The following is a 60,948-nucleotide window of genomic DNA, read 5'->3' on the forward strand; positions in this document are numbered from 1 at the left end:
GCTGGGGGCTCTTGGGGCACGTGAGAATCAGAGGATTGTTTGGGTTGGATGGGACCTTTAAAGGTCCGACCCCCTGCAGTGAGCAGGGACATCTGCAGCTACGTCGGGTTGCTCAGAGCTCCGTCCAACCCGACCTTGAATGGTCCCAGGGATGGGGCATCCACAGCCTCTCTGGGCAGCCTGTGCCACTCTTTCACCACCTTCATTGTAAAATCTGTCTGCCTTCTATCTAGTCTGAGGCTGCCCGGTTTGAGTTGAAAACCGTTACCCCTTGTCCTATGGCAACAGGCCCTGACAAAAAGTCTGTCCCCATCTTTCTTGTAGCCCCCCTTTCATTACTGAAAGGCCGCTCCAAGGTCTCCCTGGTGCTTTCTCTCCTCCAGCTGGCCACAGCCCGTGGCACAGAGGGCATTTTGGCGAGCTATCCCCATCCACTCACTGCCTTCCCCATAGGGAGACCTAAAGAGTTGCAGACAACCAACGTGAACCTCACCTGAGCAGGCACAAACATGGTGCGCCTCCTGCCAGAACACCAAGATTCGGAGGCTCGCGGGGTGAAGGAAGTTCAGGTGGAAATCAAAAGGACTCCAACATAATTTAAGTTTCAGGAGTCGTTGCACAAGCAGAGAAGCTCTAGATGCAGGGGACCACGTGCCTTGGGAGAAGGTTCTTTGAAACTGTTTTGCGATGGGTGTAGAGAGTAGCCCGAGTGGAGAGCAAGATGACAAATGCCAAGCAAGTGCCTTTAACGCTGGATTTCAGCACAGATGCAAAAGAGCGGGGCAGATGTGGGAAAAATAGGGGGTTTTGAAATGTGGCTGGAGCCAGGTAGGTTTTGACTAAACCTCAGCGGACCTGTGCTCAGATCCTCTTTGGGCTCCTCCAAGATCCTCTGTCCCTTCCCTTGGGAGAACTGCTCTCTTCCCACTGGGGACTGCTCTTACCCCCACTGTGGCCCTCTGGGCCACTTCAGATCCCCTCCGGGCACGCTCAGGTGCCCTCCAGGCTGATTCCCTATTTTTGAGGACCTCTCCCTTTCCTCCTCCGAGCACTCGGGTTTCCTTGGTTCCCCCTCACGCAAACTGTGACTCCTCCCATCCCGTGTCCTTCTGAGTAGGCACAGATCTCTGCCATTGACGCTCGCCTGCGGTCAGATCCCTTCTCTTCCCCCACAGCTCACACTCTGATCCTTTCGGCTTCCCTCTCTGCATGCACGGATCCCCTCTACAGCCCTGCTCTGCAGGACCTGATCCCTTCCGCTCCCACCCAAGCAGCCCCAGAGACCCTCCGTCACTCTTAGCGAGCATTCAGGATCTCCCCTCTTTCCTCCTCTGGATGTCCAGGTCCCCTCCTTGCTGCTGCACCTATTCCATATCCCTCGTCCCCTCCATCTCCCTTCTGGCCCCTGGACCCGTCATCCTTGCCCTCGGAGCCCCTCCTTTTGCCCCCCATCTTCCTTCTCCACACGTTCTCATCCCCTCCCTCAGTGCTCGGGCACCTCTCGCTCCCCTCCGCAGGCTTGCACAAAGCAAAGTGGAAGGGGTAAGAGCAGGAGCAAAGGGGAACGACCGGGTCTGAGTAGAGATCGAGGGGAGCGGAGAAAAGTGGGCACGTGGTGGAAGGCAACTTCTCCGAGTTTCATTTCCAAGGCTTGTAGTTTGGGACTGGGCAAGGAACTGGGGTTCAGGGGGAGATCGGGTGGCTTCACCCCCGCCCCCTCTTCCATTTTCCTGAGTTTCTCTATGAATTCCAGCCTCCAGGTGGATCTGGGGTGACACACGCACACACTGACACTTGGGCAAGTTGAAAAAAAGCTGTTGAATCCTGGAGTTGAACTATATGACAGAAATCACCAGGTCAGCCAATCTGGCAATTGCCACGAGAGCCCAAAAGCCAATATTTCACAAACATCTTTCCCCATTTAGAAGTCCTCGGAGCTGATGCTCTGTCTTTCCTTCTGCAGCTGGGAGGCTGTGGTCTCTCCGGGTGAAGCTACGTTCAAGTACCCAATCTCAGAAGCTTGCGAGGGGGATAAGCTCAAGGATGAGTCTTGGCTTGCGGCTTCTCCTTCAGGCTTTGTGTCTTGCGTGGCCTGCAGGGTGCTGAGAGAGCCTGGTGGTTCTTGTGATGGGGAGCTGAAAACAAAACAAATTTCCTCTCCTGAGTCATTCTGCAAACTCCATCTGAGCCTCCGCCACCCGCACGGCCCCAACGCTCCTCCCAGCCTCCCTGCGAGGCAGCGCAGGGCGACAGTCGGTGCCTTTCGCTTGGACCAAGTCTGGGATACTCCTCCTCCAGCCAAGGAGCTGGCGGCCCTCATCTACCCCCGAGCCTCCTCAGACTGTCCGTCACCCTCAATGGCACCCGCAGGCCGTCACCGAGTCCACTGGGCTGGGTCTCCAGCAGGCAGGGAGCGGAGCTGCAGAGCCCCTCTGCCTTCCCCTTGCCGATCTGGCAAGGATCGTGGGGATCCCGGCTACACCAGCAGAGAAACAGCTCGAGCTCTCTCCTGCCCCATAGCCTGGGACGTGAGTCACGCAGTCCTGGGCAGCAGTGGTCCTCTACGTCTCATCACCTCTTGTGTGAAGACACGCTTCCAAAAACCCTGGGCACCAAGCTGATCTCTAAATCCCACCGTGGGCCCCGACAGAGTTTGAAAATGTCACTCCTCCGTCCCATTAGTTTCAGTCTTTAAAAGGTCCCTATAATTTGACTGAAAAATAAAAGGTCCCTTGGAGGTGAAGCACAGGGTGCACAGGGCGGAGCAGCCAAAACACTCCACTTCTCCCTCACCACACGCAGAGAGGCATCCCCTGCCCCACGGTACCTGGTACGGGGAGATGGCAACCCCTTACTCTGCAGCTGGCATTCAGAGAAGTTAACCCTCTTCGAGTCCTGGAAGGAGGAACAGAGACTTTCAAAGGAGGAGGTCCATGCCACACCCCGAATTCCAACATATGCTCTTGGTCTTCAAAGTGCCCCCGGCTCCACTGAGACTTCTCCCCATGAACTCCAGCCCCACAGATGTACTAATCCTAGACTTGTCCTTTGGGCCAACGACCTTGGCTCCTGTAACCTGTCTGCTGAGACCAAGCCCTCTCAGAGTCTCACCTCCGTGTTGGGAGCGTGGATTCTCCTTGGCACAGGCTGCGAGGTGGGCACGTGGCCGGAGAGCTGGCGTTCGCTCTCGTGCAGCCGCACGTTCTCCTCATCCAGCCGCACGTTCTCCTCATCCGGGATCTTCGCTCTAAGCACGTCACACACACAAGGCATAAGTTACTTTCCTTCCAGCCACGCTGCGTTTTCAAAGGGGCATTTTCTCTTGCGACCTCAGACCCTTTGGCCTGCGCAGCTTCGGCTCTATGCCGAGACCTTTGATGGGGAAAGGGGCTAATTGCATCCCACAGCAATGAAAAGCCTCAGCACTAGTGACTGGGGCGCGGTTCAGGCTTCCCTGTGCCCATTTCTTAAGAGGAATGGGCATAAGACCAGAGAAGCGCTGGGAAGAGGCAGGCTCCCAGAGGTGTGGACATCGTTAAGCACCTACCTGCTCTGCAGGGTGGCGGCACTCGTAGACGGGTTGCTCCAAGGGGGCTCCTCTTGGTCAGTCACCTCCTGGAGGAGCCGTCTTCTTTCCTGGAGTAGTTTCTCATTCTCAGCAGCCATCTCTGCAACCAGCGCCTTCCCCTGAGCAGTGTTGCAGAAGGAAATCACCACCAGCAGTTACGCTTCGCTCTCCCCTGCCCTCTGTGCGTCTGAGAGCGCTTTACCAAAGGGGTCACCGCCAAGCACGTTCACTCCTAGAAGTGATACGCTCTCTGATGTAACACACCCCAAAAAGAGGCTTTCGAGTCCCTTGCCAGCAGCAATAGCTCTGAGGCCAAAGCAGACGGAGCTTAGGCAGGTTCTGAATGGGATTTGGGGACAGGGGTTCCCCGAGGGCACCCCTGAGCCAGCAATTCCCTTGTGGCCTTTTGTTCCTACAAGGACGGGCTGGAGCCCCTGGCACTGCAGCCGTTTCCCAGGGCAGCGTCAGTCCTGCGCACAGCGCAGGAGCAGCACGTCCGGCAGAGCCCCCCCTGCTCCCTCCGTCTGGTCGTTTAACGGGGCCGGCCCGTTGCCTGCAAACCAGCTCTGCCCAAACCTCGTTTCCTTTTCTCCTAAACAGCATGCTGTTTGGAAGAAGGGGCGCTCCCGCAGCCACGCTCTAGCCTGCTCCCCCGCCTTCCCCCGCAGGAGAAGCCCTTCGTGTGTTCTCTCACCTTTTCCACTTGGAGCTTTGTCTCGCTGAGCTCATTTTCCAGCTGCTTAATTCTGCTCTCCCTTTGTTTCCCCTCATGGATAAAGGTCTCCTTGGCTCTGCAGAACTCATCTTCGTGGCAGAGCTGCATTTCGATATATTTCCTGAGGAGGCAGAGAGACAAGCATCAGTCTGTGAAATGCTTTGGTGTTCTGGGCCAAGAGCGAGGCAGGAGGTGTCCTGCATTTATTCGGGCTCTTCACAGCCCGGCCTGGGAGCCTCAGCCATCTACCCCGCTGCTGACTCCCAGCTTTACAAACCCTTGTGCTCGCCCCGCTCAGCTCTTTACACCAAACAGGGTTATCAAGGCACCAACTTTGGAAGCCACAGGGAAAGGGCAGGTTGTTTGTTTGGGCGGGGCTGTGGGTGGTTAAGGGGGCGTGCTTGGGTATGGGGGAGGAAGGCCAAAAAAGAGGAATCCTAAACAGCAAGGGTCAGGCAAAGAGGCTGCAGAAAGAGCTCCTTCAGCGGGCGCTTCTTAGAGCTGCAGCACTGGCAGCTACAGAACAGTCACGTCCACTGTCACTGCCAGGCACATCGAGGGCAATTCCGGGGGGGGGATTTTTGTGCCTACACGTCCCCTGCTGCTGCAGTCCTTACCTGACACACAGATCCTTCTGGTTCAGCAGACGGACTCCTTCCTCGTAGAGGGCTTTGTTTTCCTCCTTCAGCAGTGAAAGCTGCTCTGACAGCTTCTGGTTCTCCTGCTGACACTGGAGGTGCTGGAAAACATCGACTGGTTATTTGTCTGTCCTCAGCTGTAGGGGCCCCTCTGCCTCACTTAGGTCTGGTCTCCAAAGCTGCTCTGTCATCAACGCCGGTGGTTCCCGCTACAGACAGTATGCACCCCTTCTGCCCCCCAAGGCCACCGCCTCCTGCCCTTAAAGAAGGGGGAGCGTGGATTTCTGTGCTGCTGGGGGAGGCTGAAGGCTTCAAGAGGGCGCAGGCAGCTAATGCATCCTGCCGGGCAGCGCGCTCTGCCAGAATTTTCCTGCAAAAAGCTCCAAGCTCTGCAAGAAAAGGGGAAGGGAGAGGGGAAGAAGCCGTCAAGTCCTCCTTCCGCGCCCTCAGAGCTGCGTCCCCAGGAAACCCAGGCGAGATGAGGTGGTGCTTTTCCTCCAGCTCCTCTTGAAATCACGGGGATCTGCAAGGGCTCAGCACCTGACTGCATTTGACCCCATTTCAGCAGTTCCTGGGTACAGATTTCACACCGGGATGGTCCCATTTCCCTCTAGAGCTCAGTGGTCTGCTCTGGAGTCAGCTACCACGGAATCACGGAACTTCAGGGGTGGGAAGGGACCTCGAAAGATCATCCAGTCCAACCCCCCTGCCAGAGCAGGACCACCCAGAGCAGGTCACACAGGAACACTTCCAGGCGGGTTTCGAATGTCTCCAGGGAAGCAGACTCCACCACCTCTCTGGGCAGCCTGTTCCAGGGCTCTGTCACCCTCACGGTGAACAAGTTTTTCCTTATGTTCACGTGGAACCTCCTGTGCTCCAGCTCGCACCCGTTGCCCCTTGTCCTGTCATTGGCCAGCACCGACAAGAGCCCGGCTCCATCCTCCTGACACTCGCCCTTTACGTATTGATAACCATCGATGAGGTCACCCCTCAGTCTCCTCTTCTCCAAGCCAAGGAGACCCAGCTCCCTCAGCCTTTCCTCCTAAGGCAGATGTTCCACCCCCTTCATCACCTTTGTGGCTCTGCGCTGGGCTCTTCCCAGCAGTTCCCCGTCCTGCTTGAACTGAGGGGCCCAGAACTGGGCACACTATTCCAGATGGGGTCTCACCAGGGCAGAGGAGAGGGGGAGGAGAACCTCTCTCGACCTACTGACCACAGCCCTTCTAATCCACCCCAGGATGCCATTGGCCTTCTTGGCCACCAGGGCATGTTGCTGGCTCGTGCTCATCCTGCTGCCCACCAGGACCCCCAGGTCCCTTTCCCCTACGCTACTCTCCGACAGCTCAGTCCCCAACCCGTACTGGGACGCGGGGTCGTTCTTTCCCAGATGCAAGACGCGACGCTTGCCCTTGTTGTACTTCATCACATTTCTCCCCGCCCAGCTCTCCAGCCCGTCCAGGTCTCGCTGAATGGCAGCACAGCCCGCTGGGGTGTCAGCCACCCCTCCCAGTGTTGTGTCAGCAGCAAACTTGCTGACAGTTCACTCTGTTCCCTCATCCAGGTCATTGATGAATATATTGAATAGTGCTGGTCCCAGTACCGACCCCTGAGGGACTCCACTAGATACAGGCCTCCAACTAGACTCTGTCCCACTGACCACAACTCTCTGACTTCTTCAACCAGTTCACGATCCACCTCACTACCCGATCATCCAGACCACACTTCCTCAGTTTAGCTGCCAGGATGCTGCGGCAGACGGTGTCCAACGCTTTGCTGAAATCAAGACAAACCACATCCACTGTACTACCATCCTCTATCCACCTGGTTATGCCTTCATAAAAGGCTGTCAAGGTTGGTCAAACATGACTTCCGCTGGGTGAAGCCACGCTGACTGCTCCTAATGACCTTCTTACCCTTGACAGGCCTAGAGGCAGCGCGAGGATAAGTTACTCCATCACTTTTCCAGGGATGGAGGGGAGGCTGACGGGTCTGTACTTACCCGGGTCCTCCTTCTTGCCCTTTTTGAAGACCAGAGTGACATTTGCTTTCCTCCAGTCCTCAGGCACCTCTCCTGTTCCCCACGACTTACCAAAGAGAGTGGTCTAGCAATGACTTCCGCCAGCTCCCTCAGCACCCGCGGGGGCACCCCATCAGGGCCCGTGGATTTACATATGTCCAGCTTGCTGAGCTGATCCCTAAGCCAGTCCGCATCAACCAAGGCAAACTCCTCCTTTATCCTGACTTCCTCTGGGGCCTCAGGGCTCTGGGACTCCTGAGGACAGTCCCCAGCAGTACAGACAGAGGCAAAGAAGGCATTCAGTAGCTCCGCCTTCTTTGTAGCCTCTGTCACCCGCCTCATTCAACAGTGGGCCTGCATTGCCTCTGGTGTTGGTTTTGTCTGCAGCATATTTGAAGAAGTCCTTTCTGTTGTCCTTGACCTCCCTCGCAAGGCTGAACACCAAGGAGGCCTTTGCTTTCCTAGTTGCCTCCCTACATCCTCTGACAACCTCCCACGTGGTCATCCCCTCCTTCCAAGTCCTATAGACTCTCCTCTGCCACTTGAGTTTGCCCATTACTTCTCTGTTTAAGCATGCGGGTCTCTCCTGGCTCCCTTTCTTGATTTCCTACCCACTGGGATGCTCCAATCTTGAGCTTGGAAACAGTGCTCCTTGACTATAAACCAACCCTCTTGGGCCCCTTTGCCTTTTCGTACCCTGTCCCATGGGATTTCCCCGAGCAATTGCTTGAAAAGGCCAAAGCTGGCCCTGCTGAAGTCCAAGGCCGTGATCTTGCTTGGTATTCTGGTCCTAGCACAGCATCACCCCGGGTGAGGAGGACCCGTCTGTGCGGCAGCTCACCTCGCTCCAGTCAGTTATGGACTCTTGTACGATCTGTAGAGTCTTCGCTTGCAGCTCCGTCTGCATCTTGGTCAGTGACGCCTCCTTGTCCTGCAAATGCTGGAGCTGCTGCTGCAGCTCCTCCACCTGCTGCTCCAGGAGCTTCCTAAAAGCACGTTGGGGTGACAGTGAGACACTGACGTGGAGGCCTGCCTCCATGAATCTAAGGCTGGCTGGGATCTAAACCCAACACCACGCTGCTCTGCACCTGCCCTGGGCAACAGTGAGGGCAGAAAGAAATCAGGACGTCCTGGCTGTCCCCACGTGCCAGCGGCACGTGAAAGGTGCGTGCTGTGTCTGGGATCAGCAATGCCAGCGGCACAAGAAAGGGCCCTGCCGGCATCTGGAGGGTAAACCAAATCACTGGGCTGGCAGGAGGGGCCACGCACCTTCTGAGGCAGCTGAAGCCTCCAAAGACCTTTTAAATCTGAGACAGAGGGGATGGGGGGAGCTCTGCCAGGGACACTGGCAGGCCCAAAGGACACAAAGGAGGTAAAACCCGTGCTGCCCTGACTCCTTGAGCCCGCCTAGGGCCAGCCGTGGAGCTGCAGCAGGGAGCTGCAGGCTGGCCCAGCAGCATTTGCTGGCACACGCCTCCCCTCCGCACCCAGCACAGCCCTTCCCCAGCTCTGGGTACCTGTTCAGCCGCTCCTCGTGAAGTTCTTGCTGCGCACAAGATTCATTTGCTCGGGTCCGCTTCAGTTCCTCCTCCAGGAGTTTCTTGTCTGAAACACGGGCCTCTGCCACCAGGAGCTGGTGTTGTGAATCCTTTAGCTTTTGATGGAGCTTTGAAATCTTGGACTAAAATTGGACACGGATTAAGCCTTCTGAATGTATAGGCCAGGATCTGATTCAGATCCCTTTGATCCCTCACTATCTGAGTCCCAGGAACGAAAGGTTTCCGTGCTTCTACTCAAAGCACTTCTGCACGTCTTTGTGTCAAAGCCCACGAGAAGCACAACCTCTCCAATGGCTACCAGACACTTTATTGGGAATTAGCAATAATAATCCTTTTCTGCACCTCATTTGATCCTGCACACTTCAGAACCCAACCCAATGGTTAGTGCAAGAACACGGCAGAAGTGATGCCACGGAAAACACAAGCTTTTGCAATTTACCAGATAGCAAACTGCAGCACATCTCCTCGTCAAGAACGTGGTCTGGGCTTCCTGCGCCCGCCAGCCCTACTACCAGTATTTTCAGAGACACCGAGGTTTAGAGACAGGAGCGGAGCCATCAGATTTGGCTTCTGTTGTCTTGGTTATGCTCCCACAAATAACAGACCTTTTTCCTAAAATGTTTTAGGAATATTAAGGGCATTTAAGTAGGAAGCTGGGTAAAGCCAGTCAGTGCATACACGTACATATAGACATGATAGCGCATCTCAAGGCTTGCCAAAAACTTTGCAAGTCCAACACAACGGGTCAGTGCTCACCTCACCCCTTCTTCTACTCTGACGGCCTCGCTTCCTAAGGCATCACTCACCGTTTGTGCTTGGGCGGTCTCCTGCACCTCTCCCAGATGCTGACGGAGGAAAAGGTTTTCAGTTCTCAGCTCGTCCAGTTCCTCCTGCAGCTCTTCTGCCTTCTCGATGGCATCTTTCCTCTCCTGATCTGTCTCAAGGAGTACAGCATGCCGCTCCTGTGCTTGCCTCCGGACCTGATGTAATTTTCTTTGTGTTACGTTTAAAGCTGATGTCTTTTCTGAGAAGCCTTTTCTCAGTTCCTCCGCTTCTCTTTTGGCTCTGCTCAGCTGCCGACACAAGCTCTTGTTCGTTTCTTGCACCCGAGACATGTCCTCACGCACACTGAGCAATTGGACAGTTATTCTCTGAAACACTTCTGCATCAACGATATCTGATGGCTGATGACTTCCAGGGCTCAGGTGGGAAGGGGATGAATCGGACCCTGTCTGTTCAGAGAGAAAGAGCACAGATTGGCAGAACTTAGGAAACCAGCTCAGAAGAGGGGATAGGGGCAGCATTTGCGAGAACCAGGACTCTCACCAGCTTGACGTCAGACTAGAAAAGCGTTTTCAATAACTCTGCATCAGACATGACTCGAGGAAGGGTCTGATTTCGCGCTGGCGTGTAGTGCCATCCTACGAGGAGGACAGCAATTTAAAATGTTTGGGTTTACGTACCGCCCCTCCAGAGCTTTTGCTCTCCTCGACGGCTTCTTGGTCTCGTGGCGCCTTACGGAGGGCAGACTCCGAGCGTACAGCAGGCTCACCTACGTTAAAAGCACATGGTTTGGGAAGCAGAGTGAGCTCCTACAACTCCCTGATGCCCAGGGTGCTTTCCACACCCTCGTGCTTCCAGAGACAACCGGAGCACAAGCACACGCCCCAAGCCCCTGAGAGCCTGGCGAGCGCCCTACCAAAACGCAGGGTCAAGACGCATCTCTTGTCCTGCTTGGGAATGGGTTTCCTCCAGCTCACACGCCTGTCCCGTGTGCCAGGGAGATGGCTCCAATGGTCAGAAAGGAGCCCGCAAGGGACCAGCGCCTCGAGACTTCTGCTCGCCAGGGACAATGCCCGGCAGTGCCTTTTCTCCTGGCTCATACGCAAGACCACGCCGCCCTTTTCCAAGTGCCCTCTCTCGATGGCAGCCCAGCAGAAGGGCGGGCGATAGCCCCTTTCCCCATCACCGCCCTCACCCCGAGAGTCCTACCTGCTCTCCCCAGAGCGGGTGCAGGCTGCGTAACTCCAGCATCTCCTGCCCGATGACCAGCGTCGTCCTTGCCCCAGCAGCCGGTGTCGCGCTCCTTCACCAGCGGCAACGGGGCGCAGTCGATGGTGGCGGCCGCAGGGTGCAGCTGGTCCTGGCCGCGCGGCCGGAGCTCATCAACACCACGGCTCCCGGAGGGCTCGGGCCCCTCTCGTGCCGTCCTGCGCCGCAGGAACCGCCAGATCCTCTTCATGGCCCGGTGGGAACGGGCACTGCACGGCCTCGCCTCCCCTCTCCCCGGGCAGCAGGGGGAGGCAGGACTCGGCGGGCGCTGCCAGGGGCTGGCTGCGAGGGGCGAAGGCAAGCCCCGAGGATCGGCAGGGCACGGGCAGCTGCCTACGGGCTGAGCTCCACCAGCGAAACCAGCACCACTGGCACTGGGAACACCACTTCCACCAGCACCACCAGCACCACTGGCACAGCACCAGCAGCACCAGCAGGTACGGTGTGTGCAGGGACTGTGCCAGCGCCCCGGGTCTAGTGGACCTGTGTGCTGACGTCATAAACGGCTGAGTGACATCATAAGGCTCTGGGGGCTGGGCGGGGCAGAGGGGCCCGCACGCCCAGAGCCTCTCTGCACACACACAGCCCACGGGGCCAAGGGGAGCAGCCTGGTGTGCCCAGCCCCCCTGTGCATGGATTTGGGCACACGCCGCACATCTGGGTGTGATGCTGCTCTGAGACCCTTGCTCGGCCTTTTGGGCTTTCCCTGCACGTGTCAGCCTGTGTTTTGATGCTCCTGCCACCCGTGGCTGTGCCCTTCGTGGTGCCCCAGCCCCCTAGGTGTGAATGTCACGATCTCCATGGCAATTTCCCTGCCATTCAGGACAATAAAGCCCCTAAGGATGCCTTTCTGAGCAGCCCAAGGCCCCGCGGTGTGCATTTTGGGCTCCCCCAACTCCTTGGTGTGCCCTTGGCCGCATCTTCAGGCCCCGCGGTGTGCTTTCTCCTGCAGCCCGTCTCCCTTGCTGTGCCTTTCACGACAGCCCAGGGCAATCGCTGTGCCTTTTGGGGCGCCCCTGGACCCCTGGGGGTGCCTCTCAGTGCATGCCTTCCTCCTCGGCATCCTTTTAGGCGACATCCCTGCGCGCCTTGGCCTTTTGCCGTTTTGGGGTGGACGCCGGGTGAACCTTTTGCTGTGTCCTTGCTGAAACCATCTGTCTTCCTTTTGGGGGCATCCTGAACCCCTTTGGTTGCTTCTTGGGGCTTCACAAAACCCTCCCCGTGTGGCTTTCAGCATGCCCTGGACAACTCCGTGTACCTTTAGGGGCGTCCTGGTCACCAGGACGTGCCGTTTGGGACAGCCCGTACCGCTCGGGGTTCCTTCTGGTGCAGCCACAACCCCCTGGATGTGTCTGGCTGTGCACTCCAAGGCCTTCTGGGGGCTCTGGGGGCACGTGAGAATCAGAGGATTGTGTTAGGGGGGTGCAGGGTTTGGGCATCCCAATAAGGGGCAGGCCACTGGGGACGCGTGGGCCCATGCCGCAGTGCGCCGACTCACAATCCGGTCCCTTCTCTCCTGTAACCAGTGGCCAAGTGTCGTCCCATCCTGGCGCCTCATCTAGTCGCGGAGCATCGCCCCATCTGTGCCGGAGTGTCCGTCCCTCACCTGGTGAGTGCAGCACCCATGGGGTTTGTCCATGTTGCTCGGGGCTGTCCCGTGAGCTCATGGCTCTGCCCAGAGGGCACCTTGTGGCCTCCCGCCTTTCGCCCAGGTGGGGAATTATGTCTTGCCAGGAGGTCTTTGTCCTGTGGGCTCCGGTGTGGGGTCATCCATGTTGGCATCAGCCTGGGTGCCCGGGAGATGGCGCGCCCTTTTTGGGGCCCCCTCGTGTCCCTGAGGGCCACGCTTTTGGCGTAGGCACCCCCCTTGTGCCCGCTGCTGGGTGCCCCTAGGGCGGAGGGAGGCGAGGCTCTGGCTGTCCCCGGCCAGGCTGCAGGCTGTTGGGCAGGCAGCTGGGGTCTTGTCAGCGTGTGGTCGCGGGCAGGTGGAGGCACGTGCCGATATCCGAGAAGGCCGGGCCTTGCAGTGGTGACGTGGTGGCGATTGTCCTGGCTGAGAAGGAGCGTGAGCGTCAGCACCGCTGCAGCCACAGGGGTTATCATCAGCAGCACGGCCGGGGGTGTGCGGTGAGTTTGTAGTCGTAGGCTCTCTCCCCAGCTCAGCAGGTAACTGGCGATGCCGCGGTAGGGCCCCAGAGTGCTGCACGGTAGCGGGAGCGCCAGCGGAACCTGGCCAGTGCAGCCGGCACAGGTCCCGGCCTCGCTTGTTGGGGCCGGGCCACAGTGACGTCACTCCTCAGCGGGGATGGCGATCGCCTGGTGGGGTTAGCGTGCGATGCGGATGAAGAGGTGGGGTTTGCCATTTTCGCGGTGACGAGGGCTGGCCAGTTTTGGCCACCAGCAGCGGTGGCACGGCAGGTTCCGTTGGTTTTGCGTAGGTCAGAGTTGTTGTTGCCTCTCTGGCAGCGTGTTCTCGGAGAGGGAGGGCAGAGACACACACAGAGGAAGAAATGGCTCAGCAGCATGGCGCTTCGCGGGCAGGAGGAGAAGTTGAGCACATGGCTGGGAGGTGGGGGGAAGAGCATCGAGGCAGTTGAGGGTCGTTCTCTTGCCGGTCAGGGTCAAGAGGGAGCCAAGGAGGGTGTCGGAGGGACAGCAGGTGTCAGAGGTGAAGAAGATGGCTACCTTGTATAGCTGTCGGTAATGGCGAGGCTCTTATGGAGGCGTCAGTGGTGATGGAGCGTAGGCCTGGCGAGACAGTCACCCAGAGCCGGCGGGGGACCCGGAGGAAGCGACGCCGGTGCCGGCCGGAGACGTGCCGCAGCCTGGGACGCTGAGAGGAAGGACGTCGAGCCCGATGGGAGCAGGCGCCAAGGAGTGAGCGCGTTCGCCCCCCAGGAGCAGGGACAGGGGCGGAGATGAGGCCAGCGAGGGAGGAGACGGTGCCAGGAACGGGGTGGAGGCCCTGGCATGGCGGAAAGTGGAGCAGGCGAGGGAGACACGCAGTCACCTGAAAGAGCTAATCCCCGACAAGTTTACGGTGATTTACTTAAAACTTAAAAGTAAACCTGTTTTTATAGATTACTTACTACTATTTAGTGTTTAGAATAAAAAGTAAACACTGAATACTAGTAAACTACTTGTATATGCTGATTTGACAGTAAAGTAACTTTACTTTTAAAGAATTTATAAAGGTAAAATGGAATTAAAAAGGTGTAAAGTAGCCAAGTTTTAATGCAAAGCTTTTGAAAAACAAACCTTTGTTTTATGCCTTAACCCCTAGTTTTACAACGTTATAAAAACTAGTATTAGTAAGCATGATATATTGATTGAGAAACTATGAGTATAACCTATATAGTTATAAAGAGTATAACCTAAATAAATGTCTTAACAAATAGGTTTTTATACTCAAAAACTTTAATAGTTGTTTAGGTTTAACTAGAGTACATTTTTGTTGTTTATTACTTGAAAGTAAGTAACGTTATACTACTTAATGTTATAGGTACTAAAATGTACTCTAGTTAAAAGTTTAACCTTATGAGTAAACTTGAAACTTTAAGTTTTGATTCACTCACCTTATAACTCAAACAAGTAAAATTTTACACTTTACATGGTAAAATTTATCACTTAATATAGTATTATCTTATGTATGTATATATAGTCTACATTAACTCGTTTTATAAACCTATAGCTATAAATGTAGTTGACATCCTGACCCTCCAGCCCTTTCCCATTTTACCATTGCCTATCAAAACCCACAACTTCCAAACTGTCACAGGAACTGGTGACAAACCGGCCACCATTGTTGGAAAGGTCCGGCTACAACTACAGTTCATCTGCCCCACCGACTTTCGCTTACAACCTCCCTGCCCGACTGAGCTTCTCCCCTGCAGGGAACCAAGACTGAAGGGCATGTAGATGAGCTGGGGGGGATGCAGCTGTGCTGGCCTAACAGTTGGACCTCATGATGAGCTGCACCTTGTAATACAGACCTTGAAAGTCCTGCTCTCCCATTCATGAGAAGAATAGTAACGTTAGTTGGAGAAGGATTCCCCATCCCTGGAGGTACGACGACTCCACTGACAGGGTTGTTGCACCCTGGAACAGGCTGCCCAGGGACATGGCAAAGATGTTTTTCCTACTGCACAATCTAAACCTCCCCTCATGCGACTCGAGGCTGTTTTCTCCTGAGCAACAAGCAATACCACGAGAAAAGGGTCTAACACTCACCTTGGTACAACCTCCTTCCAGGCAGATCTGGAGAGCCATAAGGTCTCCCCTCAGCCTCCTCTTCTCCAGGCTGAACACCCCCAGTTCCCTCAGCCGCTCCTCACCAGACTTGTTCTCCAGACCCTTCACCAGCTCCGTTGCCCTGCTCTGGACCCGCTCCAGCACCTCCATGTCTGTCTTGTCCTGAGGGGCCCAAAACTGCACCCGGCCTTCGAGGGGCGGCCTCACCAGAGCCGAGTCCAGGGGCACGGTCACCTCCCTGCTCCTGCTGGCCCCACCATGGCTGACACAGGCCAGGATGCCGTTGGCCTTCTCGGCCACCTGGGCACACCGCCGGCTCGTGTCCAGCCGGCTGCCGACCGGCACCCCCAGGCCCTTTCCCGCCGGGCAGTTTCCAGCCGCTCGTGCCCAGCCTGTGGCGCTGCGCGGGGTTGGTGTGACCCAGGGGCAGGACCCGGCACTTGTTGACCCTTCTTCCGCGAGGCCAACTTTGCCCAAGGTACATCGGCCAGGCTGGCTGTGAGGTGGCTAAGCCAAACCCACCTTGTTGCACGCACATTGTCTGCCGTTTGTGCGCCACACACTACTAGGTTTTCCACATCGACCTCTCTGGTGCCTTCATGGAGGGCCCTCTACTGGCATTCCCCTAGAGAGGCAGCCGGCAGCCGGTAGAAACACTGACAGACTTACCCCCCCCCCCCCAAAAAAAACCTCTCACGCCTGACACCTTACAGCTTTAGCCAGCGTTCTTGGATGTAGACAGACATTTCAGTGCCTTCAGAGACTGACAGTGCAGATGGAAGTGCTAAAAGGTTTGGCCACGAGCAGGGAAAACTACTTACCACACAGGTCTGCCACTTTTTTCACTTACTTAGTCAAGTGGCATCCCGAAAAAATGCCAAGAGAGGCCATCACCCGTTTCCCTCATTATACAGCACACACCACCATCCAGCCCCAGGTCCAAAACCACAACACTGTTCCTTGTCTCTCCGATCACAGGGGCCACCTTTCTCCTTGGCAAGGTGAGGCAAGAAACTCCTTCGTTGGGGCCAGACTGTCTCTCCTTAGAGGCATCTGCCACCAACACAGGCTTGCCCTTCTGTGCTCCCCTGCATCACCCTCACAGAAGCCCTGACACCTCTACCCCAGCCGTTTGGGGGCGGGGGGGGAGCACTACCTTCTGGCACAAAACTTCTCCTCCTTCTTATGGTACCAGGTCCACCTTCCGCCTCCTCGCTGGCCTCTCAGACCCCGCGTGGGTCCAGGGGTCGCTGCCACAGGTGGCACCGAGAGACAGGCGACAGCTACGCCTCTCCTAATAAAGCCGGGTTTCAGATGCTACGTGTCACCGTTGCAACAATTCCCCGACGGAACAGAACACTCACTGCACACCTCGAGCTACTGAACGTCACAGGCTCCTTTACACGTGTCCCTGCACACCACTCAGCTGACGCTGCCACTCCAATGCCCACCCTCGCTACATCGCCAGTCCTGCCCCCCCACTCCAGCACCACCTCCGCTCGGTACCCACCTGCCAGCTCTGGGCCTCCGGCCGTCTCCTTGCTGAGGGGACAAGACAAGACACCAAGACCATGCTGCCGGCCGTGCTGGGCTGCTTTATTCAACACCGCTGCCAGCCCCGCTCCAGCTCCCACCTGACACCCCCACACCCATCGCCACTCTATATCTCCACGCCACCCCCTGGCACCAGTACCCCCCAGTGCCTGTGTACCTGGAGCCCCGCAGCGAACCCCAGGGCACAGCATCGCTCAGACCCAGTACAGGCATCCCTGCATTTCCGACGCGTTACAGATGTTTCCACCACGTTACAGGCATACGCACGCAGTTACAGCAGCAACACCGGGACGCTTGGCGCCCCCCACCCTGCTCCCCCAGCCCCGCTGTGGTCCTGCTCCATCCTGACTGTCACCAGCCATGCAGGACACGGCCCTCAGGGTACTGCCCCCCCCCCCCCGCCACACCAAGGCTTGTGGCACACCGTGGCCATGCCCACGGCTCCCAGCCCCACCTAACCACTGCCGAGGAGGGGACACGCTGAACAGGGACACGCACACACACGATACGACAGCGCATTGCCGAGATGTGGGCTGACGCCTCCCGCACGGTTCGAGTCCCGCTCCCCGACGCCCATCCCACAGGGTACGCCCCGGCACGTGCCGCAAGCGAAGGGCGGCGCCTCACATCGCTCCGTCTCAGCGAGGCAGCCTGCAGCTTCCCGCCCCGGCCAGAACAGGCCCCATCGCGCCCCGCCACGACGGTCCTGCGCGAGCACCCCGACCGCCCAGCCCCGACCCCGCTTCGCCCGCAGGCAGCGCATGCAGGGCACCTCTCTCCCCACATCCTCGAGACAGGCGTTTATTACCCCAGCAGGCCACCCCGTGCACAGTCCCTTTGCCACAAAACGCAGCGGACCGTTTCCAGACCCTTCCACACCTTCCCACCCAGTGCGCTGGGGCTCCACCCCGCACTCCTCTGGCGCAGGTGTCGGTGTTGCTTGCTGGATCCGTGACGATGCCTCTCGCCGCGCCGGTGGCAGTGTGACTCCTCAGCCGGGCACCATCCATCTCTGCTCGTCATCGTCCTCCTGCCGCGAGGCTCCCTGCCGGGCTCCGGCAGCCACAAGACGACAGCACGGCACTGCCACTACCTCTCCGGGGCTCCGGCACGGCGGGCAGCTCTGCTCGGGGACGCACAGCCCCCGAGCCCAACTCCCAGGCGGCCGCTTTGTGCCCATTCCCATCGGCACGGCCACCTCCTTCCCTGGAAAACCCTGCTGCTCCCCCACGGCAGCCCCGGCTCCTCCCGGGCACCCTGCAGCTATGCGCCCCCCCCCCCCCCCCCCCCCCCCGTTTCTGCAGCCACCGTGGAAGGAGACCCACCGTAGGACACTCAGCTTCTGGGCCTTGTCGCAAGTCCGGGACATGGAGCCAGCCATACCATGCAGCTCCCAGGGACCCTGGCTCCAACGGGTCTCCCCTTGAGTGTGTGTCCCCCCCCCCAAGCCCCCCAGGACCAGCCCAGTTCCCTCAAGACCCCCATTAAAAAGCAGCTGCCCTCAGGCATCCCGAGACCTGTCAAGTCCCCTAGAGTTCTCCAGGACCACCCAGCCACACACCAGCCCCTCTCACCCAAACCGCCTGCCAAGCCTCGGGCCCCTCAGCACCACGGGCATGGCTGCTACACCACTCCCCTCCCTTCCAAGTTGGAGGCAGCTCGTGGGACAGCCGCCCGCCTTAGCCTCCTTCCCCCGGACCCCGTCCGGCCCCGCTGCGCGATGGGGGGACCCCTCCCGAGCACAAGGGCCAAATCCCGGCATCACCAGGCACCGCCCTGGGTGCTCCCCACCCACCCCATAATAAACCAGCACAACACACAAAGCCAGCTCAGCGCTTTTGCTTTTATCACACTCCAGACCTGACGCACCACGCTCTGCGTCCTCAGTTCGCGGCCATTTTCTGCAAACGAGACACAGGGGGGCTTGTTGTGAGACCCTCGGCTGGGCAGGGTGGGGGACAGCGTGGTCAGCCCCTCCATGGGGGGAGAAGGTGGCGCACCCACCTCGTTGATCCAGTCGATGTAGGCAGACACCCGTGTGAAGACCGTTGGCTTCTTGGCCACGTTGCAGCCCAGCCCGGAGCCAAAGCTGACGATGCCGTCCACGTCCCAGAGCCCGTCGCGCTGGCAGTTCAGGGGGCCGCCCGAATCCCCCTGCCCGCCCAGATGCACGCTCAATACCTGCTCCCGGGCATCCCACCGATGCGCCTGCACCTCCCGGCCACCCACCGCCGCGGCTCCCGTCCCCTCTCCTCCCGCGCTTCCCACTGCATCCGCGGCCCCATGACGCTCGGGCACCCCTGATAACCCACCCGCTCCCCGCACCCCTCGGGCACGCACGGTGCCAGCACTCACATTGCAGCCGGAGCTGACGCCGTCGCCTCCGGCGCACACCATGGTGGTGCGCACCGTGCTGCCCCACCAGCTCCTCTGCGAGCAGGTCTCGTAGTCCACCACGGGCAGCAGCGCCTGCTGCAGGGCATCAGCCAGGGGCCCGTTTGCTGCAACGACAGGTGCATCTCGCACCCTGCGCCCACACGCACCACCCCCCCGGGACCCCTCCCCAGGGACCCCCCGGTTTACTCCGGATGCGTCCCCAGCCGGTGACGTAGCAAGGGTAGTCGTTCTCCAGAATCAGGCCAGCGGGCGGCAGGCAGGCGGGCTGGATGGTCTCGCTCTCCTCCACCTCCTGCGCCAGCTTGATCAGGGCAATGTCGTTGCTGCAGGGAGAGCCGAGCCGTGGGGATGGTGGACCCCGAGCCGTGGAGACGGGGGACCCTGAGCCACGATGCCCCCTGCCCGCCCCAACGCAGCCCATTGCCTACATGACGAGGAAGGAGTTCCACTTCTCATGCACGATGATCTTCTCCGCGTCCACGGCCACTGCACCCTCCACGTTCTCCTCCGACAGGAGCTGGATACCCAGCACCACGCGGTACGTCTGGCTAGAGCTGCCGGTGCAAAGAGAGGGGGTGTCAGTCTCCACAAACGTCTTGCTCCGCCCATGAACATCTGCCCCCACCCTGGCACCCACCTGATGCAGTGGGCAGCCGTCAGCACCCAGTTTGGGGCGATGAGGGTCCCACCGCATGTGTGCCGCCAAGTCCCGGCGCTGCTGTACTGCAGCGAGATCTGCAAAGGCGGGGGCGCAGCATCAGAGAGGCCACAGCCCCCTCCCCAGTCCCCTCCCCAGCCCCGGGGGGGGTCCCCCTTACCTGCCATGGCCAGCTGTGGGGCCGGGCATCTTCGCCACCCACCACCCGGGCACCCAGCAGCGGAGGCACGGCCGGACGACCGCATCCGTAGGCTGTGACACCCGACAAAGGGACCTCAGCAACCGCCTGTGCCCAGGTGCTGGGGTCCCGTCCCCTCCACCCTGTCCCACTCCCTGCCACCCACACTCACCATAGCCCAGCAGCACAGCGAGACACACAGCGCCCAGCATGGTTGTGCGGTAGTCCTGAGGTGCCGTGGCAGTGCTCCTCTTGCCCCTCTTATAGGGCCCGGCGCCACCAGGGACCTTGGCGTCACCGACATGTGGTGACGGTCCCATGCCGAGGGGCTCGCCAGCCCCATCTTATCGCCCTCACACGTCCCGTCTGGGAATGGCCACATCTGCCCATCGTGCGCTGGCACCGTGCCGTGGCCCGAACCTGGGCATGGCCAGGGAGGGTCCCTCCCGGGGGACGGGTGGTGGGCAGCCTCCCGGCCGTGCCGCTCTCTCTGCGGTGCTGGGCAGACCGATTGCACCCCAACCGCGAGCACCCGCTGCCCCAGGACATGGCACCCCCTGGCCCACCACCCCAAGGCCAAGGTCCCCTTATCACACGCTTCACATGGCCAAGGCCAGCCCAAACCCCACTGGTGCCCACAGGGCTGTGGGGCGGGGCAACCCCTGGGCACCGGGGCAGATGCCAGCAGGGACGCTGATGACCTTCGCTAGCACCACAGCCACACACCTGCAGCAGGTCCCTGCTGCTTCCCACGCTGACATCCCAGCACTGCCACGGCTCGCCCCAGTTCCCCATCGCCAGTCCGAGGTGGGGACGGCTCCAGCAGCAGCAACTGGGTGCCCACAGCTAGACCCCACTCCCCACCAGGCTCCTTCCCCAGACCCGAGCCCCCGCTGCAGCCACGACCGCACCTCGCCCCCCCTGCACAAGCACCCAGCACGCTTACGAAATATAATATTTATTTGGGATTAAAATAAAAACCCATAACATACACCCCGGTACCGCTGCCCGGGGGGGACGCTGCTGGACAGACGCGCCTCTTTACAGCCACCCGCAAACATGGGAGCCTCCATCGACCAACGGAAACCTCTCGTGGCTACAACGCTCGCCCTCCTGGGCCAAGCGCAACACGAAAACGCACCACAGAGCTGCGCGAGCCGGCAGCTGCCTTTCCCTGCGCCTTTGACCCAACTCAAGAGAGACACAGCGAAGCAGGTACGGCGCCGCTCGGCCCCTCGGGGGCTGCACACCACCAGCGTGGGCTTCCCCTGCGCCGCACACATGCACCCTGGGTGCACAGACACACACACACGCGCGTGCACACACAGAGCCCCCTGGCTGGCGCCTGGCGCTCGGCACATTCCCTCGGCTTTTGGCACAGGTGGCCGCATGCGGCAACGCTGAGGGGCACCGAGCTGGTGTGGCTGCCGCGGCACCCACCCAGGCGAGCCCCCTGTCCCGCACACCTCAGTGCACACGCTGGGGACGGGCCACACACACACGCACACCACACACACACCACAGCCTGGGGACGGGCATCCCGAGCACGGCTCCCCTGGCACTCGCCAGCAGCAAGAACCCCAGGCACGGCCGCGAGCAGGGGACAGGGTGCTGCCGCCCCTCGGGGAGGGAGCAGCTTGGGGGGATGGGTGCACGCACAACACCTACAGACATCACAGTAAGGGGAGGGGGATCAGGGCCACCCGGCTCTGCCAGCAAGGCTGACGCTGCGCCGAGCCTGAACTGGTGGCCCAGCCTTTGGGGAGTCACAAGTGACGTGCAGTTCAGGCATCGCTCCCGGCACAGTTGGCACATGGCACACGCGACGTTCCCGGCCCGGGCACCGCAATCCAGTCCTGCCCGGCCCCGCGCCGGTGCCCCATCACTGCTTGAAGGTGGACTGCAGCTCCTTGAACGCCGCCTTCCTCTGCTTCAGCTCCTCTGCCTGCTTCTTTTTCTCCTCCTGCTCCGCCTTGATCTCCTCCTCGAAGCGGCTTGCGTCGTGGATGGCTTGAACCTGCCAACACGGCTGTGTCTGGCTGGGTCCCCCAAGACCCCCGCCACCCACCCCAGCATCCCCGCCAGCGGGCGGGTGCTGAGCGCCGCAGCAAGCCGGCACCAAACCTGCGTCGGGACCCCTCGTGCCCCGGCGCTCGCCTCACCTTGGCTTCGAAGAAGCTCTTGGCGCCTTTCACCCCCTCTGTGGAGACGTCGATTTCCGAGAGCCGGGCCAGGGCGTGCAGCCCGCTGTCCTCCTGCAGCTCCCCCGCCGCTGCCTTGCGGAAAATCAGCAGGAACTGCGAGGGGAGACGTTGCCGTTGGCTCCCCCGAGACCTCAAGGCCGACACAACTCCCTCCCCACCTTCTTACCACCAGCCGAGCCCCGCCAGCCCCTCACCTCCCGAAAGCTGAGCTTGCTGTCCAGGTCTTCGTCCACTTCCTTGATCATGTTCTTCAGGCCCAGGTGTGTCTGCGGTGCCCCCAGCTTCTCCATCATCAGCTTCAGCTCCATCAGGTCAATGAAGCCATCCTTTCCCGCGTCGTACCTGCGCGACGGAGACGTGGTCCAGTCACATCACCACAGACCACCGAGCGCACGCCACCCCCCCCGCCGGCACCTCTGCGTGCGTCTGCCACCCGGTGCCCACGCTGGCCGGGGAGTGGGGTGGCAGGCACGGGCAGGAGAGCATGGAGGCAACAGCTAGGACTTGGGCACCGATGATCTCGGGCGGCTTGCCAGACCACGGGAAGCTGCCGGCAAACCGCTAACAGGCCCCTGGAGCGCCCTCCGGGATCATTTCTGCTTCCGTGTGCCACTCGCCAGGAGAAACCCCCGGAACGCTGCCAAACCTGCCGCTGGCTCCCTGGGCCAGGAGCCTCAGCACACGCACCCCTCGGCCGCTACGAGGCATAACGGGCCACAGTGCCGAGCCTACCGGGCACCGCTCCCTCCATAGTCCCTTGGTCACAACCCGCCTTCTGCTTGGCAGCGTCGCCAGCTTGCCCGGCTCCCAGGGATTTGGTGCCCTGTAGGTGCTCCCAGCAGCCCCTGCCCCTTGGCCTGCGGGGACCTCGAGCCCGCCCAGAGCAGCCACCACGTCACCACCACCTCTCCATGACACCTCCAGGCCACCACTCCCACCTGCCCAAAGCCCCTGGGCGTCCGCGCTACAGCCCTCGCCAGACGCCTGCGCTCGGCTGAGAGATCTGGGGGTGCCTCTGCTTCCCGAGCCTGCCTGCGACCCCACCGCCGTCCCCTCCGGCCTCCCGCCAACTGCCCCCGCGGGCTGGGCCAGCGGCACGCTGCCCTCTACCCCGGAGCCTTTCGGCGCAGCACAGTAGGCTCTTGCTGGGGAGCCGGCACAGATCCATGCTTCGTACGGATACACGGCATGGGCAGCCGCTCTCCCCACGGCGTCCCTGCAAGGCTCGCTGCCCTCACCCCACCGCCCTTCCCGGCCACCACTGCGGGCGCAAGACGACGGCCCTGCGCAATGCAGCAGTAGGTGAGCAGCGACCCGGCTGCCACCGTCAACACTCAGGGTTTTGTCTTTTTGTGGGTCGCTCGCCTTTTCTGCGCCTGCCGGCACCGCAGCAGCCACGCAGAGCGCCCGGCTCACCGCCCTCGCCGCGCTGCAGGGCTGTGACTCATTTGTACCTTCTCTGCTGTGGTCTGCTCTGCCCGTGTCGCAAGCGGCGTGCCTTCCGGCTCTCCCACGCTGACGGGGGCCCCGAAACAGGGCCGGCCCTGCACCAGCCCCGCTCGCCTCTGCCTGCTGCTGCCGTCACCCCGGCCAGGGGAGCAGCCCCCACGCGCTTTCTGCCTCCGAGACCCCTCTCAGAGCATCGCCTGCAGAGTTTCTCCGCAAGGGGAATGTGGGCTAGCCTGGCCCTGCTGCCCCGTCCTGTGCAAGCCATCTCCCAACTGCAGGGTGCTTCCTCGTTCTCGCTCCCCTCCTCTCTGATTTTTGGGTACGGGGGCATTCCTCTCCTTATCCCGGGGAAGCTCCCAAAGGGCAACCTCTCCCACACGGAGAGCAAAAACCCTTCCGTGGACGAATCGCCACATCGCAAGGGCAGCGTGGTGGCACTTGCCTTGACAGCATCCTTTCCTGGAGGAGACCCCGCCAGCTCCCAAACCCCCGGGGGCCGCCCCCGCCACCTCGCCAGAGAGCGCACAGCCCCGGCGCTGCTCCTTTCGCTGCAGCGAGACGCTGCAGGTGCCAGAGCAAACACGTCTGCTTCGCACACCCGGCTCCCTCGCCTGCGCAGCGCCGGCCAGACTCCCACCACGCACCCCTTCCCTGGCTCCCCGCACCACCATCTGTGCCACGGCCGGACCACCCACACCCACCGCTGGCACTGGGAGCAGTCGCTCCCGTGGCGGCTCTGCCCCTGGAGACCCCCAACACTGGGTCCCCCCATTGCGAGCTCCCTTCTGCTGCAGTCCAACAGACTGCCGGCAGCAACCCGCACGTCTCGCTCGCTGCCGTGTCCAGACGGCGGGGTGACAGCCCTCTGGGGAGAAGTGAGGAACATGGGGGGGTTCCTCTCGCTGCCAGGGACGCTGGCAGGGCACGCCAGCACCCTCGGCAGGCCCCCCAGCCTCGTGCATCAGGGCTCCCTGCCTCCATCTCCTCTGCTCCCTCCAGTGCTCAAGCCAGACCGCGCTCACGCGGATGTCCCCCCACCGGTGCCGGCTGGGGCAATGGGCAGCGGCACACCACAGCCGTGCCAGCGCTGTCTCCACGGTGCCAGCACAAAGCCCCCCGCCACGCCGTGGGATCTGGGGGGGGATGCTCCACACCATCCCGCTCGCCCCCAGCTACTCATGTGCATCCTGGCGTGACCGCCGCCGCTGTCGCAGCCACCCTGATTTCCATCTCCCCCTGGAAATTTCCAGGCCTCGACGCCTGCTGCCAGCTTCACCCCCTGGGGCTGGGGGCTGAGCTCGCAGAGTCACGCTCCGCCGTGCGTGGTGGCACGCAGCGCGGCCAGGGATGCCGAGGACGTGCCGCCTGGCCCCCGCGGCCCCGGGGGGCTGCACTGCTGCCAAAACGCAGGAGCCCCTCGGCACTGCGGCAGAGGCAACGCGGGGGTCTCTCGCGGTACCCTTTAGGCCCCCACCCCCTTCCCCAGCCTCACCACAAGGTGCCACGCTCCCTGCTCTCAGGAGATGGAGGGGAAAAAGGGTCCCTTCGGCAAGGATTTGGGGGTGGGCAGGGGGCTCTCCAGCAAGAAGCTGGGGGGGAAGGTGTCCCCGGCCTCCCTCCCACCTCCTGTGAGGTGCGGGGGTGGTAGTGGTGGGGAGATCCCTGGGATCCCTCCCGCAAGGAGCTGGGGGTGTCCCAGGCATCCCTCCTGCAAAGAGCTGCGGGGGGCGGGGAGCCTCCTGCAAGCAGCCAGGGGGTCCCTACTGCAAGAGGCTGGGGGGGGGTGGTCCCGGGGGTCCCTCCTGCAAGGGACTGGGGGGTCCTGGGGGGCCCTGCTGCAAAGAATGGGGGGTTCCCTCCTGCAAAAAGCCAGGGGGTCCCTCCTGCAAGCATCCGCAGGGGTCCGGGGGGGGGGGGGGGGAATCTCCTCCTGTAAGGAGCCAGGTGGTGCCCTCCTACAAGGGACTGGGGGGGGGGGGGGGGGGGGGGGGCCTGGCCGTCTCTGCTGCAAGGAATGGGAGTCCCCTCCTGCAAGGAGTCGGGGGGGTCTTGGGGGGGGTCCCCGCTGCTGCAAGGAGCCCGGGGTCCCTCCTGCGAGCACGGGGCGCTGGGACATCTGCCCTGCCAGCAGCCACGATGCTGAAGGTCCCCCGGCGGGGAGCCGGTGATGCCACCCGGGGGGTCCCGGCCCCCGTCTCCCGCCCTCCCCCCCCCCCCCCCCCCGAGCACTCACTGTCGGAAGAGCCGCTCCATGTCGCGGAGCTGCCGCCGGGAAAACTCGCGGAACTCCCCGGCGGGGCTGAAGACGCGTCGTCCGCCCCCGGGCGAACCCTCGACCCCCACCCTCCCCACCGGGCTCCCCGGTCCCGGCCCCGGCTCCGCTCCCCGGCCCCGCCGCCCCGCCAGCTCCTCCGCTGCCGCCATGGTGGTGCCCGGATGGCCGCGCCGCTCCGCCCCAGCTCCGCTCCGCCCCGGGGGCCGGCCTGCAGCCCCCCCCCCCCCCCCTCCATCCCCGGCTGGGCTGCCCCTGCCCCGGGGAGGGACGAGCCGCCGGTCTTGTGTCCCCCTCCTCTCCCGCTGCCCTCACCCCTCGCCGCGGGGGGCTCCGCCTGCCGCCGCTCCCCATCAGCCCCTCACCGTCTCCCCGGCCTCCCCCGCCGGCTTAGGGGGGCGGGGGGGGGGGGGCAGCACCGCCTCTCCGCTGTGGTCCCCTCCCCCGGCGGCGTCTCCAGGGGATGCAGGCGCGAATCCTTTGGCTCAAGGAGGGGAAGGGGCTTCTGCAGCCCCAGGTGCAGACACCTGAGGTCCTTGCAGCTCCCCATCCATCAGCGCTCGGGGGGGGGTGGCAAGGGTGGCACGGGGGGGCACACAGGTCCATAGCCCAGCCCCAAACCACCAGGGCGACCCCCGCACAAGGTGCCTGTGACCCAGACGGACGGGCTCACAGCTCAGCCTCTGCCAGGCGTGCAAGGTCACGCTTCGCGCCAACACAAGCCCGGGCCGCCACACCGGTGGAAGCCCACAGCACATCCCCTCGGTGGGGAAAACCGGGTCTCGACCCCTACCCGAGCGCCACACCAGAAACGAGGCGTCAGCCACCACGCACCCCTGGGAGGCTTGGCCCGCCAGCACACCCCGACAGCACGCCTGCAGCCCATGCGGCTCCTGCGTCAGCGAGCTGCAGCCCCTCTGTACTGCTTTCAGAGCTTTTTTACCTCTTAAAAAAAACCCACCAAAAACCAAACAACACAAAAAAGCCCAACGGGCTTTCACTTGCATCCCACTTCTCCTTGGCTGAGCAGCTCTGCCAAGGACTCGGCACACACTGCTCCGAGCGATGCTCAAGCAGAGCAGCTGCCAGGGCCACGTGCGCCAGAGCTGCCCGCTCCCCCGCAGGGCCCCCCCCTCCCCAAGACGCCCCTGCTCCCCACAAACCCACGTCTGCTCGCACCCTTGCCAACAGCAAGCGTGGCAGCCAGGCTGGCAACGGCGAGCAGGCAAGCGAGCCCCCGTCGTTGCCCCAGCCCGACCAACCGGGCCTTCGCTCGCATCTCCCCGTGCTCGTTCTCACGCTGCTGCTGTAACACCCCAGCGCGGCCGACGTGGCTTCTCTTCTTCCCTTCTCATCGCTACGTGGCAGCTCACCACGGCGCTGCGCTCCGGCCTTCCTGGGGTGCTCTGTTTCCATATGGCAGCAGGCTCCAGGCTCCGACGCCCCCATGACACCACGGGGACTGGAGCACGTGGGAGCTGCACGGGCGAGGGATGACTCGAGCCGCACGGGCTTCACACACCGCTTCGGCGGGAACACGACAGAGCCTACGCCCTTGACTTCGCACGTATACCGTATACACTGGGCTGGTGTTCGCTCACGCATATACACTGGGCTGTATCCCCGCACCATTTTCTATTGCCATCCCCCCCCCTCCCCACCCTACTGGGGACAGACTGGGGGAAAACAAGGTCCGACGCGCCGTACCAACGCACCAGCATGGCCAGGAGCCAGGAGATACCAACAGGGGCTCCTCCAAACGCACCCGCCCCTCGTACCGCGTCCAACGTGAATAAGTCCACGGTGCAACGACCCCTTCCGACCGCAGACCTTCGTCTGCCACGGGGTGCCTCTCCTACTTGCCTCCTGTCGCGGCCGCTTCTGCTGCGTGCTCTTTGGCCTTCGGCTCGCCCGAGCGGAAAGGCTTCTTGGCTCCAGGCTGCAGAACAGAGAGACATCGAACACCACCTTCACCCGCAAGAGCTCAGCATGGCCTTCACACCGCCCATGGGACCTGCGTGACCTTCCCTTCTCCCTTGCCCTAGGACACGACCCAAACCCATCGACAGAGCTGCCTACACACGCATTGCCCTCCAGCTTCGGCAGCGGCGATGCCGCAGTGCGGCCAAGCCCGGCCGAGCAGCAGGGCCCCGAGATGCCCAGCCTCTTGGGACCGTCCGCCTGCCCGCCCGCAACATCCCACGGCCCTGACAGACGGAGCTGCCTGTTGTGCACAGCGGAGGAGCTGGGTATCGCATGCAGCTCCTGGCTCCTCGCCTGGCATCTGCCTCGCCACCGCAGAAGGGCACAGGCACCTGCGGTACCCGACAGCCAGAAACCTGCGCCGGACTCGCCTCCTGTTCCCACCCGATCACGCTAGCTAGTCAAGCGCCTTACACAGGGCTCGCAGCTTCTGCTGAGACTTTGTTTTTCTGGCTGTGCGAGCCCACCACAGAGGCGCCCCACTCAAGACGGGCAGACAGGGCTTGATGCAACTCCGTGACCTCTGAGATGCCTCCTGACCATGGTGACCTGCCTTTGAACGCTCGGGCATAGAGACGTTTGGCTCCTGGGGCTCCCAGAGTCCTCGGGGGCCTCCCACATTCTCACCTTGTGCAGTTTGGCCGCTCGCAGCAGCCTCTTCTCCTGGCTTAGCTGGAGCCGTGTTCTCTCCAGAGCCTCTTTCAGCAAAGCCTTCTCTTCAGCCGCTCCAGAGACTTCATCTTCCAGTTTGGACATCTCCTCCTGGCACCTTCGCAGGGACGTTTCCTTCAGCCTGCGCAAAATGGGCCGGGGGGGGGGGCGTCGTCTGGCATCTGCATCAAATCTTCCCCCCCAACCCCCAGCTGGTCTCTGCCTGTGCGATAGGGCTTTCCAGCAAAACCATCTCGCACTTGCTAGGGCCCTCCTGGGACCACCCCCCCATGCCACGCGGTGACACTGAAGGGCGCCGGAGCAGCTAACAACATGCGAGGACCCGCACCCCTTTTCATGAGCCATTTCCCGCCTCCGATGCCTTACACCACGGAAAACCCCCTCTCCTCCCATCATTGCTAAGACCAAGAAGCCGCCTCCTTGAGGCTTCCCCCTCCTCACCCCCATCCCCTGCCACCCCAGCGCTCCCATGCCGATGGCTGCCATTCCTTCTGGTCAGCGTATGCGGGCCTCTGGGTGGCTGCAGCAGCACCTCTCGCCTCCTTTGAAAACGGTGGCCCCTCACAGCAGCCCAGAATCGCCTTTCGACACTGCTCTTTCCGGCGCTTGCGGGCAGAACGACCTCTGCGTTCGAGCGGCGGCGGGCCTTGCGCAAGCGTGCCCACGGGTTCCTCCCCGGTCCCTAATGCGGAACCTTCCACAGCAGCTCGTGGAGCGGGAGCATCACCTTCGCTCTGGACAGCCCTTCCCACGCCTGCCACCATCCTGACGACATCATCCCTCCCTCCACCCTGGCTGATGCCGCTGCAGGGTCCGGCCACCCCGCACTAGGGCGCCTGCCAAGGGTTCGCTGTCTCTGACACTGCACAGGAAGGCTCCACCACAGAGAGGCAAGAGGACATTTCTCACCCTCTCCCAATACTTCCTTTTCACACTGTGGCCACACCGAGACTGGTCCCCGGCAGATGTGCAACCCAGCTGGGGGCCGCACTGCTCCTTTCCCCGAGTTCCCCATCGCTTCACAGCTCAGGGCTCCGTCTCACTCGCACCCATGGCCGGTACCTGAGCTGCTCCATGCTGGCCTTGTACTCTTTCAGCATTTCTTCTTTTCTCTCCAGGCGACTCTGGAGGTTCCTGATCTTATCGTACAGCAGCTCCAGGGCCTTCCGCCTCTGCAGTCCCGCTTTTCCCCTCTCCTCCGCAGGCAGGTGCTTCAGAGGCTGCAGCATTCCCGACAGCTCCCTCACCTTCAGCAGGCTTCCCAGAGCACCAATTACGTCAAGGCACTGCGGGAAGAACAAGGAACGCATTCTTCACCAGGCCTGCCAAGCCCTCTGCCACGTACCATCGCACCGCTCAGCCATCTGCTTCTGTTCCGCTCTAACGGGGGGACAAACACGGCACCACGAAACTCCTGCGTGCCCTCCCCTTTGCTTCATCGCCACGCGTGCTTTTCCCAGGTGAGCTTTCCGCAGCGCCCCTGGAAATGCGGCCGGCTGTGTTTCACCCGTGCCTTGGGGCCGTGTGCTCGGAGAAGCGCCATGCCGCACCCGCCCTCATCCGAACGCCACACCAGCCCCTCGCACGCCTGGCGTTCCATTCCCAGCCGCACGACTCTTCGCGGTTGCATTTTGCCCCTTTTTCCCCTCTGGACACTTTGCTGCCCGTTTCGGAGGGAAGAGACTTGCTTTCACGCCACAACCCCCCCCGCACACCTCCCTCGCTCCGCAGCCCTCCTCACCTCATTTCGCAGGCGGGGCCAAGGCCTCTGGCCTCACCAACCCGCCCGCTCCTCGAGCATCAGCCCGGACTGCCCAAGGGAACTCCCTCAAAGACCTTAGGTGGGAAGGGGAGAAGATGCCCCCCAAGGCATCTTCTGGAGTCCCTGAGACGTGCCGGCAGACACCCAGCACACCCCACAGTACACGGTTCCTCCTCGAGCCCATGCTGGCAGGGTCCCCATCTCTTCCTTCTGAAAGGTGCTTGACAACACCCGATCCTCGACGAGTACCAGGGACCCTTTCTATACGTCAGCTGCTGACATACCATCCTCTCGCCGGCATCCATCAGGTCACCCATCTCCGAGCTCGCTGCCCCATCAATGGCCCCATGAGAGCCTCCGTTCAGAACGTGGCTGGGAACCTGCAGACACGCCAAAGACCAACAGAGCCCACAGATCACCCGGCTTTGGGTTGAGCCGCCTCGAGCCTCCCTTCCCCTATACGGGAAAACCGCCCTGGCCAAAGCTTCCCACCTCCTCGGCCTGGGCAACGCTGCTCCTGGCAGGAGCTATGACCCTCTCTGCGAGCGGCGCCTTCCATTAGGCTGCCTCTTACCCGTGCCAGCTTTTGCATCCCCTCGTCTCCCCCCGTTTCCCCTTCAGCGTCTCTGAAAGCCACCGTCCTCTTCCAGGGACTCCTTTTCCAACGAGGCCACAAGCCCCACCAAACCCAAGCTGCCTTCTTACCTTGCCGGCCTCCAGTTGCGTTCCCGACACGGGTGCGGATTCCTTCTCGAGACCCGTTTTCTGGACAATGTGCTCCGGTAAGTCCTTCTGTAGCAGCACCAGCGGCTCCGAACCCTTCGTCACGGCAGCTGGAGGCAAGCAAACACCCGCAGAGTCATTCCGCTCTCTGTGTGACGGGCTGTGGCTTCGTACCTCGGCCACTTTGAGGCTCCCATGTTTCCCCTTAGGGAGACCACGCAGAGAGATATGCACGGGCTACGGAGTAAAGCCTGCACCGGCCTTCCCTGCAGACATCGCTAGCGGTGGGGTTGGCCGTCGCTTTCTTGACGTAGGAAGGATGCCAACCTTTTGCTCGGGTGGCAATTTGGAGATCGTACCGCCAACTGCTACTCTACTTGTAGTGCTGCTTCCCCATCCTGCTCTCTCCAAAGAGGACCGCTTAGGGCAAGCAGGAGATATTCGCAAGACCACGACACCTACGGCTCGGTTCCTTTAGGTGACAGCTGCTCACTCCTACATAGCCGAGTGTGGGAGCCACTGGGCAGAGCCGGGCTCCTGCTCGCTGCTGGCTCCATCTCCCTCACGTTACAGGCTCCCCCGGCACAGAGCCTGGGGTCCGCCACAGGCCAACTGATGCAGCTTCCCTGGCTAAGGACGGCCGCGCTTACCTCTGGGCTGCCTCTTCTCCAGCATCTTCATTCTCTCCCGGAGCTCAGCCAAGCCTTCCTTTTGGCGCCGGATCGTCTCCTCATGCCTGAGGCCTCGGCATTTTGCGCCGAGGTCGGCCAAGTCCAACGCTGCCTCCTGCAAGAAGCAAACCAGCTGTTTCTTGCCCCGCGCTGCACCTGGCTCAACGTGAGCTCACCTTAAACCCAGCTTCACCGCAGCCAGACAGACACTGGTCACTCAGCAGGGACCACGAGCCAAGCCCCCAGAGCGCCTCACCCGACACCCTCTCCGTGGCCACATCGGCTGCTGTTGCTTGTGCTTGGTGCCACCGTGGAGCATTTACTGCCTTCGAGGCACACCTACGGCTGCGCTTTGTAGCCTCCATTTCTACATGACCTCATCCGTTATTCTCTTTTCAACTACACCCGCGCACACCGACATTCACAGTGCCCTCCTCCCACCCCATCCAGCTTGCTGCACGACCATGACCATCCGAAAACCGGCAACAGGCCAGGCCTGTCCTCACCCCCCGCAGGCAGCTAATGACAGCTGCAATTAGCCCGCTCGGCTCCGGCCGCCGTTGCCCCATGACCCTGCTCAGCAAAACGCCGTTTGCACCCGAATCACAGCGCTGGCTGACCCGCACCTCCGAGCGCTCTGCGCTTCCCCTCCCCATCGCTACGGGTGATACCTCCCGCTTGTCATCTGTCTGTGAGTCACCGCTTGGCCCCCGCACATCCAGCCTTTCTCGCTGGCACACTGTCTGCTGCTGCTGCAGGACACGATGTACAATTTCTACAGGCCCTCCATCTGCTGCTGCAACCACCTTGGGGTTCTTCCCGTTTCAAGCGCCAGGCAAGTCAGAAGGCAATTCAGCACAGGGGAAAACAGAACCTTGCTTCCTCTCCTGTGCCACAAGCTACAGCGACTCCTGCACGTTCCACCCCGTAACTGCTTTTGTGCTTCGCCCTTGCAGCCAGCAAGGTTGGCAAAAGGAAGGAATGCTTGCAGATCGATCTTTCCCCTTCTCTCCCCTCTATGTGGCAATTCTTGCAGCCATTAGCACACACAACGCTTCACGCTTCCACAGCGCTGTGCGACACCGGCTCGTTCCCCAGCAGCCATGCCTGTGCAGAAAGTGCTGCCAACACTTCCCAGCTCCCCAGCAGCCCTGGGCTAGGGAAAGGGCGGCTGGTGCTCCTGCGCTCCGGCCTTCAGCCAGCCTGGAGCAGACGCTGGGCTCAGCCAGCCCTTGCCAGCTCTCACCACCGTGCTGAGAAACCCCGTGTGCGCCTCCGGTGCTCGTCGCAGACCCAGCCCTCGGCAGCCTCTAGGGCAGACTCACCTTCTTGGAGGCTTCACCCGCCTGCGCTGGCATCCCTGGAGCATCCACTGGCTTTTCTGCCCTTTCTCGGGAGGCATCCTTCAGCGCCTGGCAGTGGGCTCGGACTTGCCTGTGCCAAGAGATGAGACCCTTGTGGGACGCCATGCCCAACAAAGGCCGCCCAAGCAGCTTGCAGAGAGCAGCACCCTGGGCACCCACCGGTGACTACCACGGCGTGGGTGGGAACATTTGCTTCATTCCAAGTAACTTAGTCACACAGCCACCGGCAGGAGCTCCACTAAACCCCCATTCCACTTCACGTGGTGCTTCTGCACAGACACCATTGCTGAGCTCCATTGCAAGGTGCTCTCACGCGCCTCTGGCTCCCAGGGAGACACCTAAATGCCACCAGCTGCTGGGAATCTACAGAGTGGCTCCTGCACAGTATCAGGACACGGTGGCCTGTACCTTAACTCCTCAGCTGCTGCTTTCAGGGCTCGATCCTTCTCCTCCACGAGGCTGGACATCCGTGAGAGGTTCTCTCTGAGCACGTTCAGTTCCCGCTCTTGGCCCTTCAGCCGTCTCACGTTCTGCTCTAGCTCCACCTTCTGCTCCTCACTCAGCTCCCCTAGGCACAGAACAGCTTCGTGGGTTTCTGGCAGTCTCATCGCCCAGCCCTGGAGGATCTGCAGAGCTCAGCAAAACAACGTTCACGGACTTGGTCTCCTTGACCACACGGACTCACAGAATGGAAGGGGTTAGAAGGGACCTCTGGAGATCACCTAGTCCAAGCCCCCTGCTACAGCACGTTTGCCCAGAGCAGGTTCCACAGCATCGTGTCCAGGTGGCTTTTGAATGCCTCCAGAGAAGGACAGATTCCTCCTGACATTCCCCTGTCTCCACATTCATGCTGCACTGCGACAGGCAGCGAGCGCGAGCCACGTACAACCCTTCTCTTTCTGCTCCGGCTCTTCTCTGCCCACTCTGCTGGGCGCTCCCATAAAGCCTCCCCCACAAAGCACATCCATGCCCGACGAGGAATGCCAGGCCAGGCTCTCCAACTCTGCTGGCTTTGCATACCTCAGGCTCCCAGGAGCTCACCAGTGGGATCCTGAGAAAGACAGCCCTACTTCGGTGCACCCCGTCTCCACCTCGCTACCCTTGCTCACCGCCACTGCTAGCGCTTAGCCAAGGACAGGGAGGAATTCACCTGCCCCAAGGGAAGGGACTGCCTGCCTTGCCCTGAGCAGGGCAACAGCCTTGCTTGAGGACAGCGACACCTCCTTCCCGCGACCTGCGCAGGCCCGGGAGTACCTACCCTCGTTACTTCTCCGACAAGGGACGGGAAGATGGAAAGCGGCCAGCACGCTTCACCCACCTCTCAGGTCCGACATCCTGGCTCTGGTTTCCGCCAGCTCTTTGGTCAGCTCGGCGATGACGGCCTCCTTGGACAGGAGCGCGCTCTGCGCCGCTGCCAGCTCCTCCCTGAAGCTCCTGAGACAAATCGTTGCCGACCTCACCGTGCCTTTCAAAGACTTGTTTCACAGAGCCTGCGCCCGCCTCCCTGAGCTGCCTCTCCCGAGTTACACATACTCGTTGCTGGTTTACCCGCCTTTTGGTCCCCTGGGTTCATGCCTGTGGCACTGGGACTTGCCAGCCCCCTCGCTCTTACCCAGAGCCGTCCGATGGGACAGCGCATCGCTCGCACGCTGTTCAGCATCCTTTTGACCCTATATGCCCGTAAGACCGTCTCAGCCTGGCCCCAGCACTCTGTTCACCGTCACAGACACAAAAGGTCTCAGGACAAGTGGCAGGCAGCCCCCCAGTCTTCCTTAAGCTCTCCTAGTGATAAGGGCCCTTCTCCAAGCCCCTCTGACCAAGGCCACCATCAGCCAGCGCTGCTTACCTCAGACAACAGTGCGACTCGCTGGCAGGAGCAACCTCCGGCCGAGCTCCCAATGTCCACTTGTGGGCATCACCCCGAAATTCTAGTGGGTGCAACGAGAAAGTCCAATTACTTCCTTGTAACGTGGATGCGTTTGGGCCGCTTGCTCCCGCTACATGTATCCTTTCCTTCATGACAGCTTTGAAGACCAAAGACCATATTTTTGGGCAACCCCTGTCTTTTAGGGCCCAGTTCCAACCGCTAGTGCTACACAGTTCCTTACGTCCTTCCTTGCTCGGGATCGCTCCCGCCTGGGTGCAGCCCAAAGTGCTCCAGTCTCATCGCTTTAGAGGGCCAAGAGCCCTTCCCCAGTGGGAAAGCCCTGTCCATGACGGTGGCGCACTACCAACAGTCCTCAAAGCCACACACCAACGTCCTGCAACTCCCTGTGAAACACCTTCTTCAGGGACTCCCTGAGCTCATCCTACAGGCAAGCCTCAAAACAACATCTCGCACAACGCTCTCCGTAGCAGCCACCACGCTACTCCCTCTCTCTATACATCTGCCGTTAACCGAGAAGCTTCCCAGTACAGACGCATCCCACGCAACCCTTCGCTACCTTCCAGTTTTGCCACCAGCGCTGCATTTTCCTCCTCCAGAGTCTGCTGCTGCTGCTTGGCCTCCAGCAACCTGTCCTCTAAAGCCACAATCGTCAGGGAATGCTGCTTGCTTTGCTCTTTATATTCCGCCACTTCGTCCTGCAGTTTCTGCCTCTCTAACTCTGTCTCCTCCTGCATGCTCTTGAGCTGCTCGTCTCGTGTGAGGACCTGCTGCTGTAACGCCATCTAGGAAACAAGATGGGTGACGGTCAAGGCCAGGTTGGACGGGCAACCTTTCAGCAACCTCGTCTATGGGAAGGTGTCCCTGCCCGTGGCAGCAGCGTTGGAATGACATGGTCTTGAAGGTCCCTTCCAACCCAACCCATCCTATGACCTCGGCTGGAAGCGTTGCACACCTTTGGGATTGTGATCAGTGTTACCTCTCCTGGCTAGCGGGCCACGGCACAGAGGGAAGGGAAGGATTTCAAGGAGGGGGAAGGCTCCAGCGCCCTGCTCTCTCATCAGCAGGGGCCGCAGAAGCCTTCCTCACCAAAACTGCCTCTACGCCACCACCGCCGCCCGCCTGCAAGGGTCCTACCTCTCGCATCGCCGCCTCCTCCAGCTCACGCACAGCTTCTCGCCATTTGCGCTCTGTCACCTCCTGCTCCTCTGACTTCCTTGCTAGTGCCTGCGTGAGGAAATTAGCAGCACCGAGAAGTTACCAAGCTTGCAGGAATCCACCTTGCCCTCTGCCAATAGGCACCCCTCTCTATTTGGGGGGCAAAAAAACCCCACAGGCCACTGACGGCCCCTGAGCAAATGAACCACTGTGCTACAGAGCACTTTTCTACTTCTTTCTTCCCAGGGTGAGCGGTTGCACGTGTGCCACTGACCTCCGTCATGCTGCTCAGGTGGCTCTCCAGGTCTCGGATCTTCTTCTGCCCTTCCTCCACGGCCTGCTTGCACTGGTCCTTCTCCTTGGCGACTGCGCTCGCCAGAATCTGAGAATTGACAGCCCACACTTTCAGTACAGAAAAAGCCCCATGCCCTTAAGCAAAAGACCTCGACTCCCATGAGGAAAGCAACCAGGAGGGTCACTGCTCTGGTGCAGAGGCACCTTATGCAAGAGCAGCTCGGCAGGACACGAAGCAACTCAGTGAGGGTGGGGACGAGAGCACCTGGGGAAAGGCGCAGCGGGGAGGCCGAGGAGGAGCCACTCAGCTGCTCCTCACCTGCCCCCTTACAAAACTTGATGCCAAGAAACAACCGTTTCCGAAGCGAGAGACACAGAGGCACGCTCGAAACTGTCTTCCAAGACCACTGCAATACGCTTTCCCCATCACCATGTACCGACGCAGCCAAACACCCATCCACACCTTGACTGACACTATGTCCTGAGCCAGCGCCGTCAGCTCCATGACCAAACCTTCCCTGGGACCGAGGGCGACCTGGCGAGAACCCACCAGGCACCCGCCCTTGCCCTGCTCCGCAGGGAATCTACTTCTCCAGCCAAAACAGAGCTAAAAGGACTTCAGCATGGTGAAGGCAGCGAGCAAACGGCTCGCGAGGAAGCCCACCTGGGCTCGCCTTCTATTCACTACAGACCCCGCGATGTGTTACCCAGCTCTCGTATCTGGAGGACGCTCCTTGCTTCCCGCTTTCCCCCAGGGATGGACCGGCAGCAGCGCATCCTGCCGTTACCTACGGGTGCTTTCCAGTTCCCCTGATACTTTGCGGAGTTACAACCCCCTACATCAACAGAGAAGGATAAGCAAAGCCCGGCCTCTGGGGGACTGCACTTCGGGGCTAGAGCCTTCTTCCTCTCACTCCACAACACTATTACAGGCACCGTTTGCTCCCGCACAACAGCCTTTTTCCTACCAACCAACCATGCCACCGTACCTCTTTGTTCTCCCGGTCCTTTTCCAAGATCACTTGCTGGATTTTTATCTGTACATCTTGCTCGTGTTTCGCTTCCAGCTCCTTCACGTGCTCCTGCAGCAGAGCTGCCTGTGACTCCCGGACCCTCTCTAATTGGGCCTACGGGGAAAAGGCAGACGCTGAGGTCTTACAGGAGGCATGTCAGCAGCAGGGCAAGAAATCAACATCCTGTATATGTCTGCTCACAAACAAGCCCACCAAGAAATACACCCTCTGTCCTTGCCACGTTAGGGATACGGACACCAGCACGCTGACAGCGGGGTCCGGCTTTGCCATTCCCCTGCGTTTCCTGCAGACCCAGGGACCTCTGCTAATCTACCTTCCCCGCTCAGGTCCCACACTGGCTCGCTTGGGACTACCATTGTGTCTACCGACAGAAAAATCACCGCAGCACCTCAGTTTACGTACGTACGCGTTCCTGTACCTGCAACATGTGATTCTCCTGGGCAGTTTCCCGGCTGTTTTCCAACAAGCTCCCAAGAGCAGCCAACGGCCCTGCAAAAGCCAACGGAGTCTTGGTGTACAGGGTGCTCCCACAGCCCACATATACCGCCCGGAGCATCCTCGGAGGCCTGGGGATGCCGCTTGCCTCCTTGCAGCCCTGGCCCTTGCCCCCCTCGCCTGATGCACTGGGGGGGGGGGCTGTTCCTCTTCTGCCACAGGCAGCAGGGAGGAGAAGGGACCGCCACAAACTTCCCACGCCACCACCCCCCATGCTCATTGGGATATCCACAAAACACACTCGACAGGGGTTCCCCTCCCAGGCCAGCGCCGGTGTCGGCACTCAGGGAAGGAGAGGTCCGCAGGCACCAGTTCTGCCTTGCGCCACAGACCCTCGCTAGCCTCTTGCTACGACATTCAGGCTCCCAGACCCCTCAGAAAGGCTCCTTGGAGCCAGCCAAGCATTTTCCCTCTGCCCTTACTGGCACTGTGGCACATTCCCAGTCCTGGGACATCGCCTCTATTGCCCGGACCTCGCTGGCAGCTTGGTTTCCTTTGTCACACACACTGTCCCCCCCTTTTTGTTGCATCACCCCATCCTCTCTAAGCCCGACGCTTCTGCAAGAGCTGAGGACAGCTAGCTGCTGCACGACGCTCCCGGTGCTACAACGCCCACTCTGCTAACCACGGCGGCCCCACAGCTCCTCCCGTGCCTTCGCCAACGCCGCCCCACTCCACATGCCACATCCTGCACCCCTCCGCGACACTGCCGGGAGAGCGACGCTCCCCGTCCCGCGCTGCTGTCAGAGCCGTTACTCCTCTGCAGCGCCGCCGCGCCGCCACCCAGGACGCTTTGCCGCAGACCTGCGCTTCCGCAGCCGCCGCTGCGTTTCCCAGGCACCGTCTGCCTAAACTCGCTTTCGGCAAAGCGCCATCGCTCCACCACTCCGCAATAGAGGTGGCACAGGACAGGGAAGGCAAAGCCATTCCTGTCCTCGAGAGAAGGGGTTGGGGTCTCTGCCGGTGTCGCAGCCGCAATCGCTGCCAAGGCAGGACCCCTTCGGACTGACGGGTCCACGATGCCAGCAGATCACATCCACCCTGTTCAGACATCGCCTCCCACAGACAACCCCACCCCCCCGAGTCCTACGGCTGGCCCTGGCTACGTGGGGTGACTGGGGCCACAGAGGCACAAGAGCACGCACGCTGCTTGAGCGGGTCACTTAGTTGCCCAAACTGCCCGAGATCTGCACCAACATGGGGGCCTGGCGTCCCCAAGCAGTGGCTCCCTCTGCACTTTCTCTCCTCAAAGGCTGGCTAGCTAGGACACCCCACCCGGAGAGGTTTGTTGCAGGGACAACCAGTGGCACACGGACCTTTGCCGGAGGCACGCAGGTCCATCCCCTCGCTGGCCACGAGCCGCTCCACGCCCTCCAGCCAGGACAGGGGGACACGTGCCATTTCCACCACCGCCGCCCCGATGGCTGAGACAGAGGGATCCAGGCACACCGCCTCCAGCCTCTCCAGCTCCCCTCGCAGGCTCTCGCTGCTGCAGGACCCCCTCAGGCAAGCCTGCACAAAAGACAAGCGGCAAACAAGTCAGCTCCCACAGCCAGCAGGCTTCTGCCTTTTTTATTTGCGACTCCGCAAGTAACATCTCTGCACAAAATCTGGTGTACAACCACGGGAACGCTTCGCGGGTCGCTATCTGTGGTGGGAACAGCTCCAGGCAGGCCCGGGGGGAGGACATGCTTCTGTGGCACCTCCTATTCCTTGCCAAGCAACACTTTTTTGGGGCAACACTTGCCTCTTGCTCAGCTGGAGAGCTGCACTCGGGCACATGTGTGTCTTTTCTCTGACCTCTCCTCAGGCTAAGACAACGCCCCGTGCTGCTCCTTTCCTGGCTGCCTGTTTGCCATCAGTAATTTCAAGGACTGACCTGGAGCTCCCGCAGGGATTTCTCCAACACCTCGACATTTGCAGACACCTCCTCTTCCTTTGAGAGCCTGCAGCTCAAGGCCTCCTGCAGACACTTCGCTTGCTCACGGCTCCGTTGGTTCTCCTCAGCGATCTGCCTGACCTTCTCTATCACCTGCCAAAAGCACGCGACGGAAGAGGAGAATCGGGCACTCTGCTAACACCCTTTTCCAGCTGAGAGAAACATACGCTGCGACACAAACTGTCTTCGTGGGCAATGGTTACAACTCGGTGAAAAATATCAGCTGCGTTAGACCCCCAGGCTTCTCCCTGATGCAGCCCATAGAATCCATCCATGGGATAACAACGATCCCTTCTCCTTCACGTTATGGAGCAGCATCATTAACCTGCGATAGCTACAGCACACCTCATGGTCTGAAGGAGCAGGGACGCTACCGACACTAGTGCGCACGGAGCAGGTACAGGGGTCGGCTCACGCTGCACCAGGCTTTGGAGGCTTCGAGCGCACGGGGAGGCTTGGTTCCAAACTCACCTGCTGCTCCGTTACGGCTTTCCTTGCATCGCCTGCTGCTGCTGGAGAACAGACTCGCATCACGTGCGTTCGGAAGGACGCCAGCTACAGCAGAGATGGACACAGGAAGACAAAAATCTCTGAGAACTGACACCAGCTCTGCTGGTCTGCTCTACCCAACTCCGCACCCATCCACGCAAAAGGGCGTCCCGGGGCCAGCCATCTCCGACAGCAAGGCCTGTGCATGCTCCTCGGGACAGCGCTCTAGCTCATGCCCCTTTTTCACCATGCCACTGCCCGGAGCAGCATTACCTCGGTGCAGAGGAGCGTTCACATGGGTCCCGGACAGCACAACTATGATTACAGTGAGTACAGTGCGCTTCTGTATCCCATTAAACTCCCTACCTCCTGTACGATGCCTACACAAATCCCGTGGATAAGCTGATTAGGCTGTCCCCGACGACAGCCCCGTGCTGGGCTTTGGCGCTCAGGACTCCGCCTTCCCTTTCCTGCGCTCGAGCGCCGTGTCCTTCCCCGTGGGAAACCCCAACCTTTGCCTGCCAGCCGGCGGGATGCTCCCACCTTTGCCTCCTCCCTACCTGCTCCCGGGCCCGCTCCAGGTCGGCTCGCAGCAGCCGCTCCCTGCGCCCCATCTCCTGCAGCTGCAGAGCTTGCCTGGCACGGACTTCTTTCAGCTCCTCTTCTGCCTGCAACGGCGAGCACCTTTGCATATCAAAACCATAGCCCAAAATCACGCCACGAGCGCCTCTCCCCCACCTAACCACTATTCACAGCTGGCAACTCTAAATATAGCTTTGAAACAGCATGAGACAGGCAGCGACCCTTAGGCAGGGGGTGGGTTTGCAGCATCGGACCCCTAACGCCGCTTTTTCCTGCGTTGGCTCCCCGGCACAGCATTCCTCCTTGCCTTTCTAACCCACCGCTCGCACAAGGCTGTCTCTGCTACCCCAGTTATCTTCTTCCCTCGGGATCCGTGGCAGAGCACGGTGCATTTTGACCCCCTGCGTGCCTGGGGCTTGCTGGCCCGCGTCCCACGCCTCTGCCACCCCTGCCCGGCGGCCCAGATACCCGCCCTGCCCTCTGCCGCGTACCCCCTGGCCGGACAGTTACCTTGGCTTTCTCAGCCAGCTGGGTTCGCAGGCTCTCCTGCTCGGCACCATACTTGTGCATTTCCCCCTGCAGCCCCTCCAGGTCGCGTTCCAGCTCCCCGATGCGCTGCAAGAGCCCCAGCACGGCATCTGGGTCTCACCAGAGGAGCTGGCCACTGCCCCTCTGGAGGACCCGAACCCATAAGCAATACATTTGCCCCATCTATCCCTTTCTGTTCACGCTGGGTTTTTCTGCTAACCTCTATTTACCACGCTCGTACTGCCTTCCCAGGGGAATGCCATTCTTATTGCCAACGGCATTCTCCAGCATTGTAATGCAGCACTACAATTTTTACAAGATTTTACGCATCTCTGGTTCCTTTTGCACATTAGGTGCCTTCTCGTACAGGAGCCAGACTCAACACAACTCCCTTAAACTGCCCCGTTCATTATTCCCCTGCTGACGCATTCCTGCAGCCGCCGCTCTCCCTTGCGCTCCATCACCCCAAACGACTTGCGACTCACATTGCGGCACGCAATTACTTCTCGCTCTCCAAGATCGCGCTTCAGTTCCTCTTTCATTTTAGAGCACTAGAACGAATGGCCACCGAGGGGGAAAAAAAAAAAAAAATTCATCATCAGGGCTGGCAGAAACTGTCCCTTCTGCAGCAAACCTCAACGCCCGCTTCGGTGCTACAGCCCAGCTAAGTGCTCAGGTCCCTACCCGGGGGTGGAGGACCCGTGATGGGGCCATTACAGCACTGAGAGCCCATGAGTCTCCGCACCTGGAAATGCCCGTACTAGAGCATTGCCTGGCTGAGAGAAGGACAAACATCCACAAGGAGTACCCAACAGACAGACATCCCTCTGGCCTTCAAAACAGTGCAACAGGGACTGAGAGGGAAGGATGCAGGAACAGAAATGCTCCTTCAGAACAGGCGCACAAAGCTGACCGTGACGTGAACAGCCATTGTCAAGCTAAGCACCGCTGTACCACACTCTGCTCTGCAGCTCGGCGTTTCAGGGCTTCGGCGTTTCAGACACCGACCCCGTTCCCCCCACCCCGAGTGCCTCTCCCGGCCAGCCTGCAAACACACGCTCCCACCTCCCTCCGGCTCCTCCCGCATCCACGGAGCGGGGGAAAAACTGCAGAGGGATGCTCTAGGATGTGCTGCCCTCGGCCTCCACACCAGCGCTGTGGGCCACCAAGTGCCACTGGGCACCTAGCAGGATCCTTCCCTGCACACGGCCACTCGAGTGCTCCTCTGTCTCCCCTTTCCACCCGTTAAAGGGCTGATCCTCGGCAAAGCGGGGCACATCTTTCATCTCCAGGGAGCAGCTCGGGGAGGATGCTCGGCCAGGTACAGGCTGGCACGTGCGGTGGCCCCTTCCTGCCTGCCCCCCAGGGTCCCCATGCATCTTTGCCATTCCTTAACATTCACAGTCAGTCACTGCAAGCTCACAGCCCGGTGCCTCGTCAGCCAGCCAACACGCAGCGCCTGCTCTGTGCTTATGATGCGGGCGATGCAGCTCTGCCAGTTGACGTACGAGCTGCCACTACAGAGAAACAACCTGCTGCGCCGGTCGCTTTCTTTAGGGGAAAAACCAGGCTGGGCCGCAGGGAGCCACACGAAGTCGAGGTTTCCATGGCTCCTCGGGAGGAGCTTGGCACGAGCGCCCGGCGCGTACAAACGGCCACTGTGCTCCCAGAAATCCAGGGCGCGCAGCACCCGAATGCACAAGGCGGAAGGGGATTCGGCTGGGGGAGGTGACACCGCTCTGTGGGCACGGCGCGGCCCCGGGGGGCAGCTCTGAGGCTTCTATTTGCGGGCAGCCAGGACCCGCGGGCTACAACTGCCCTGATAAACAGCCCCACCAATATAGCTGCCACGCTCCTTAACAGAGAGCAGCACCTTCTCAGCCTGGCTTCCCACGCCAACCCGTACGCGAGCCCGTCATTAACTGAGCCCCTTGTTCGGGCCGGACACCTTGGCAGACACGACTGCTAGCTGACGGTCCTTTTCCTGGTTTTCCTTCTTCATTTTTTCAACATCTTCCTTAAGCTGCTGCATTTTCTGCTCCTTCCCGGCAATCTCCCATTGCAGGCTGGCCACTAGACCTAAGGAAAACAACGCTGCTGAGGGGCTACCCAAGCGCGTCCCAGCAAAAGCCCTCTTGCTGCCGAGCCGCCATCCTCCCTCTTCGAAGGAGGCCTCGGACCGTGGATTCAGCTTTCGGCACGCCGTGCTGGACGTTGCTCCGTGACAGCATCGCTAACGAGCTCCTCGGGGCCTCACAGCACATGCTCCTTGGAGGACGAGCAGCTCCTACAAAGCCAGTTTTGCTGCCTTACTGTGTCAGCTCCCTGGCTCTGATGCCTGCCCCCTGCCAAGCACCACTCCCGCTCCCTTATCTTGGGCAATGAAACCAAGCAGAATGCTTTTGCTACTTGGCAAGTGTTATGAAAGCCGATATTTCGTGCGCGTGCGCTACCTTGCTCTTCCCCGAGAAAGGCAGGGAGAAAGGCCGCGGGGAAACTTCCCTGCAGGGTGCCTGGCAGCCCATTGAACAGCACCGCTTTCCAGCAGCCCCGTGCCTGCCCCGCAGTCTTGGCTCGAGCCTGTTTTCCCTCCCCTAGCGCTCCATCCCATCGCTCCCTGCCTCCCGTCCCCACACCTTCCCTCGTTCCAGGGGTGCTCGTCACATCAGATGCTGCCTGCAACTCCCGCAGAGCTCCAGGACACAGAAACCGAGGTCAGGCAACTGCTACAAGCCGCTACAAACTGTCTGTGGCCCGGATGGTTTTGCCACTGCTCGCTCGTTATCAAGAGCCGGTGCCAAACCGCTCCGTGCTCCTGCACGGAGCTCCAGGGCTACAATACCTGCAGCCAAAGCGTGGTCCCTCTTCAACTTCTCGCTCGCTTTCCGCAGCCTTCCAATCTCCAGGTCTCTTTCGTAGAGGGAGTGACTAAAAACCTGGCTCGAGCCTTTCTGCAGGTTGCCGATCTGCAAAACACCAATTCACCCGCACCCCTCGCTGCGTCCCTTATTACCCTCCTTGACAGCCCCCTTCGGAGAGGGAAATCTAGCGCTTACAGGTCATGCTCAGACAGCATTACTCTGGAGCATCTTTGACTAACTCCTGGCAGCCGTTGCTTCGCAGAGGAACACCTTCCCTTCCTTTTGGCTGTTCGCACCAAAATCCTCTGACAAAAGGCACGGAGAGGCAATGCCTCCCGCTGCCTGCCATGCCGGGAATCCGTGGCTGGGGCTGGGTGACACTGCTAACACCCTAGCAGGCAGAAACACCTGCAGATTCATCCCCTTCTCACTCAGGGCACACGTTTTTATTACTCACAAACGCAGACCTGGAGCCACTAATCGCTCCTGTTCGTTTTCCTGCTGCCAAGACAGTTTTTACCGTCCCTGCGGGAAATGGGGAGCGGGGAAGGATAGCCTGCGCTCTCCGGCGTGTCATCGCCGCACAGACAGCGCAAACACACTTCCTGCTGCTCAGATCACCGGTTGCTCTAAGCTACCACCAGAGGGTATAAAAGAGCGAATCCACAGGTGGAAGAGGCTTTGGTCAGAGAAAGGAAAACCACCAGGAAGACAGTCACCGCGCATCGCCTCGTCTCATTGAAGGAACAGCAGCGAAGCTGCTGGCCCCCCAATTTTATATCACCTCTCCTCCACCAGGAACTTGCTTCTCGTAGAGTCACAGAATGGTTTGGGTTGGAAGGGACCTTGAAGACCATCTAGTTCCAACCCCCCTGCCATGGGCAGGGACACCTTCCACTATGTCAGGTTGCTCAAAGCCCCATCCAGCCTGGCCTTGAGCACTGCCAGGGATCAAAAGCTCCTCTTCGACACAGACAGTCACAACGAGCACAGAGCATTTCACCGCCTCCTTCAGATCCAGGACTTGACGGGAGGGCAGGATGTGGCCCGGATGGGCTGGCGATGATGCCCGGCTGCTGACCGGCGTGCCTCATGTCGGACCGATGCCTTAAATTGACCCTTTTCCCAAGCTGGAGATGCCCCAGAGGTCTCCATCACTGTCCCTCCAGGACATTTTCTGATGTCTCACAACACGTGGGTGCATGTTACGGCACCTATAAGCCCTCTCTCCTCTAGCCAGGCACCTCTCCACCAGGACGCCACGGGACCCCCTGCAAAACTAATCATGTACTCTGCTCCTGGGGCAAGAGGGAAGCAGGGGGTCCCACTGCACAGCCCACGGTGCTCATGCATGCCTTTCCCCCTCCAAAAGCTGGTGAAGCTTCTGTTTCCTGCCCCACTGCTGCATTCGAGATCCTACCACATACAGGGGACGTTTCTATACCAGCTTCTATAAGGGAAACTTGCACCGAAAGCAAGCCAACGGCCAGACCAACACAACTGGAAGAAAAAAACCACCACCGCATCCCTCATTTCCCTTGGTTTCAGAAAAGCAACCTGTTCCTCCTAAAACCTGGGTATGAAACTACAAAGACATCTGTCTCAGCGAGGTCTTTTCCCGGCTCGGTGCCTATTGCGGCATTCAGTACCTGTTCCCTCAAGGCTTTGATCTCCTCTGTTTTGGCTCCCAGCTCTTGGTCGAAGGTGAGCAGCTTCTGGGTCAGCTCTACCTCGTTCCTCGCCGCCGCCTGAGCCAGGGTCTTTGCCATCGCTCCAATCTCATCCTGCAGTTCTCTTATCACTGCATCTTTCTGCTTGGATTCTCTTTCCGAACCAGAGGCACGACCAGTTTCCTTCTCCAGTCGCAGCAGCTTTTCACCCTGCGGGCACATAACGGGGTGGCTACAGAGATGCCGGGCTGCCTGCTCCAGGTGGCCCCAGCTCATGGCCATCGACCACGTGGGACCTGCTCGCCCTGGCTTCCCGCAGCCCACTGCACCCACATCCTCTGTCCACCCAGCAGCCCACATCCACAGGAGCAGACCCCTTTGGTGACGGCCCCCACGCCCTGCCGGGACTCGCGGCCGGACACACAACCGTTTCGGCAGGGTTGGCCTGCTCGGCCCAGGAGCTCGGCAGGGATGGCATCCCTCACACCTTCCCCAGCATCACCTTCTCCTGCGGGAGGAAATCTACGGCGCGAGTCCCCAGGGAAGGGGCTGCCCCAACACCTCTCACACTGTCGGCCAAGACGCTGGTCGAGCCTGGAAGAAAGCAAACACCCCAGCAGCAAAGGTCAGCAGGAGAACTGGTTGCCAGCAGCAGTAACGCTTCTCGCAGCGTCCCTCTCGCTTGACGCAAACCTACTGTAAGGCAGCAGCTCCTTTACAGTCCGTGACCTCAGTTCACAACCACAAGAGAAACCAACTCTTTGGCACTAAAAAGCCACTTACTAGTGCAAACGGCCTGCACGACAGAGAGGAATAACGCACCTCCGGGAACCAGAACTGCCTCAAAGGCGGCAGAGACACAGCAGCGCGAGGCTCCTCTGATTTGTCAGCGTTGCCCAGCCTCACAGAAAGAAGCTATGGCTTCCCGCGTGCGAACAGCTATGCCTGCCCAGATTAGCACAGGAGGACGCTTTTGGCGCTCTTTCCCCAACGTCAGACGAGTCCGTGCTAACTCTGAGTGTGCCCTTCCCTGCCTCGACCTTTGCTGCCATCTCAAATGGGGCCTGTCCATGCCTCTCTCTATGATGCTGCTGGGACTGGGCTCTGGAGCACCCCCTGCACTTTGGCACTTCGCTACTGACTTGGTAGCGCTTACGGCTGCTCAAACAACCCGACCCCAACCAGACTGGGTAGCGGGCCACACCAAGCACTACGTTCCTGGCAAAAGTCTTGTTCTCCAGCTGTACTGCTGTAGGTTGGACACTAGGAAAAAGTTCTTTAATATGAGGGTGGTGGATCACTGCAACAGGTTGCACAGGGAGGTGGTGGAAGCCCCATCCCTGGAGACACTCAAGGTCAGGCTTTATGGGACTCTGAGCAACCTGACCTAGTTAGAAAGGTCCCTGCTTATTGTAGGGGAGTTGGACTAGATGACCTGTAGAGGTCCCTTCCAACCCAAGACTTTCTATGATTCTATGGTTCTACTAGTTCCCCAAAGCCTTGCCTCTGGTCCACTGCTATGACATACTTGATTTTCAGAAGCACAGCAGCTACAGACCTAGTTTCAAGGTCCTGCACATAAGGCAGCCACTAACTGCTCTTCAAAGGAGGAGGAAACACTGCTTCAAACAGGAGAGGGGAATAGGTGCATGACTCATCCATGCAGATGAAGTTAGTCATCACCCTTCCCAAACATACACAGGGAAAAAAGGAAGAGGAAACATCCCTCTTGGCTACAAGGACGATGGCATTCCTCCTTGTTCATCACAGCCCATTTCTTAACTGACCCCATTGCCACCGAGGACCACACACAGCTCCAATTAGCTCCACTGGACACGGACTCGCACCCAGTCTCTGTCAGCGCTCAACACTGCCTCTGCTCGGATCAGCTCCGCTCACTGCTACGTTGCTCAGAGAGGACACCAGGCTACAACCCACCAGGCTGAGCATCAGGGAGTACCTGGCCGCACCATGGAGGTCCTACCAAAAGCGTCCGGTGAGACAGCGGTGGCCACGCTCCTAGCCCGGGCACTCGCGGGTCGCTTCCGCTGCGGCGGATGGGGCACGTGGCCAGCTCCTCCAGGAGCCCAGCTGCCCAGAGAGCTGGGGGGATGCTGCCACTGCAGCAACGGGAGGCGGGGAGGAGATGCAGGAGTTGAGGGTTTGGACTCTGCAACCACCTGGGGCTGCCCGGTCCATGCTGTGCGATGTTTCACCGGGGGACAGGACACCTGCGGTGGAAAAAGACCATGTTATCAGCGAGATTTTAGGAAACTTTCTAGCCCCTGATGTGCATATGTTGTGTCGTACAAAACCCAGGCACAGATCTGAGCGGAAGCAGATTTTTAGTCCTTTCCCTGTTCCATAGCCCAGGTGTCAGATTTAAATCAGAAAGCCCACGCGCTTTGCTGAAATTGAGAGAAATTATTGGGACTTGCTGCTTTTTCAGCTCTACCCTCTCACTAGATTCGACCACCCTGATGCTGCAAGTTGGGTGCAAAATCTGGCAGCCCTCGTTTCACACACAAGCCGCCATACCCTGTCCTTTCTCTTGTTCTCCACGCCGAACCCAAGCCTCTCATTGCCTTCCTGGCTTGCCACCGCATTTATCTGGCCCGACGCTGGGCCCGTCAGACATGTAATTAGGACGCGATCTGCTCTTCTCCTTACGAGCAGTGCTTTCCAGTACGGTAGAGACAAGCCACCATTACGGTCTTGTCCATTGCCTTACACGTAGCCCTCCATTACGAGGGCTGACCTAAATATCTGCCAACGTGGCCTCCAGCCCAGCCTGGCTGCAGACCTCCAGCACCCGGCTGTTATCCTGGCATCTTTCCGGGAGGGAGCCAAAGACCCCAGGCCAGCCAGCACCTTGCCTTCTCCCTGAGCACATCTAAACCCCGTCGCTTGTGCTACCGATGCTAACCCCGGGCGCTTGCTCACGGCTGGATTCCACCACAGCATGACGCTGTCCCTTTCTGGGCGCTTGTCCTGCACCCTGAGGCGCTGCAGGGGTGCACCTCCTAGCTGGGTGTTCCTCTCATACGACCGAAAACAAAACAGACCTCCCTATGTCAGGCACCCTAAACGCTCCCCAGGGTGCAATGCAGAGGTGATTTACTCTCTGCAGTCAGCGGGGTCAGGCTTCCAAGCTGTTCCACCAAAGGAGGATCACAGAGCCCAGAGCAATGAAGAGGCACCCACGGGCCGTTCTCTGTGTCACAGGGCAAAACTGCTTCTCCGGGCACATCCTACACGTAAACTGTTGGACGTTACAACGCTCACTGCTCCGGCAGGAACGAGCTTCACCTAACCACCACTGGCACCCCAGCTGCTCCAGCTTCATCGTGCAGCTAGGCATTTCTGACACTTCTCTTGGCCAAGGCTTTCTGGACACCTTTGGATTCAGCTGGCCAGCTTGCTGCACCACTGATCTTGCCAAGACCTCCAAACCCAGCACCTGGGTGCACAAACTGCCTGACTCCAATTCAATTTCATTTGTACGGGGGCACTGCTGGGAGACCTGGCTCTGCGACGACCAGGCACGCTACACACGCAGTTTTTTGGGACTCTGCCTCAGTAGCTCTTTTCTTAGATTCCTCAAGAGCCAACATAAACAAAATTGCACTGTAGCTCAGCAACCCTTACCTGCCTTGTAACCCAACGGCTCCATGACCTCCACAGACATCCCTAAACAGTTCTTTTCTCGGAGACAGGAGACCGCCGCTATGTTCGACCACATTCTTTCCCAGTTTACACTTGCTTTGGATTTCTCCATCACTCCAAAGGCAGCTGCGATGCCCTGGCCGTGCTGTGCAGGAGACCGCAGTGCCTCCTGCCATGCCCACCGCACCTTTTACATTGCTCCAGGTTCAATCCCAACCCCTCTGTTAGTCAGTAGCTTTGGAGGAAACTTAAAACGCAAACGGCAAAGGAAAAGAACATTTTCCACACCTACCTTTGTCCATGTCCACCTCGCTGCCGGAAAACCTCTCCTGTGCTTTTCCTTTTCCCCACTGAACTGCCCGAGTTTCTTCAGCAGAGGGAGCTCAAGCTTTTCATTCCCACCCCCCACCTTTCCCGAGGATCGCCCAGTAAAGGCTCCTGGGCAGCTGTGCCCACCCTTACCTGGGCAGCCCCATCCACCACCAGTTCGAAGGACGCTCCCCCCGCGCCGAAGCGCAGGATATCCCCCGGACTCACTTCCACCGCCGCGTTTTGGACCTGGCAGCCGTTGACGAAGGTGCCGTGGGGGGAGTTGAAGTCCTGAAGGACGAAGCTGTAGTCCGAGGCGGCGAATTCGAGGGCTGCGTGATGGTCGGCTACACCTGCGGACTGGGAAGCAGGGAAACCAGCCAGAAAGCGGCTCAGGTTTCGTTAGCCGTCTGCCGAGCCCGCCTCTCCTTGCCGTGCATCTCGGCAGAAGCAAGCTGGCAGTCCCTACGCTTTGCAGGGAGGACCCCAGCGCTCCCTACACCCAGAGCCCCATCCGTTTCATGACGGTCAGCTTCCTTGCCCCTACCTGCAGGACGATGTCGGACCCTTCGTGCCTGCCTATCGTCGTGGCGTGCGGTTTCAGCTGAAAACACCCCTCCGAACTCTTTAGAAAGGCTCGCATCGTCCGGCCCCTTCACCTGCGAGGCTCGCGTTAAAAAACCCCCAAGTACTCATTTACCAATGTCCCATCCAACACATGAAACCGAGCCAAGAACATCTCGACCGATTCATGCAATAGAAATTGTACAAAATCAACCCAGAGGCAGCTCTGCCCGGCCGGAAGCGTGGCTGCAGCCTCGCAGTAGCCTTGGAAACCCCGGGCACGCTGGAGCCCGCTGCTGCCCTCCTGGGTGTGTTTTTCTCTTTGTTTTGTTTTGTTGGGTTTTTTTTCCTCCTTTTTCCAAGCAACTGGCCCAGCAGCGCAACACAGCTCCATGCCGGTGGATGGCACACACGGGAACATTTCCCCACGTATCGAACAAACTCACGGGGGCTATGCAAGATCCCAGTGAATATTTTTTCCCTTATTACTTATTTTACATTTAATACCACACACACAAGCACAAACATGTCTTGCAACCTCGGGTGAGCGGATAAACGTTGCCACCTGGCGACAGGGATGCTGTCCCCCATCGGCACGCTTCTCTGTCGATGTGCCTTCGTCCTAGGCTGCCACGCACCCTTTTTCAGCATAAAAAGGGAAAATAACACACCCACCACCACCAGCCCCTGCCAGCAGACTCCGGTTTGGCCTCGACACTTGAGCCTCTTTCCCCTCCTCCAAGCACCTGCCCCGCTGCCATCCAAACCCGTCTCCCCTTCACCGCTGGCACTCGGCACCCCAACTGACAGCCCCTCCGTAGCGCGGGCTCCCACCACTGCGACTCTGCTCGCCGCCGCGCCTTTCCTGCATCGCTTTCCACATTCTGTTCAGGCCTCCTTCCAGTGGAACCACAGCGCTGTTGACTGGTTGGAGGCAGCTGGGTTGAGAGCTGGGCGCACCTCTCACCCCCCCCCCCCCAAGGGTTTTGGGAAGGAGGGAAGCGCGCCAGCCCTATATCGCCCCACACCGCAGCATTTCCCTCAATGCCAGTGCTGTGCCACACACAATGCAACCATATTATCCTTTGGATAAGCAGCCCAGACCTGCTGGAAACGAGCCTTAACCTGGCATTTTTTGTTAACAGCAAACCCCGAGATCACTTTTTGGGCCAGTCCTGCTCCCCAGCCGGAGAAATTCCCCCATCGCCCAGCCACAACACACGGGCTATTACCCCACTGGCCTGCAAGCCCACAGGTCAGATGCACGCAGGCAACACCACTGTGCTTCCCCCCTCCTTATATACATGGCCCACCTACAAATATCCTGCCAACAAAGGCTTCCTGCCAGCGTCAGGGCTGCTCCAGTGCTCAGCGGGACCCGAATACCATCCCCGCACAACGGGGCTGCTCTGCTAAGCGGGGGCACGGTCAGCTGAGCAGCGGCCATTCGGCACCACCGGCAACTCCCGAGTTGCCATTGAACCCCAGTTACCTTCCAGAGATGCCGAGATAGAGCTGCAATCTTAAACACCACGTGGGGACACACCTCCCGATTTCTCACCTACTGGTGTGTCTGACCTGAGAACCACAGCCCGAGGTCGGGGTTAGGTGCATCTGCACAGGACGGGTGGACAGGAGATGGCTGCGCTCTCTCCCCTTTCTTCTCCACCCCACTCGCCTTCAGAAATAACTTTTCCCTGACCAGCTATTACAGTGCCATGGGGACGAGCCATCCTAGGACAGCGACGGTCATGGCTTTGGGAGCACTCGTGCTTCTCAGCAGCCCACCTCGCCCTTTCCAAATACCATCAGAGGGCGAGTATGCAAGTAGCTGGCAACGCTCATTAGCCATCCGTGTGTTTTTCGCATAAGCACGGCATTAGTCACAGCCTGTTACACGGCGGTGACGGCACTCCACGTTATTTTTTCAGCTCCTTTCCTACAGGAGCCATTGGGAAAGACGCCGCTTTGGCCAGTCTGTTTCACTACATGGGACTTGCTGGCAAAGAAGCTCCGTGAAACTTCAACGCCCACCTGCTCAGGGAAGAAGCTTCGCTTTATTCACCCAGATTTTCCAAGATGACTGTTAGGCTTGTGTTTTTTCACCAGGGAGAGAGGACTTCGTGCCTTGCTTCCTGCCACAGGCAGGCTCTTAGGGGCATGCACGCCTGGGAGACACCTTCCAAGGAGCTGCACCACCTTTCCAAGCCCTCCGCAACAACCAGAACCACGTGAGACCCCTGACCCAAATCCCTCAGTCTGGAGTATATTCTTCTGCTCTTTTTTTCCTTCCCTTCAATACAGGAGTCCCTTATTTAATGATGTTATTTTGCCCACCTGCAATCACGCCTTGGGGCACAGCAACGTAAAATTCCTGTCATACAACAACAGAAAGCAAGAGATGCAATACGAAATCATCACTAACAGAGAAGCTGTCACACGGATGCAGACCAGCCTCTCCTCTTTGCCCTCATTTCGGTCACTTGCGCTCCTCTTAGACCTTACGTCAACCACACCGCCGAGTCAACCTCTGCTGAACGATCCGTAACGCCATCGACAGCAGCATCGCTCCAACAGAGCCACATCCCTCCCGGCAGCCCAGAGGCAGAGGGGCCACGCTGACGTCTGCTACAAATTCAGGGTGGATCCTCCTCTCTACCCACACCGTTAAAATTCAGACCATACGAGGGAGCCCGTGGGTGAACACGCTGATGACTTTGTCATCGCTCGCTTTGCCAGAAGCCCGGGAGGCGGCGCGTGGCCGGGATGCCCGTGGAGCGGTACCTGCCCTAAACCAGCCGACAGATTGCAGAGCGCTCCGGCTTGCAAACCCGGGGAAGGGCCAGCCACGCACGAGTGCACACACACACACACAGACACAGACACAATGTACAAAATATTTATTTAGAACAGGTCTGCTCGCACCCTACGCTCAGCAGTCCTATCACCCTGCACACCTCCTGGTAGCAGTGCCCTTGCCTCCCAACCCCTGCCATTTATCTACCGGCCTCAAACAGACTGTCCCTTCGCATCGGAGCACAAAACACCACAGAGAAAGCAACCAAGGCAAGAAATCCATCTTCTCTGCCATGAGCCCAGAGCCCGTTTCAGCAAGCACAGACCTCGGCAGGAGTCGGGGCTGGCCCCGGGCCACCACCCCAGCCCCAGATGGCAGTGGGGGAAAGCTGTAGCGCTACTCTGGCTCAGAAAGCAAAGGCACCAAAAAAATTACAAGGAACGTCGCCCTTTTCCACTTGGAAAATCCTTGTTCAACATCAGTTTGGTGGCTTGGAAAAGTCTGGCTGCAGACAAAGGGGAGAGAAGACAATGTTGGGTGGTCCTCACGTAAAGTACCACAAATTACACTTTCGGTACTTCCAGCCTTTGTTTACTTCAGAGCAGCAGACTCCTTGGCATTCCGGTATCTTTCCGCACAGTCTTTCGTAGAGCCCCATCCTGGGGAAAAACTTGTCCCATCCCCGCGCCGCAGCGCTACGCACCCATCGTGTCCTCCGCATCGCAGCGTCCAGGGAGCCCCAACTGCTTCTGCACCCACACACCGAGCCCCTCTTAGTGTGGTTGTTTTTCAAAACCAAACAACATAAACCCCGCAGCATCCCAGAGTCCTCTCCTTTTTAAGTCATTTGCTGGCTCTCTGGTACTTTCTCCTGGATCTCCTCGTACCTGGGCGGAGGGGTCAGTGGCTCTATCGTGATCGGGGCAGCGCTGTTGCCCTGTGCCAGGTTGAGCCTGATGTCCTTCAAGTGCAGCTTCTCTGACTTGATCCTGCGGACCTTCAGCGGCTTCAGGCGCTTGCTCAGGCGTGAGCTGTGCCGGCTGGGCTGCCGCTCCGTGCCCGGCTCCGTGCCCGCCGCTCCCGGCGGTTGGGTGCTTTCGTTGAGCCCCGTCAGCGATTCGTAGGAGGGCAGGGAGACGCTGATCCTGTTGCTCCTGTCCGAGTCTCTGGGCTCGGAGAAGCCCACGTTCATCACCTCTTCGTAGCTGGGGACGTAGTACTGGGAAGACACGTCTTCGTCCTCTTCTTGACTAGAGGGGGAACAATTAAGGCTATCGCTAGCACATCATTTCAGCTTCTCTGAGAGAAAGGGATGGGGAGGAGAGAATAAACACCCCCCCCCCCCAAAACCTTACCAAATTATTTGCACTTCTACGTTACATACCAGTTCCTTTTTGTCTGACAGAAGAGATGGCAACCCTACCTACACTCAGAGACATTTTTCTTTCCTTGTGACATACGTCCGTCTTTGAGCACCGCTGCCTTTGCCCACAAAGCCTCTTTTCCTATTGCACAGCAGTGATTTCTTCCCCTGGCAGAACACTGATTTCCCTCCTCCCCTCTCAACAATCCCTCAAAATACATTTGAAAGGGACCTCACCCCTCCCATCCTGGTCATTTTTGGGTTGGGTAGCTACCTTGACCTTTTCCTGCACAGAGCTTCAGCTCTGCAGTACATTACCATCTACGCCACAGCTGCCTGCACACGCAGGCTCGGCATTTCTTTTACATTATGAAGCTACCTTTACGATCAAAGAGGGAAAAACAGTTGTCCGGGTGGAGTGGTTCCCTGCAGTCACTGATAACACCTCTCCCCCGCAGCATTCCCTCGGCAGCAGCCAGCAGAGCCATCGTCTCCTGCCGCCTCGCACCCCACATTGTCCCAGCGCCCCCTGCCTCTCTCTGCACAGGCACAACCCGCCCCGGGGACCGCAACGATTCCCCACGCTGCTGAGATGCCCGGGGACTTCTCCTGTGCCCTGTGTTTGTTCAGACCGTGCCTGCTGCGGCAGCAGCCTTTGTTGTGCTCGTTGGGAGTCCCCCGAGCAAACACAAGAGCCCCGCAGACTTTCACCAGGTCTAAACTCCATTTCCAGCTGCTGCCTACCCTGCCCCTACGACTGCACGTCCGACAACTCCTGCTCCTCTCCCTCCACAGCGAGCCCTGCTCTTCTGCGTTAACCATTAACCACCACGCCCAGCGCTCCCCCTCAGCACGCTGCCTGTGTACCGACGCAGCCAGGAGCGGCACGTCGCAGCAACGCTGGCTTGGCCACATCTCTATCTAGACCCCAGCACAAACAACGCTCCCTTTCACCTACAGCACCACAACGACAGCTGGAACCATTCCTTCCTGATCTCCATTACTTATTTGACCCCTAAACCATGAGGCATGCAGGCCTGCCTTTTAGCACAAGCTTCTCTCAGCCTTCCTCACCTTGCTCCCGACTGGCAGCCCTTGGTTTCATTCCTACACTCAATCCTGCTCCCTTTCGCCCCAAAAAGCCTCACCTGTCCTCCTGGTGCGAGGGCTCTGGAGATGCTTGGTGCTGCACGTGAGCGATATCTTCGCTTTGCCTCTTCTTGTCCCGGATATTCAGGCAGATGGAGAGCAGCAGCAGCAGCACGCCCGCTCCCACCAGCACGTAGGCCACCGAGAAGGTCTTGCTCTTCAAAATGCCTCCCGTGCCACGGTCGGGCTTGCTGCTGTTCCCGGCGTGCGTGGCGGGTTTGTCGGTGGGGCCGAAGCCGGGGACGAGGTTCCACACGGCCATGATGATGCCGAGGACGAGCATCCCCAGCCCTATCGCCGTCAGGGCGTAGTGCGAGCCGTTGGTTCGAGACTGGGCCATCGCTCCCGCTGCTGGCCGGCCGGCTGGGTGGCCCCTACCTCACAGCAGGGCTCGGGTCGGGGCGGGTGCAGGCCTGTTAGCATGCGGACAGCCCCCTCCCGCGGCAGGCAGCGAGCGCTGGGAAGAGATGGAAAGTGACGGTTAGCGCACGGAGGGATGCAAAGGCTACGCGGCTACCATTTCGGTGGCCGCGACAACATCGTTTTATCCAACTAACGCTGGAAATCTAATTCCACCAGGCCTGCGGAGAGCACGTCAGGATGTAACACGGCACTCGGCAGCAGGATCCTTGCTGGCCGTTCTCGTCGTGACCCTTGGCTACTTTCTCGGCTCAAATATCCAGCAACCTTAAGAAACAACTAAATTACTGACGTTTGTCAAGGACTCAGATTAACTGTCCTTAGCAGCACCCAAACCAACCTCTTCGCAGCACCAAAAAACACGCCACCCAAATAAATTTCACTGCTTACAGAAATGCTCCGTGCTTTATGGAGCTGTGCCGCCTCAGACACATGGCCCCTGCCAATGCAGACTAACCTGAAACCGCTCAGAAACAAATCTCTAGCTGTACAACTTCTCCTTTCTCCCCGTTCGAGATGGAGCAGGGCTGCTTGCAGAGCTGGCTGCCTGCCCTGCAACGCCTCCCTGCCCAGAGAAGAGAAAGCAAAACTGCCACTCTCCCAGCCAAGCCAGCCCTGAGGCTTCCCCTGGCCGCTGCCTGCAAGGGCTGCTCCAAAACCAAGTGCTCAGCACAGCCCACGGCTTGCTTCGGGCCAGCGCTCGCCCACCTCGGAGTAACACAGGCTGCTGGTGAGTCCCCCGGCTGCATCCCGCTGACCACAGCGGGCTCGGGGCCGGCCAAGCGCTGCCATTCCCCACCAGCCAGGCCCACGGGTGGGAACTTCTCCTCCGCCGCCGCCTCGACTGAACGTCTGCGTTTTCTCAGCCGCCGGGACCAGATGCGCTCGCTTTCCAAAAATAAAACACACGGAATCGCATCTCCTGACCGCTCGCCTCCCCGACCTCGGCTTGCAAAGATGGCAGCTGCGAGCGCAACCCCTTCCTGCAAAACCACGGGCCGTCACTCAGGTCCCTGCAGCAAAGCTCCCCCTTCTCCACGCGAGCGAGCCTTGCCGCAGCCTCCTTTGCAGCCTCCCGGTTCAACGCATGTGCCTAAGCCAGCATGCACCAGCACAAACATGCCAGGGTTTTCTCCTTTCCTCCCCAGCCCCAGCTTCTGGATGCTTGCTTGTGCTAGAAGTCACCCTCGGACACGCTGCTGCTGTGTGCTGGCTCCGTACACGCCCTCACCCTTCAGCACAGCCGTCCAGTTCGATGGTCCTGAGCTTCACGTTTCCTTGTTTAGCTTGAGCGCAAGCCTAGTTCGTGCGGTCAAGGGCCAGAATAAACCAGCATTCCCAGAAAACACACCAGCCTCAGCTGCTTGCAGGAAAAGACAGACACGCACGCGAGCCCGGAGACCAGAAAGCTGCAGAGCAACTTCCCCATCGTGGCCCACTCACCGTCTGTGCCCCAGCACCGCTTCGGAGGCTCGCCGAGGGATAGCCCAGCCCCTTCAGACTCACCAAGGGATGTCCCAGCCCCTTTAGACACAGCCCTGGCCCCGCATCGGGGTTGTCAGCATTCGCACAGCTCCGGGAAGGGCAAAGTCTTCGCTCCCGTGGGCAAACGCGAGCTGCCGAGCCCTGCCCGATGGCAGCTGCCGGCAGGCAGGCAGGGGCAAGCCCGCTGTGCCCAGCCCCGCTGCCCCAGCCGGCGCCGGGCTGCTGCCACGCACCACCATCTGCCCCTCGGGGAAGGCATCCCCTGCCCCTGGCTTTAAGTCAGCCCTAGCCAGGTGAGGACGAGGCAAATGCTACACCCGAAAGGTCCTCGCCAACATCCCGAGAGCAAACACAACCGGACAGCTCATCCTACCCGAGCGCTTCTGAACGGCAAATCCCACCATGCGTCCTCTTCCTCCATCCACCCTCATCGGGCCCCGCTCCCAGCTGCACCAGCGATGCCCAAGCCTGACGGCCGAGGCTCTGATTTAGCAGCAGCCCTGCTTCTCATTTTGGGTCTTGCAAACTTACTCTACACGGGCGGCTGTTGGGTTTTTCCCTTACCTGTTTATCCAAGCGAGCTCCCATCCCCACGCTATTCGGCATTTCACAAACAACATCGACCAGCCCGGATTTCACTTGCAAACTGCTGCGATGGCTTCGGGGCAGAAAAATTGCACAGCGCACACAGTGGGCATGGAACACACACAGGGCTGGTAACCTTTACCCATGGCGTCTAAACCTCCTTGCCTGTTCCTGATCTCTCTGCCTTCCCTCAGGCACCTCACCCCCTGGAAGCGGGCAGGATTTCAGCTGCTCCGTCATCTCTGTGCCTGAAAGTTTTACGCAGATCCCTTGCCGTGCTGCCCTGCAGCCCGGGCAATCGGATTACAGCAGGAGACTTGACATACAAGCCTGTCTCTCCATTGAATTAGCTCTTCTTTTGGCTTTCCAGAGCGCACTCCAATCACTGCTTCAGCAGTAACCCTGGTGCCCTGACGTCAGTGGCCAGAAAAAGAGGGAAACTGCTGCTCGTTCCATCTCGGGTCCAGCATCCCTGGTGCTGCCGGCAGCAGCAGGGGCGGTCGTCCTGAGATGCATGCCAGTCAGCGTGGCAAAAGGGTGCCACAACTTGAGGGTTCTGGGAAGCCCCCAAACCAACCACTGACTCACCCCAAAAAACCTTGCTGCAACCAGTATCTCCAAGGTGGCACCTGCTGCGGCTGTCCCCAGCAGAGCACAGATAGTGCCGTCCTCCCAGATTCAGCCACGGAGGAATTCGCTGCTCGGTGGTTGCACTGGTTTATTAATCCTTGAGGGTTTTTTTCCTCCATGTTTACCATCACTGCTCCACTGCACTTTCCTACTGTGCACCCAACCCTCACTCACCATCCTTGCACCACGTCAGGCGAGCCTGCTCTCTTCTTTCCCTGCCACCAGCTCGCCAAAGCCACGGAGCTGCGGCTCCCTTCGGCAAGCTCACCCCTCCATCAGGCGGGCAGGTGGCAGCCAAGCTCTCCAGCCCGCCTCCAGCCTCCATCCCCTTCCCTCAACCCACAGCACGGGGTCTTCCCTGCAGCCAGACCCACCTTCGTCCCCATCCCACGCACGCCTGCGGCCCTGCGCAGCGCTGGCAATGATTTACACCAGGATCTCCGAATCATTAAACTCCACCAGCGCGGCTGCCAAGCCCGGGGCACCTGCACCGCCTCCGCACTCGACCGGACTTCCCGCAACTCTCACCACCTCCTTGCAGGCTGCCAGAGCCAAGGGACGCTTTGTGACTTCTCTTGGGACGTTTCCGACTGTTAATTCGGCTCAGGAGGGCTCAGGATAAGCCCTTTCTTGAGGATCAACACGCCTGGACACACCCTGAAGGCTTTTGGCACAGGCACCCAGGCGGGGCGGCCGCAGACAGCATCTTCCCCTCTGCGGGAGGCACCAGCCCTCCGCAACAGCAGTCCCACTGCAGGGACACAGAGCTCCTGAGGAGTCAGTCCTGGATCACACTCCACATCTCAGTGCTCCTGGTGAAATGTCAACCCCGTCGGGGTGAGGTGACTCACGAGGAAGCACGACACCCATCGCTGCCCACGGCGGCACCCACGCACCTCTGCCCTCCGCAACCTTTGGATTTTTCCCCTCCCGTGACCTCACCTTCCCTCTCATGTTCCAGCAGCAACACCTTCATCATGGGATCACAAGAGATGAGTCTGCAGTTCGGGGAACAGGTCAAACCCTGATGCAGTCACAGGGCACAGGACCAGCTCGCTCGCACTGAGCTCCAGGGCTTCTCTGCTCCGAGGAGGAGTCAGAGCATGATGCACACCACCACGGAGAGATCCCTCCCCTTGGAGCCTACCTCCAAAAGCTGGTGTGCAACTCCAGCACCGGTTGGAAAACACGAGACTAAATTTTCTAGAATATTTTGGGGGAAAATAAATCTATTCTCCAAACATCCTAAGAGCCTGAAGCCTGCCGCAAGTTAGCTTACATTGGGTGCCTGGAGCCACAGCTCATCCTCTTCCCAAGCTCCCCTTTCCTGCAGTGGCAGTAACCTCGTGCGGAGCCCTCGTTACACAGGGGCCAGACCCACCAGCAACACAAAACGCCCCACAGAGTCAGAAAACCAACAGGTCAGGACTCAGGTAATATTTTCTCTCTTTTTTTTTTTTTTTTTTTAGCCCATCTCACTGCCCACGTTATACCTGCCCCAGCAGCAGGGATGTTTCTGGCCAGATGCAGCCCAGGGGATGGATGGGGGGAAATTCTCCTGCCCCAGTGGGGAGAGAAACACCCAGAGACACCCAGCTGAGGTGGGAAAAGCAGCGTCGCTGACGATTTGGCCAATTCCTGTGCGTTCGGACAAATACCCAGGGCTGTTTCACAGCCTCTCACCAGGGAATAGAGAGACCCGGAGGGACAGCCCCGCACAGACTACCGGGGCTTTTCCACGTTTTGCTGCTGATGCTTCCTGCCAAGAGCGTGCAGGAATGCACCCACATTCATCACTCTTGGCATTCTCTACAGACGTTTTAAGAGGCATTTCACCATCTTGTTCACTTCATTTTTAACAACTCCTCGTCAATTGCACTCTTGCAGACAGCACCAGGCGAGCAGCAGCGTTTTACTTAAAACTCCGCACACAAAGCGCTGCCCCCATCCCGGTCCGGCGCCAGCCCACCCCGGAGGGGACCCCAGGGCCCCGGCGCTGCAGCTTCCTGCAAAACAAGGGCGTCACGGGAAAGCAGAGGCTGCCCGGCGCACTCCCGGGCTCAGGATGCTGCAATCCGCCCGGCCGGCCGCCGCAGCCACGCCGATGGCTGCCGAACAACAGCGCTGGGGCTCGCAAACTGCCCCGTTTGCACAACGCGGCGGCCGGCCCTTCTCCAGCCGAAGGCATCTGCCACCGCCGCTGCATCCTTTCTAGCTCCGGACACAGGCGGGCGATCAAGTTGTCACCGGTTTCTGAAGTGGCACCAATCACCCAAGCCGCGGTAACCGTATCCCCTGAGCCTTAATCATCACTATGCAGCACTCAGCCGTTCGCTTGACCTTTGCCATCGCGGTATG

General features: G+C 59.7%; 4 protein-coding genes across 4 annotated transcripts; all 4 read right to left on the reverse strand.

Annotated features, from left to right (window-relative positions):
- Positions 1-1,921: 1,921 nt before the first annotated feature.
- Positions 1,922-10,739, reverse strand: LOC147414067 (coiled-coil domain-containing protein 30-like). Its single transcript, XM_086476341.1, has 11 exons — positions 10,490-10,739; positions 9,961-10,049; positions 9,259-9,729; positions 8,456-8,619; positions 7,780-7,924; positions 4,901-5,022; positions 4,263-4,404; positions 3,548-3,687; positions 3,112-3,247; positions 2,828-2,895; positions 1,922-2,135 (listed from the first exon to the last, which is right to left on the reverse strand). The coding sequence occupies exons 1-11, from the start codon at positions 10,737-10,739 to the stop codon at positions 1,922-1,924; spliced, it is 1,941 nt and encodes a 646-aa protein (XP_086332467.1).
- A 10,730-nt stretch (positions 10,740-21,469) lies between these two features.
- EFHD2 (EF-hand domain family member D2) lies at positions 21,470-25,549 on the reverse strand. The gene is made up of 4 exons (XM_086476142.1): positions 25,474-25,549; positions 21,986-22,133; positions 21,750-21,884; positions 21,470-21,604 (listed from the first exon to the last, which is right to left on the reverse strand). Exons 1-4 carry the CDS (start codon positions 25,491-25,493, stop codon positions 21,470-21,472), a joined length of 438 nt encoding a protein of 145 aa, XP_086332268.1. The 5' UTR covers positions 25,494-25,549.
- A 2,429-nt stretch (positions 25,550-27,978) lies between these two features.
- FHAD1 (forkhead associated phosphopeptide binding domain 1) lies at positions 27,979-50,240 on the reverse strand. The gene is made up of 35 exons (XM_086476343.1): positions 50,145-50,240; positions 49,751-49,957; positions 49,271-49,433; positions 47,803-47,853; positions 47,583-47,713; positions 46,406-46,418; positions 46,110-46,216; positions 45,602-45,832; positions 43,934-44,057; positions 43,015-43,170; positions 42,515-42,810; positions 41,517-41,642; positions 41,074-41,178; positions 40,542-40,649; positions 39,964-40,047; positions 39,433-39,585; positions 38,870-39,065; positions 38,310-38,534; positions 37,461-37,547; positions 37,358-37,419; positions 37,014-37,151; positions 36,488-36,559; positions 36,005-36,112; positions 35,710-35,799; positions 35,132-35,357; positions 34,534-34,615; positions 34,006-34,121; positions 33,096-33,255; positions 32,649-32,757; positions 31,830-32,138; positions 31,303-31,438; positions 30,635-30,762; positions 30,214-30,309; positions 29,230-29,453; positions 27,979-28,288 (listed from the first exon to the last, which is right to left on the reverse strand). The coding sequence occupies exons 1-35, from the start codon at positions 50,238-50,240 to the stop codon at positions 27,979-27,981; spliced, it is 5,025 nt and encodes a 1,674-aa protein (XP_086332469.1).
- A 3,556-nt stretch (positions 50,241-53,796) lies between these two features.
- TMEM51 (transmembrane protein 51) lies at positions 53,797-55,810 on the reverse strand. Its single transcript, XM_086476236.1, has 2 exons — positions 55,470-55,810; positions 53,797-54,208 (listed from the first exon to the last, which is right to left on the reverse strand). Exons 1-2 carry the CDS (start codon positions 55,808-55,810, stop codon positions 53,797-53,799), a joined length of 753 nt encoding a protein of 250 aa, XP_086332362.1.
- Positions 55,811-60,948: the final 5,138 nt, after the last annotated feature.

This window comes from Leptosomus discolor, chromosome 20 (assembly GCF_034619465.1).
Source record: "Leptosomus discolor isolate bLepDis1 chromosome 20, bLepDis1.hap2, whole genome shotgun sequence".
NCBI classification, from domain to species: domain Eukaryota; kingdom Metazoa; phylum Chordata; class Aves; order Leptosomiformes; family Leptosomidae; genus Leptosomus; species Leptosomus discolor.

Excerpts from the sequence above, each read along its gene's own strand:
- LOC147414067 (XM_086476341.1), bottom strand. The coding sequence starts at position 10,739 with ATGAAGAGGATCTGGCGGTTCCTGCGGCGCAGGACGGCACGAGAGGGG. Across the intron at positions 7,925-8,455 it reads CACGAGGAGCGGCTGAACAG|GAAGCTCCTGGAGCAGCAGG; the intron begins GTACCCAGAGCT and ends ACGTGCTTTTAG. Across the intron at positions 3,248-3,547 it reads GCCGCCACCCTGCAGAGCAG|AGCGAAGATCCCGGATGAGG; the intron begins GTAGGTGCTTAA and ends TGACGTGCTTAG.
- EFHD2 (XM_086476142.1), bottom strand. The coding sequence starts at position 25,493 with ATGGAGCGGCTCTTCCGACA. Across the intron at positions 21,885-21,985 it reads GCAAGCTCAGCTTTCGGGAG|TTCCTGCTGATTTTCCGCAA; the intron begins GTGAGGGGCTGG and ends CTCCCCTCGCAG. Across the intron at positions 21,605-21,749 it reads AGAGCTTCTTCGAAGCCAAG|GTTCAAGCCATCCACGACGC; the intron begins GTGAGGCGAGCG and ends CCGTGTTGGCAG.
- FHAD1 (XM_086476343.1), bottom strand. The coding sequence starts at position 50,240 with ATGCGAGCCTTTCTAAAGAGTTCGGAGGGGTGTTTTCAGCTGAAACCG. Across the intron at positions 38,535-38,869 it reads CCTGCGTGCCTCCGGCAAAG|CGATTGCGGCTGCGACACCG; the intron begins GTCCGTGTGCCA and ends CTGCCTTGGCAG. Across the intron at positions 31,439-31,829 it reads TCATTAGCTGCCTGCGGGGG|GAGGCAGCGTTGGACTTGGC; the intron begins GTGAGGACAGGC and ends TGCTTCTTGCAG.
- TMEM51 (XM_086476236.1), bottom strand. The coding sequence starts at position 55,810 with ATGGCCCAGTCTCGAACCAACGGCTCGCACTACGCCCTGACGGCGATA. Across the intron at positions 54,209-55,469 it reads CCCTCGCACCAGGAGGACAG|TCAAGAAGAGGACGAAGACG; the intron begins GTGAGGCTTTTT and ends TTCCCCCTCTAG.